This window comes from Cucurbita pepo, chromosome 11 (genome assembly GCF_057944985.1).
Source record: "Cucurbita pepo subsp. pepo isolate OVF chromosome 11, ASM5794498v1, whole genome shotgun sequence".
Classification (NCBI taxonomy): Eukaryota; Viridiplantae; Streptophyta; class Magnoliopsida; order Cucurbitales; family Cucurbitaceae; genus Cucurbita; species Cucurbita pepo.
In genome coordinates, this window is record NC_141808.1 from 10,944,745 (window position 1) to 11,016,833 (window position 72,089).

The window sequence follows — 72,089 nt, forward strand, 5'->3', positions numbered from 1 at the left end:
TCGGGCTCCCTCCGGCGACGCTCCAGCGGCTGTTCGGCTTGGCTCACCTGTTTTCAGCCCAATTTCCACTGTTTCGACCCTCCCGGATCTGTTTTCGGCCCCGATTGAGGTATCCGAGGCCATTTTAGAGCCGTATTTCACATTTGATTAATTATAGGGAAATTAATTGTGAAATACTAACAGAAAGTGGTGAACGGTGTGATAGGAAACAAACCCCGGCGACGTAGGAAGTAGCTCTTATAGAACGGGAGCTTACGCTTAGCTATTTAGGGAGTACTTCGGCCAAGTCCAACCAAGTAAGTGGCCTTACTATAGGATAGGCTAAAAAATTGTATGAGTTATGATGATGTGTGGATTACGATGCTTGATGATATGTGCAGTATATACATATTTTGATGAATGATGTACTTGATATGTTTGACGCACTTTGTGGCAATATGATGAGTATGATGATTGCATGATGTTTACCTTAATATGATGATGGTGTCCATATTGAGCATGCTAGATGATGATGAGTGTCATATTGCATCATGTCGTTAGATCGACATAGGACACAACCCTAAGAGCGTGAAAATGATATTAATATAAATATCCACGAGCATGTGTTACCTAGATTATCATGATTGCATGTGTTTGCATTAGCATGACCCCTATAGTGGGGTCACTTACTGAGTATTTCTTCGAAATACTCAGGCCGTGTGCCATATTGTTTATCAGGTAAAGGCAAGACTCTCATGTACGGTTAACGGTGGCATCGTGATCAGAGACTGTGGTGCGTGCATAGGATAGTTGCATATTTAAAATTCCTAGTCTTGGTTAGAATAGGGCGTTTGCATTTCATTCATTTATATTATTTTATTTGTAATCGTTTTTTTTTTTTTTTTGTTATCTTTTTGAACTCCAGCATGATGTTTGAAACACGTAAGTCCGGCAGTGTTTTCCAATTTTTTGAAGTTTTAAATTTTTCCGCTAATAAAGATAGCATTCTTAGATTTTTGTTCTGCATTAGAGATGAGCATGAGACGTTAGTGGCGACTCTAGATATGTGGAAATTTAAGGTCGTTACAGTTGGTATCAGAGCTCTAGGTTTTAGATTCTGTAGACTAGCCTACGATGTAGGCTTGGCACGCTCCACGGTCCTAACGTCGATGTCTCATCACCGTCAGGTACGCCTTGCATAAGATAAGAAAAGAGAAACGTTTTAAAACTCACATGCATTTTTTTTTATGTGGACATTACTGAAATGGTTGTGATATTTCACGTATTTATTATTTAAGAGTATGATGTCATGTGTTGCATGCTGAGTAATTTTGTTGGTGGTATGATATGATGTTTAGCATGATGAATGTTTACTTCCGTGGCGTTACGATGTATTGTATAGTGTGTGTATTGTTATTTATATATATACATAGTATTAAGGCCTTAGACTTAAGCAACCTTATATTGGTTTATAGAACCATGCAAGCGGACGAGGACGAGGAAGAGAAAGGGGAAGAGGAAGAGGAAGACGCGGATGGGGGCGACCCTGTCAAAGAGAAGTAGGACGAGGTGTGGCAGTAGAGGGCCCACCTAAAGAAAGATCAGAGACTGGGTCAGTAACAGTTACACCGCCCCTAGTCTTACCACCAGTTGAGCTACCTCCTCTAGCTCCACTGCAAGTTGAGCCTCCACCACCAGTAGAGCCTCCACCACAAGTAGAACCCCCACCCCAGCCTACCCTACCACTCCAAGTCGCACCTGAAGCTGCACCCCCAGCGGGTGGAGTAGATGCTAATACTAGGTTAATGTGTGACTCCATCCAAGCCCTAATTCAAACCTTGGTAACCACTCAGCAAACTAATCTACAACAGGCCTAGGAACAAGCCCAAGCACAGGCGTTGGCACTGGCACAGGTACAGGCACAGGCACAGGCACAAGCCAATGCTCAGGCCAATGCCCCAGTAAACCCTCTACAACTTGTTAGATGTTCAAACTGGATAAGGGATTTCAAGAGATACGACCCTCGACCATTCACTGGTTTCTTAGTAGACCCCATAGAAGCCCAAATGTGGATTGTAGCAGTGGAAACCACCTTTGAGACTATGGAGTGCCCAGAGAACCAAAAGGTCGCCTGTGCAACCTTCGTCCTACAAAAAGACGCAGAGATATGGTGGAGAGATAACAAAACCCTTCTTAACCCAAAAGGGGGACCGATGAACTAGGAACGATTTAAGGAGGCCTTCCTTAAGGAATATTATCCTAAGTCAGAGCGACTTAAAAGACAGTAGGAGTTCGCCCACCTGGTACAGGGCGGACTCACAGTGGAGAAGTACAATTGAGAGTTTAAGAGACTCAAGAGATTTGCACCGTCCATGGTGGACACTGAGGAAAAGATGACAGAGAAGTTTATATTGGGTTTGGAACAAAGAATCCGCCGCGTTGGAGGCGTTCAACCCAAAGACCTATGAGGAAGCCTTGAGAACTGCCAAGACTTTAGAGAAACCAAAAGATGAGAAACGACGTGAAGAGCCTGTCATAATTGGGTAGAAGCATCCTCATGAATCAGGAGGCTCTGACCGTCCACCACCAGCACGTAGGCACCGTTCCAATAACAGACCCGCTCCTAGATGAGATGAGCGACGCCCTCCCCGACGTACTGACAGGAACCCCAGGAATCAAGATGGGGCCAGAGGAAGGAGAGAGGAAGGGTGCACTATCTGTGGAAGACTACACGGTGGGAGGTGCATGGCTGGCAGCCGAGCGTGTTATAGATGTGGTCAAGAGGGGCACATCGCTGTGAACTGCACGACCGGAAACGCTGCAGCACAAGCAAACCCGCCCAGAGTAGTAGAGCAAACGGATCAACCAACACCACCGCGAGCTCAAGCTAGGGCCTACGCGTCAACCAGCAAGGACACTGGGAGGTCCGACGCCGTGGTGACAGGTACACTATCCATTTTAGATCATTTCACTTTTACCTTATTTGATTCTGGTTCCACGCATTCCTTTATTTCCATGCCTTTTGTTGTACACGCAGGGTTCGAATTAGAACCCTTATTGCATGAAATGTCTGTAAGCACCCCTGCGGGGGTAGACTTAGTATCTAGGGATAGAGTAAAGGATGACCAAGTAATCATAGGGAACCAAACTTTAAGCGTTGATCTTATGGTGGTAAACATGACAGATTTTGACGTCATACTAGGCATGGATTGGCTAGCTGAAAACCGAGCTAGTATAGACTGTCGCAAAAAGGAAGTAAAATTTTCACCACCGACAGGACCTACATTTAAATTTAAAGGCACAAGTACCGGGATTACCCCCAAGGTAGTATCGATGATGAAAGCAAAGAGGTTAGTCCAACAAGGTGGATGGGCTATATTAGCATGTGCTGTAGACGTAAAAGGAAAAGAAAGGACCCTAGTAAACGTGCCAATAGTAAACGAGTTCCCGGATGTATTTCCGGACGACTTACCTAGAATACCCCCTTCCCGAGCTGTCAACTTCGTCATCGAACTCGAGACGGGATGATAAGATAAGGAATCAACTACAAGGGGAATAAGATTCAGATTACCTTGTTGATCGAATATCTCAAGACAAGAACATTGTTTGAGATTCGAATCACTCCACAAGCAAGATCGATCATGTCTAGCTTGAATGATTCTTGTTGATCAAATATCTCAAGGCAAGAATACTTGACTGAGATTCGAATCACTCCACAAGCAAGATTGATCATATCGAGCTTGAATGATTCTACATGCAACCTAAACTACATAGAATTGCAAAGAAACTTAGCCATTGGCTAAAGAAAAGCACAAATGCTTCTTTCTTTATTTTCCAAGTCTACTTACAAATACAACATACATGGCTTTATATAGCCTCAAAATGAAACTACTAAAGACATTCCAAGAGTTGTAACATTCATACTTAATGGCCATAATTAACCATTATGTAATTGTAACCTAAAGTAAATTAAAAGTCTTAAAATACAATAATGAAATACAATAACTCTAAATTGTAACCCACCCAAGATTTATAACAATCAAACTTCATTCCTCTTCAATGTGGCATGAATTGCTTGATAATTTTGACAACATTTTCTTCACATCTTCATTGAAGTATATTGTACGATTGATGTCTCTTGGTTCATATCACGGGAACTAGGCCTATTTCTAAAGCACCCTATCGCATGGCGCCAGCAGAGTTGAAGGAACTCAAGGCGCAATTGCAAGACTTACTAGATAAAGGATTCATTCGACCTAGCGTGTCCCCCTGGGGTGCGCCTGTTTTGTTTGTTAAGAAGAAAGATGCATCGATGCGTCTGTGCATCGATTACAGAGAGCTAAACAAGAGAACCATAAAAAAAAAATATCCTCTGCCTAGAATAGAAGACTTGTTTGATCAACTCAGAGAGGCAACTGTATTCTCTAAGATAGATCTTCGGTCCGGTTACCACCAAATTAGGATTAATGAAAAAGACGTCCCAAAAACAGCGTTTAGGATAAGGTACGGTCACTACGAGTTCGTAGTGATGTCATTTGGCCTCACCAATTCCCGAGCTGTGTTTATGGAGTTAATGAATCGGGTATTCAAGGAATGCCTAGACATGTTCGTGATTGTGTTCATTGACGACATCCTCATATACTTGAAAACAGACCTAGAGCACGATGAACACCTCCGAAAAGTCCTAACAACCCTAAGAGAGCATAAGTTGTACGCTAAGTTCTCCAAATGCGAATTTTGGTTGCGACAAGTCTCTTTCCTAGGACACGTGGTGTCAAAGGACGGAATATCTATAGATCCCACAAAGGTCGAAGCGATCACAAAGTGAGAACGCTTAATTACGGTAACGAAAGTAAGGAGTTTCCTAGGATTGGCGGGATACTACCGAAGGTTCGTGCAGGACTTCGCTAAAATATCCTTGCCTTTAACAAAGTTAACAAAAAAAGGGGTACCATTTAGATGGGATGATAATTGTGAGGCAAGCTTCCAGAACCTAAAAGAGAGATTGGTAACCGCCCCGGTACTCATAGTACCCGAGAGCTCAGAAGGATATGTGATCTATAGTGATGCCCCCATGAAAAGACTGGAATGTGTTGGGTTTTATGTCCTAAAACTCATAGTTTGTAAACAAAAACATATTCTATTTTTAATAAAGATACTATTGTTGTTTATTCAGTAAAGATTGTTATTGAATAAAGTGAATTTTACGATCATTAATCTAAATCCAATAAACTAAGAACACTCTAGCTATAGTATGATTACTTGAATTATATGTAGAGACATAAGAGTGGATCAAGTTCAAGTATATATAGTCAAAATGATCTATAGTATAAGGATAAGGCTGAGTACCTTATTCTGGGGACACTATGGATGCGGCTCACTTTTGTATATGATATAAACAATGTGATCACTAAACTGTACATGTGGAGACATGTGAGTGGGGGCGTCCTATGCAATGAGTATTGCATAAGATCGGACCATGAAGAAAATCACTCTCACTTTATAATGTCGTTTACTGTTGAGACTGATTTTCTTTTCATTCGATAACCTAGGTAACTTGGTTTTAATCCTGAGCTAACCATGAACTCCTGTTTGTTCGGAATTATTCGTAGATTTACATGGGTGAGAGTGGCTCTAGTTCACCGACTTAATAGGCCTCCCATTTCAAGGGTAAGACTGGGTGAATGGCTGGGGACGTGGGGTGCAAGATGGAATTCACTCCTACCCACTTTTAGGGATAGAAGAAAGGTAGTTCCCTTAAGCACTGTTCCAGGACTTGAACAAGGGGCCCCACCCTCTCATTGGCCTGAGGGATTCGGTTCACTGGTTGGACCACAAACCAATTGTTCATTAGAGGATCAGTGAGACATAAGGAACAAGAAGTAACTTTAGGGGTAAAACAGTAAATTGACCCAGCTCTAGTTACGAACAACCTGTGAAGGATCGACTTACTAATCATGGTTATATCAAATGGACAGAAATATATCTATAGTGAGGGGAGTGCAACTACTAGGCTATAGTGGAGTGTCCTAGTAGTTAACGAATGTTGGTTAACAAGGTTAATGAGTTTAGCCGGTTAATCTTGGATCGTTGGAGCCCATGATCTATAGGTTCATTAGGTCCCTCTACTAGCTCATATCGGATTAAACCATAGAACAGTGTGACGAGTGAGTTCGAAGTGTTCGAATTCAAATTAGGGAATATGCGGTACATATATACGATATATTTAACCGTATTTTTGTTTTATTTACGAATTAAACAAAAGAAGAGAATCTGAGATATTTAAATAAGATTTAAATATCTTAATCAATTATGTGTCGGAATTGATTGGGATTGGCATTTGAATTAATATTAAATATTAATTAAATAGTTTATTTAATCATTTAATGTTACTTTAATTCGAAATTCATTATTCAAATTAATTGTTGAATTAAAATGAAGAAAGTCAAAATGTTGACTTCATTTAATGGAAAAATCCATGTTAGTGGAATTTTGAGGTGTCAAAATTTGGTTAACTCAAACATGCATGCTTGCCACATAATCCCAAACATTTGAGTGGAATTTTAAGTGTCAAAATTTGGTGATCTCAAATTTGCATGAACATGCAAACATGACTCTTTAAATAGAGTGATCATGGTACATGGAAGGTCTTCTTCTTCTTGGTGAAAAACCTTGAGAAAAACCTCTAAAAAACACTCTCTTCATATATACAAAATCCCTCCAAGTTTAGTCACTCACCGGATTCCACAATCCCGTTCTAAGGCCGGAGGATAGTGGAGAAGACACTAGTGGTGGTTCGAAACCGGTTCGTGAGGAAAAAGAAGTTTGAACTTCAAAAGGTTAGTATTCAAACTCATTAAGTTTTAATACTTATGAACATGCTAGTTATTTACTATAATTGATGTTCTAAAAGTGCCTAAGATCCAAATTGCTTCCGCATGTGTTATATTAACACCATCAGGGTGTGTGTTAATGCAACACGACAAGGTTGTCGCATACGCATCTCGTCAACTTAAGGAATATGAAAAGAACTACCCTACCCACGACCTAGAGTTGGCCGCTGTAGTGTTCGTGCTGAAAATCTGGCGACATTACCTGTATGGAGAGAAAACCCAAATTTTTACCGACCACAAAAGTTTGAAATACTTCTTCACCCAGAAAGAGTTAAATATGAGGCAGAGAGGGTGGTTAGAATTGGTGAAGGATTATGACGTAGATATCCAGTACCACCTTGGAAAAGAAAATGTGGTCGCAGATGCCTTGAGTAGGAAGACGGTCCACTCGTCGGCCCTTATTACGAGGGAAGTAAGGGTACAAAGAGAGTTCGAGCGAGCCAACATAGTTGTAGCGACCGAGGGAGTCATAGCACAGCTAGCCTGACTCATGGTACAACCTACGCTTAGGCAGAGAATTATTACCTCCCAACGAGAGGATCCTAACTTGCAAAAAGTCCTAGGACAGCTAGACGAAAGTCCGGTAGATGGATTCTCGAAGTCATCAGATGAAGGACTATTGTATCAGGGACGCTTATGTGTTCCAGCAATAGATGATTTAAGGAAGGAGATACTGATGGAAGCTCACAACTCGCCATTTGCCATGCATCCAGGAGGTACTAAGATGTACCAAGATTTAAAACAACACTTTTGGTGGAAGAGCATGAAGAGGGATGTGGTTGGGTTTGTGAGCAAGTGCTTAGTTTGTCAACAAGTGAAAGCTCGAAGACAAAAGGCGGCGGGGTTGTTGCAGCCCCTAAGCATACCAGAGTGGAAGTGGGAAAACATAGCGATGAACTTCATAGTAGGTTTACCCAAAACGCCCAAAGGCTATACAGTGATCTGGGTAGTTGTCGATAGGTTGACCAAGTCGGCACACTTTCTACCTGAGAAGGTTACATATACAGTTGACAATTGGGCACAACTGTATGTGAAAGAAATAGTAAGACTACATGGAGTCCCAGTGTCTATAGTGTTGGATCGGAATCCACGCTTTACGTCAGTGTTTTGGTGCGGACTTCAAAAAGCACTAGGTACCTACCTCGACTTTAGTACCGCCTTTCACCCCCAAACAGATGGACAAACGGAGCGTTTAAACAAAATTCTAGAGGACATGCTACGCGCTTGCGTACTAGATTTTAAGGAAAGTTGGGATTCCAAACTCCACCTGATGGAATTCTCGTATAACAACAGTTTCCAAGCAACTATTGGAATGGCACCGTTTGAGGCCCTGTACGGGAAACGGTGTAGATCCCCACTATGTTGGGACGAGGTAGGAGAGAGAGAATTAGTAGGACCCGAGTTGGTTCGACTCACCAATGAGGCTGTCTAGAAAATTCGAGTGAGGATGCGTACCGCTCAAAGTAGACAGAAAAGCTACGCCGATGTAAGGCGTAAAAGCCTGTTGTTCGAGGTAGGGGACCCAGTATTCCTCAAGGTGGCACCTCTGAAAGGGGTGTTAAGATTCGGACATAAGGGCAAATTAAGTCCTAAATTAATTGGACCATTCGAGATCCTAGAGCGAGTTGGTCCGGTAGCGCATAAGTTAGCCCTACCTCCAGCCCTCTCAAGAGTACATGATGTATTTCACGTGTCGATGCTGAGGAAGTACATTACGGACCCTATCTACGTAATAGACTATGAACCACTCCAACTCAATGAAGATCTGAGTTACGAGAAAAAACCAGTAAGAATCTTAGCTAGAGAAGTAAAAACCTTACGCAACAGGAACATTGCGTTCGTTAAGATACTGTGGTGAAATCACCACAGTGAGGAAGCCACGTGGGAGCGTGAAGATGAAATAAGAGAGAAATACCCCGAGTTGGTACAAGAGTTTGAGACTTTCGAGGATGAAAGTTCTTTTTAGGGGTAGAAAATGTAACGACCCGGGAAAGAAAGAAAAAAAAATGAGGAAACAAAAAAAAAAACTCAGTCGTCGAAAAACTCGCGAGTTTTCCGACGACGGCCGAGTTTCGCGGAACCCACGCGAAATGATGGCCACAACATGCCTAGCCTTCAGCCCACGACTCCCAGCACCATCAGGATACCTCCAAAGGGAGAAAAGACAGAAAACTACGAGAGAGAGAGAGAGATTTCAGAAAAAAAAAAGTCAGCGAGTGTCCAGTTTATCCGATGAACCCTCAAACCACCCTCAAACCGACACCAAACGACCTGTTGCCGCCACGGGAAGGATCCCTAACGAAAGCACGATAACTCAAGGTGCGTTTTGTTTTTTTAGTAAACGCCGTCATCGGTAACTGAGGTCGGAAAATTGGGTATTTCCTAATCGTTCTTAGATCTGTTGTTTTAGGAACCTTTAGGCCGCAAAACTCCCAAAAAAGAAAGAAGAACGACAAATAAAGAGGAAGAGGAAGTGATAAGATAAGGAATCAACTACAAGGGGAATAAGATTCGGATTACCTTGTTGATCGAATATCTCAAGGCAAGAACACTTGATTGAGATTCGAATCACTCCACAAGCAAGATCGATCATGTCTAGCTTGAATGACTCTTGTTGATCAAATATCTCAAACACTTGTTTGAGATTCGAATCACTCCACAAGCAAGATTGATCATGTCGAGCTTGAATGATTCTACATGCAATCTAAACTACATAGAATTGCAAAGAAACTTAGCCATTGGCTAAAGAAAAGCACAAATGCTTGTTTTAATATATTTTCCAAGTCTTCTTACAAATACAACATACGTGGCTTTATATAGCCTCAAAATGAAACTACTAAAGGCATTCCAAGAGTTGTAACATTCATACTTAATGGCCATAATGATCCATTATGTAAATGTAACCTAAAAAATCTTAAAATACAATAACTTTAAATTACTCTAAATTGTAACCCACCCAAAATTTACAACAATCAAACTTCATTCTTCTTCAATGTAGCATGAGTTGAAACTTCTTTTTGATAATTTTGACAACCTTTTCTTCACATCTTCATTGAAGTATATTGTATGATTGATGTCTCTTGGTTCATATCAGGAAGAAAGAGGACCGAAATCGGCAACAGAAATGCCGCGGGAAGGAGAGAGAAAACTCGCCGGAAAATCGGCCAGAGTTGGGTAAGGAAGACGAGGTCCACGGATCTGAGTCAACCCGAACCCAAAACCCAAGAGAGTCAGCCCATTCTTTCCCTCGGCCTCTGCCTTCGGCCCAGCCCAACTACAGCGACCCAAACCTCAGACCAGCCTAGAAGCTACGGTTCAGTTGAACCAACCCGAGACCAGCCCGACGGTCCAATCAAGCTGGTCTGCACCCCAAAAAAAAAACTTTCGGCCTACCCTAATAAGCCGAGGCCCAACGATAGTCTTGGCCCAGTAGCCTCCGCAGCCCACGACCTGGACCACGACCCGAACCTGACTGCGACCCGCGCTTCAACTCGACGCTACCGCACGACGTGGCTCGCTCTACTGCTCCCACATGTCACATAGCGGCGCAGGCAGTCCCTCGGCTCGGCGTGGCGCAAATGGCTCGGGCTCCCTCTAGTGATGCTCTAGCGGCTGTTCGGCTCGGCTCACCTGTTTTCAGCCCGGTTTCCACTGTTTTAACCCTCTCAGATCTATTTTTGGCCCCGATTAAGGTATTCGAGGCCATTTTAAAGTCGTATTTCACATTTATTGAATTATAGGGAAATTAATTGTGAAATACTAATAGAAAGTGGTGAACGGTGTGATAGGAAACAAACTCCAGCGACGTAGGAAGTAGGTCTCACGGAACGGGAGCTTACGTTTAGCTATTTAGGGAGTACTTCGGTCAAGGCCAACCAAGTAAGTGGCCTTACTATAGGATAGGCTAAAAAATTGTATTAGTTATGATGATGTGTGGATTACGATGCTTGATGATATGTGCAGTATATACATATTTTGATGAATGATGTACTTGGTATGTTTGACGCACTTTGTGGCAATATGATGAGTATTATGATTGCATGATGTTTACCTTAATATGATGATGGTTTTCATATTGAGCATGCTAGATGATGATGAGTGCCATATTGCATCATGTCGTTAGATCGACATAGGACACAACCCTAAGAGCATGAAAATAATATTAATATAAATATCCACGAGCATGTGTTACCTAGAGTAACAAAGAGATGAGACTAGAGGGTTGTGTCAGAAGAAACATTACGATGGATTTAGAGGGGCATAGGGCTACTTCCCCTAGAGATGATGAGTGCGGACGCGCACCTTATGATGAGCGCGAATGCGCACAGGTGCGAATGCACGTAGATGAGGGTGTTCATGAGGCGCATGACACTATGGGGTTCCGCTGACCTCCGGACGTCGCTATAGATTAGCTTGACCAGAGGGACCAGGGGGTCTGCGAGCGCCCTGGGGATTCACACTCTCACATGTGAGTCGTGTGTAGGGAAGTACTACACATCCCATTTGTCCGAGACTGGAGGCCACCCCTAAGATGATTAGAGATAGGTCCCTAATTCATGATTGCATGTTTTCATTAGCATCGCCCCTATAGTGGGGTCACTTACTGAGTATTTCTTTGAAATACTCAGGCCGTGTGCCATATTGTTTTTCAGGTAAACGCAAGGTTCCCATGTACGGTTAACGGTGACATCGTGATCAGAGACTGTGGCGCGTGCATAGGATAGTTGCATATTTAAAATTCATAGTGTTGGTTAGGATAGTGCGTTTGCATTTCATTCATTTATATTATTTAATTTGCAATTGTTTTTTTTTTTTCATCTTTTTGAACTTCAGCATGATGTTTGAAACACGTATGTCCGGCAGTGTTTTCCAATGTTTTGAAGTTTTAAATTTTTCCGCTAATAAAGATGAGCATTCTTAGATTTTTATTCTGCACTAGAGATGAGCATGAGACGTTAGTGGCGACTCTAGATATGTAGAAATTTAGGGTCGTTACATCATGTCTCCATCTGTTTTATAGTCAAATTTAACTTCTTTAATGCCCAAAATGCTTTATGTACCAATTCCAGGGGTAGATGACATGTCTTCCCAAAAACTAGCTTGTTAGGAGACATTCCTAAAGGGGTTTTGAAGGCTGTCCTGTATGCCCATAATGCATCATCAAGTTTCACCGACCAATCTTTCCTATTGGGTTGTACCACCTTTTCCAAAATACTTTTAATTTCTCTGTTGGAGACCTCTACTTGCCCATTGGTTTGTGGGTGATAAGGTGTCGCCACTCTATGTTTTACATTATATCTCTATAAAAGACTATTCATCAATCTGTTCACAAAGTGCGTTCCCTCATCGCTGATTAATGCTCTTGGTACACCAAACCTAGTGAATATGTTTCTTTTTAAAAACTTGAGTACCGTCTTCCCATCGTTGGATGGACAAGCTATTGCTTCCACCTACTTGGACACATAGTCGACAGCCACTAGAATATATAAGTTCCCATAAGATGGCGGAAATGGTCCCATAAAGTCAATGCCCCATACATCAAAAAGTTTCACTTCTAGAATTGAATTCAGGGGTAGCTCATTTTTTTTACTGATATTTCCCGTCCTTTGACATTGATCACAACCCTTGCAAAATTCTTTTGCATCTTTGAAAATTGTTGGCCAATAGAAACTCGATTGAAATACCTTGGCTGCTGTCCTTTGCCCTCCAAAATGATCTCCATATGGAGATGCATGACATTGTTCAAGAATTGTTGGTATTTCACTGTCTGGAATGCATCTTTTCATTATGTCGTCTCCACATTGTTTAAAAAGAAAAGGTTCATCCCAAATGTAACTTTTGGATTCATGGAAAACCTCTTCCTTTGTTGATAATTTTTCTCTTTGGGTATGATGGCACAAGCCAAAAAATTTGCTATGTCTGCATACCATGGAGTTGCTGTCATTCTGCTACTGCTGTAGCTGCTGCTTTTGCTTTTTATCCCAAGCAGCTGTTCATCCGGAAATGCATCATCAATTTCTTTGCTATTGACATTTTCTTCCATGTTCTCCATTCTAGATAAGTGATCCGCTACATGGTTATTAGCTCCTTTCCGGTCCACGATTTCTATCTCGAACTCTTGTAACAGTAGAATCCATCTAATTAATCTTGGCTTGGCATTCGGTTTCATCATTAGGTGCTTGATTGCTGCGTGGTCAGTGTACACTTTCACCTTCGCTTCAAATAAATAAGCTCTGAACTTTTCAACAGCGAATACTACGGCCACAATTCTTTTTCAGTGGTTGTATAATTCACTTGAGCCTAATTCAACATTTTGCTGGCATAATAGATAGGATGAAGTACCTTCCCCTTTTTCTGTCCTAACATTGCCCCCACAGCATGGCCACTAGCATCACACATCAACTCAAATGGTGAATTCCAATCGGGTGTTGACATTATAGGAGCTGTGGTCAGGCGGTCTTTAATGCTTGGAAGGCAGTCATGCATTGTTTGTCAAAAACGAATTTTCTATTTGACTCCAACAAACTACACAATGGTTTTGCAATCTTGGAGAAATCTTTAATAAACCTCCTATAAAACCCTGCATGGCCTAAAAAGCTTCTTATACCTTTAACTGACGTAGGTGGATTCAATCTTTCAATAGCTTCTATCTTGGCTCTATCAACTTCTATTCCTCTTCTTGAGATCTTGTGGCCTAACACTATTCCCTCATTGACCATAAAATGACATTTTTCCCAATTTAGTACAAGATTCTTCTCTTCACATCTTTGTAGAACCTTCCCTAAATTGCACAAACAAGTCTCAAAAGATTCTCCATAAACAAAAAAAATCATCCATGAATATCTCCATAAATGTTTCTACCATATCTGTAAAAATGGCCATCATGCAACGTTGAAATTTCGCTGGAGCATTACATAGTCCAAAGGGCATTCGTCTAAAGGCAAAAATTCCATATGGGCACAGAATGTAGTTTTCTCTTGATCTTTTGGATTGATTGTAATTTGATTGTATCCCGAATAACCATCCAAGAAGCAATAATGTGACTTTCCAGCAAGCCAATCAAACATTTGATCAATGAATGGTAAGGGAAAATGATCCTTACGTGTCGCTTTGTTTAGCCTTCTATAATTCATGCAAATTCTCCATCCATTCACTATTCTAGTGGGGATCAACTCATTGTTCTCATTTGCCATTACTATTATCCCTTCTTTCTTCGGAACATATTGAATAGGACTGACCCAGCTGCTGTTTGCATTTGAGAATCTCCTTTCTAACAACCTCCTTCATCATGGGATTTAATCCTCTTTGTTGCTCAATGGACTTAACTTTTCCTTCCTCCAATTGTATTTTGTGCATGCATAGTGAAGGGCTAATTCCTTTTATATCCGCCAATGTGAACCTATCGCCCCCTTGTGCTTCTTCAATGTTTCTAGAAGCATATCCTCTTGAGTCGAGGATAGTGTCGCTGAGATGATGATGGGTAGTGTCTTGTTGTCACCTAAATAAGCATACTTAAGGTTAGGTGGTAGTGGTTTCAAGTCCAGTTGCGGCGCTTCCTCAATAGATGGTCTCATCGGTGAACTCTTTCTTCCCTCACATTCTAGTGACTCAAAAGTCCTGCTGAATTGACCTAAAACTGCTAACTGTTCTATTCTGTCATTCCAGCTGCTGTCTTCTTCCTGCCCGCTTTCCCCATCATCCCATTCCTCGGTCACTGGTTGTTCTGTCAATACCTAACTTTTTGTAAATAGACAGCGGCATTAGATTAATGCTTGATCCCAAATCACATAATGCTCGACCTAGCTTCTTCCCTCCTATTGATATTGGAATTGTGAATGAACCGGGGTCTTTCTCCTTTAGCGGGATCTTGTTTTTCAATATTGCACTACACTCTTCATTCAATGGTACCACCTTGAATTCTTCAAACTTTCTTCTATTGGTGAGCACATCCTTCAAGAATTTCACATAATTTGGCATTTGCTTCAAAGCTTCAATTAATGGTATATTTATGTGAATTTCCTTAAATATGTCCATGAACTTCTCAAAGTGGGCTTCTTCCTTCTTTCTTTTTATTCTTTGTGGAAAATAAGGTGTTGGTGTGTATATTCTGCTTTCTTGTCCACTGCTGACTGATGTTTGTGTTTTAGGAGGCTTCACAATTTCTGCATAATTTCTGCTGTGTTCTTTCTGTACAGCAGCTTCTACATCATTTTTGTTGTGCTCTTCTTGCACAACGACTTTCTCCTTTCTCTGCTGTGTATCAGCAGTTTCTTGAGAGCGACTATCACCGTGTTCTTTAATTTTTTTCTCCTCTGCTGGGTATTTATTTCCCACTTCTCAACTCTATTGCTTGACATTGTTCCATTCCCTCTCTTTTTTGCATTTCGGTGTCTGCTGGCAGCTTACCAAGAGGTCTATTTCGTAACTCATTTGCTAATTGACCTACTTGAACTTCCAAATTTCGCAATGATGCTTGTTGACTTTGTATCACAGCATCATTTTTTGCCATATATTCCTTTATTAGGCTCTAAAGCGATGTTCCTGGTATGTGTTGAGCTTGGCTAGTTCCCCCCTTGGGTGGTGGTGGCTTGTTGAGAACCATATGTCAATTGATTTTGTAATCCAAAACCCGGAGGGTAATTTTCTTTAAGGGGAATTTGTTTGTTGTACGAGCCTTGTCCCTTCCATGAGAAATTTGGATGATTTCTCCACCCCGGATTATAAGTATTTGAGAAGGGGTTATTTTTTGGGTTGCCTTGACTAACTTGATTCCTGACATAGAAAATTGAGACCAGATTGCTTGGACATTGATCAAAGGTGTGTTCCTCTCCACAACATACACAAGATTAAGCTGCTGTCTGGTTAATTACAGCAGCTATATGGACTGGTGCTTTGATCATGAAGTCTTGCCCCAATGCTAGATTTTGTAAAATATTAGTCACCGAAGCTAGTTGAGCATTGATAGAGGACAAAGCATCAACTTCAAGTACTCCTCGAGTCTTCCTTCTTAGGTTGCTTCTCACATCGGCCCATTGACAATTGTTAGATGGTATTCTCTCTAAAATCTCATATGCTTCATTGTATGTCTTTGACAAAATAGCTCCATTGGCGGAAGCATCAACTACTTGTTTAGTAGCAATATTTAATCTATTGTAGAAAGTCTCCATTTGTATACAATGAGGTAGTCCATGGTGAGGACACTTTCTAAGCATCTCCTTAAATCTCTCCTAAGCTTCACCTAGTGTCTCATCTTCAAACGGTTGAAAAGCAACAATCTCATTTCTGAACCGTGCATTTCTCGTGGGTGGGAAATACTTGATCAAAAATTTCTCTGCTAGACTATTCCACGAATCAATTGTTCTCGGTGCTAAGGTATTCAACCATGATTTAGCACCATCCCTCAATGAATATGGGAATAAGCTCAGTCTAATAACATCTTTATCCACTCCTTGAAATCGAAATGAGTCACTAACTCCCAAAAATGACTTTAGGTGTAGGTGAGGATCTTCCGACGGTAGTCCATAAAATTGCCCAATGGTTTGCAGCATTTGAATTATCACAGGTTTTAGCTCAAACGTGGTTGCTTGTATTTCAGGTATAATGATGCACGGATTTAGCTCTTCCACAGCTGGGTGTGCATATGCTCGTATCGCTCTTTCTCTGTCATCTGCTAAATGAATGGCATTAGCAGTAATTCTCTCTTGATTAGCCATCATCACTGGATTTTCAAACTCTCGATTTAGTTGGGCCATTTGCTGTATATTCTATTTTGTCATTTTCTTTTTTTCCCTCAACCTTCGTCTAAATGTTCTCTCTATTTCAGGATCCAAAGTAAATTCCAAACCCGTAGGTGGGTATATACACAGAATTCTGCAACAGTAAACTCAATTCTTTAGAAGTAAATACAGCAGTAGGAAAACTCAGCTTACTATGACTTCTTGTTGGCTCCAGCTCACAAAAATCTACAACAAGTAAAATAACCAAATTAGGTTCTCCGGCAACGGCACCAAAAAATTGATCGCTTGTGGATGTATATAATAAAATAATGTAAAATTCACAAGAATAAGTGCAAGTATACACTATCACAAGTAGCAAGTAATAAGTAAATTATCGATTCCACAGGGAACCTATCTTTTTGGTTAATTTTATCGCTGGAAATTAAGTGAGTTTTTGGGTAACATTCAAATGGGTGTTGGAGATTTTAACTATTTAAACAAAACTAAAACAGAGTGTCACTGCTGTCGAAAAACAGAAAATGATGAGAAAATCAACTATAATGAGGAAGGTTCGGCTAAGAGAGATTAAATAGATAAGTTGTTGAGTTTTGTGGTAGATTTTAGTTCCTTTTAAAAGATTCTCAAGCCTACTTCCGAGGGTCATGAATGGTGATTATTTTCATAATCGTTGTAATTTCTATTAACAAGGCTCTAGGAGAAGAATTATTCCTAACCCTTCTATTACCCTTCAAGTCTCCTTGCTACGGACCTAGAGTATTAAAGAGGATTTCATTGCTCCCTCTCTTCTCCCGAATAAGAGAACAACTATGTATGTAAAGTAGCTAATTAAACATACATGTAAATCATTAACAACAACTCTTTAATAAACTAAAATCATACCTTTAACATACTTAAACTATATAAAACTCTCTCGCCTCCCCTATTAAGTTTAGCTTTCCATACAAACTGAATTAACAAAGGAATCTGCATCTTCATCATGTAAAATTGATGGAATAAGGAAATAGAGAGTTATCCCGGTTTGTTGCCGTTCATCAATGGAAGTTCCCTTCTCTTGAGCTCTCACGTCCACCTCTTTGCCCTAATCAATCCTTGTTGGTCTCCTTTTCCTTCTGCTGTCAACAGCTGCTGGATTAGGGTTTTCTTCTTCTTCTCTGGTTTCACAGCAGTTCACTGCAGCAGAAGCTGCTGCTGTGTAATTCGATTTTCTCCCCAAAATGTGGCTCTTCTCCTCTTGGTCTTCTTTTTCCTTTTATATTGAGCATGGGTTCCCCTTTAGGGCTGAAAAAAAATAAGTAGTACTGATAAGATAAGGAATCAATACAAGGGGAATAAGATTCGGATTACCTTGTTGATCGAATATCTCAAGCCAAGAACACTTTGTTTGAGATTCGAATCACTCCAGAAGCAAGATCGATCATGTCTAGCTTCAATGATTCTTGTTGATCAAATATCTCAAGACAAGAACACTTGATTGAGATTCGAATCACTCCACAAGCAAGATTGATCATGTCGAGCTTGAATGATTCTACATGCAACCTAAACTACATAGAGTTGCAAAGAAACTTAGCCGTGGCTAAAGAAAGCACAAATGCTTCTTTTAATATATTTTCCAAGTCTGCTTACAAATACAATATACGTGGCTTTATATAGCCTCAAAACGAAACTACTAAAGGCATTCCTAAGAGTTGTAACATTCATACTTAATGGCCATAATGAGCCATTATGTAAATGTAACCTAAAAAATCTTAAAATACAATAACTTTAAATTACTCTAAATTGTAACCCACCCAAAATTTACAACAATCAAACTTCATTCTTCTTCAATGTAGCATGAGTTGAAACATCTTTTTGATAATTTTGACAACCTTTTCTTCACATCTTCATTGAAGTATATTGTATGATTGATGTCTTTTGGTTTATATCAAGTACACATAGGATGTTCCTCATTGGGTAGTCAATGACCCACTTGGACTGCTGACGTGGATTTATCATTTTCATGTCATCCCCCATTTGTTTCCAAATTCGCTACTCCCACATGGTTTAGCATAAATGTCTGAAATTTTACCACATAACTCAATTAAATATACAATTAAGATCGATTTATGCCAAATCATATTTTTTTCACGTTGGACCGCAATAAACGATTTCATGCTCACTAAGTAGAATAAATGTGGTTATAAATGAGAAAATGGTGAATAAGAGTGCAATATTAACTCCAAAAAGACTTGATATGACTCTACCTTTAGATAGTTATCACTTTGTCCTCATTCACATGTATCCTAGGAAAATTTCTAAAAGGTCTCCCAACATATAATTGCTCCGAGTAAAGCATGCTTAACCATGTGGTCCTATCTTAGTCATAAAGGAAGGTGCTCCTTGGTTGTATAGGTAGTGACTTTCATGTCTTTTAAACATATCTTAGTCATCTTATCCTCACGGTCGCTCTTATAAAGATGTGATCTTAGGTGATTCATGTACCCATAATTTACTCAGAAGTCACACTTATTCACATAGTATTATTTTTTCATAAATTACTTTTTCAACCAAATTTAATAAATTAAAAGTAAAAAAGAAAAAAAAAATTAAAATAATATGGAATTTGAGATAAATTGACAAGAATATTACTTTAAATATTTTTTAATTATTTATGGATAAATATATTTTTGTTCTACTAATTGTAATATTATATATATTACATAAATTTAGTAGTTACTCAATTGATCTTTTGTTTGAGTTTTTTTTTTTTTTTTTTTTTAATCAAACTAATGTGTTTTTGTTGACAAACAAAATGTTAGTTAATATGTAAGGAACGTTGGAAAGAGAATAATAAAATTTAACAAATGTGAAATAGAAGTTTTAGTCGTAAAAAGTATACCTAGTTGAAGAACAATCATTCTATTTTGAGTACAAATCTACTAATTTTGCTACAACATAGCAATATAGCATAACGTGAGACATCCGATCCCTTAAAAAAAAAAATTTCAGAACATGCCCACTAGTAGATTCATTGACAAAGAGCGGCTCTGTGGTGGACCTCTTGACAACTGCAATGGAGATTCATCGTCTCCAACTTTTAAGGTAGGTGGAGTTTCTATCGTTCTAATTATGATCATCTTATATTGCATGAGACATCCATTCGAAATGGAGCAAAATAAGGAAAGAAAATCTATGGATTTCGATGTCTATTTCCCACCTAAGGAAAGAATTTCTTCCAAAGATCTAATTGAGGCCACTAATTTTGATTTTAATAGTTTTGAAGATCTGTTTTATTTGGTCTTCTATTTCTTTTATTTGAAAATTCCAAGTTAAAATCCAAGAAATTTGAAAGTATACGCAAAAGCGCAGGGTTAATGGAAATGGGGTTTTGAATATATTTTGAATAAAGTAGTGGAAGGATTTCTGTATTGGAATGGGGAATATATCTTTGGCTGATCCAAAGATTTTCCACCATTTGATGAACCAAAATGGATAATGAATTTTATGAGCATTCTGGCAAAATTGGATAAACCATGAGTGCTCATAATAGTATTATTTTGACTTCTCTTGGAGATTCTTTCAATTCGATTGTAGAGAGGCTCTTCTACCTCATCTAAAATCTCGTCTTCGAATGCTTGAATTTCGTTGTCATTGTTAACGACATTGACAGATGAATCCTGATGTGTTATCCCAGGATCTAGGATTCTATCCAACTTTTCTTCTATTTTGGCCATCGCGGCCTCTTCTTTTGAAAACCTCTTTGTAAATACGTCGAGGTTTGCCGGTCTGAGTATTGGGAGTGACTCATCGACTTTCGGTACAGAGCTGCCTGCTTGTTCTTGCAGAGTACCAGAATCTTTTGAGATTTTCCCCTTGATACTCTCAAGCTGGGTGGAGATCGTGGATAAAATCTTCTGGTAGTCTTCCAGCTTCTTTGAGTCGAAATGCATATTTGCAAAATATTTTATTCAAACCATTCGAAGAATGATATGTTTTCTTTTATGGTTTCCATATGAGAATACCATTGAGCTCTTAATTCACTTTGCTCAGCTTCGCTCAGCTTCTTTGTAGGTTTGGAAGGAAGCTTTTCTCTTTGAAGAGTTGGCAGCTGACATAAAATATGCCTTCAATAATTCTTTGTCTATCTGGAAATCAGCCGTAATGACATTTAGCTGACTTTCATAGACGGATTGAGTATCCATATCTGTATGGGTTGGAGATCTTGAGCCATCTTCATAGTGGATTGATGCCCGTTTTTTATCATAAGTGACCTCTTTTACCTTTAAGGGGTCATACATTGATCTTGAAACTCCCGACGTACTTGGTCTAGAACTCAAGAATTCTTTTACTTTTGATTCTGACGAGGGTTCTTCGCTGAATTTTATTTCAACGCTTCCATCGTCATGTTCGATGATTTGTAATGGGTTTTGAGATACCTTTTTCCTCGAAAGATTAGCATCTTCTATTTTCCAGAGAGTATTTCTGGTTATTTGATCAAAACTAATTCAATGAATCGGTTTAAACATCAAACCTAAAGCAAGATTTGAAAAAGAATAACACCAAAAGAGTATCAAGAAAACACAAAGGTTTTTTCTGTATTCAACAAAAATCCCTCAAACATGAGTATTACATGCCTTTAAATAGGCCCAAAAGATAACCCTAACAAAATAAAGTTCACCCACCAACCACTAATAAATGCTATTAAATACAAATTGAAGAATATAAAGCAATTCATACAAACTTTTAATAAATGCTATTAAATATAAATTGAAGAATATAAGGCAATTCATAAATTGTCTTAATTGGTAGTTCAACTACCAAAGGAAAGTCTTCTAATCACTTTCCAATGTCAGCCACTCCATTATTTTCTTGATTTGATACTTGAATCTTCTTTGTATTGCTTCTTATAATTGCTCGTTCGGGTACATGCACGTGATCAGTTGTTGGATTCATATCATCCCCCTAAGGATTTGTCCTCAAATCAAATTCTTCGTTCTTTCTGGACAAGAACTGTCCTCCACCCCAGCCTACTCTACCACTCCAAGTTGCACCTGAAGCTGCACCCCCAGCGGGTGGAGTAGATGCTAATACTAGGTTAATGTGTGACTCCATCCAAGCCCTAATTCAAACCTTGGTAACCACTCAGGAAGCTAATCTACAACAGGCCCAGGAACAAGCCCAAGCATAGGCCCAAGCACAGGCGTTGGCACTGGCACAGGTACAGGCATAGGCACAGGCACAAGCCAATGCCCTAGTAAACCCTCCACAACCTGTTAGATGTTCAAAGTGGATAAGTGATTTCAAGAGATACGACCCTCGACCATTCACTGGTTTCTTAGTAGACCCCATAGAAGCCCAAATGTGGATTGCAGCAGTGGAAACCACCTTTGAGACTATGGAGTGCCCAGAGAACCAAAAGGTCGCCTATGCAACCTTCGTCCTACAAAAGGACGCAGAGATATGGTGGAGAGATAACAAAATATTTCTTAACCCAGAAGGGGGACAGATGAACTGGGAACGATTTTAGGAGGCCTTCCTTAAGGAATATTATCCTAAGTCAGAGCGACTTAAAAGACAGTAGGAGTTCGCCCACTTGGTACAGGGCGGACTCATAGTGGAGAAGTACAACCGAGAGTTTAAGAGACTCGAGAGATTTGCACCGTCCATGGTGGACACTGAGGAAAAGATGACAGAGAAGTTTGTATTGGGTTTGGAACCAAGAATCCGCTGCATGTTGGAGGCGTTCGACCCAAAGACCTATGAGGAAGCCTTGAGAACTGCCAAGGCTTTAGAGAAACCAAAGGATGAGAAACGACGTGAATAGCCAGTCATAATTGGGCAGAAGCGTCCTCATGAATCAGACCCACTCTTAGATGGGATGAGTGACGCCCTTCCCGACGTACTGACAGGAACCCCAGGAATCAAGATGGGGCCAAAGGGAGGAGAGAGGAAGGGTGCACTATCTGTGGAAGACTACACGGTGGGAGGTGCATGGCCGGCAGCCGAGCTTGTTATAGATGTGGTCAAGAGGGGCACATCGCCGTGAACTGCACGGCCGGAAACGCTGCAGCACAAGCAAACCCACCCAGAGTAGTAGAGCAAACGGATCAACCAGCACCACCGTGAGCTCAAGCTAGGGCCTACGCGTCAACCAGCAAGGACATTGGGAGGTCTGATGCCGGGGTGACAGGTACACTATCCATTTTAGGTCATTTCACTTTTACCTTATTTGATTCTGGTTCCACGCATTCCTTTATTTCCATGCCTTTTGTTGTACAAGCAGGGTTCGTTTTAGAACCCTTATTGCATGAAATTGCTATAAGCACCCTGCGGGGGTAGACTTAGTATCTAAGGATAGAGTAAAGAATGGCCAAGTAATCATAGGGAACCAAACTTTAAGCGTTGACCTTATGGTGGTAAACATGACAGATTTTGACGTCATACTAGGCATGGATTGGCTAGCTGAAAACCGAGCTAGTATAGACTGTCGCAAAAAGGAAGTAAAATTTTCACCACCGACAGGACCTACCTTTAAATTTAAAGGCACAAGTACCGGGATTACCCCCAAGGTAGTATCGATGATGAAAGCAAAGAGGTTAGTCCAACAAGGTGGATGGGCTATATTGGCATGTGCCGTAGACGTAAGAGGAAAGGAAAGGACCCTAGTAAACGTGCCAATAGTAAACGAGTTCCCGGATGTATTTCCAGACGACTTACCTGGAATACCCCCTTCCCGAGCGGTCAACTTCGTCATCGAACTCGAGCCGGGAACTGGGCCTATTTCCAAAGCACCCTATCGCATGGCGTCAGCAGAGTTGAAGGAACTCAAGGCGCAATTGCAAGACTTACTAGATAAAGGATTCATTCGACCTAGCGTGTCCCCCTGGGGTGCGCCAGTGTTGTTTGTTAAGAAGAAAGATGGATCGATGCGTCTGTGCATCGATTACAGAAAGCTAAACAAGAGAACCATAAAAAACAAATATCCTCTACCTAGAATAGAAGACTTGTTTGATCAACTCAGAGAGGTAACTGTATTCTCTAAGATAGATCTTCGGTCCGGTTACAACCAAATTAGGATTATGAAAAAAACGTACCAAAAATAGCGTTTAGGACAAGGTACGGTCACTACGAGTTCATAGTGATGTCATTTGGCCTCACCAATGCCCGAGCTGTGTTTATGGAGTTAATGAATCGGGTATTCAAGGAATGCCTAGACATGTTCGTGATTGTGTTCATTGACAACATCCTCATATACTCGAAAACAGACCTAGAGCACGAGGAACACCTCTGAAAAGTCCTAACCACCCTAAGAGATGTTCGTGGTGTGTATATTCTGCTTTCTTGTCCACTGCTGACTGATGTTTGTGTTTTAGGAGGCTTCACAATTTCTGCATAATTTCTGCTGTGTTCTTTCTGTACAGCAGCTTCTACATCATTTTTGTTGTGCTCTTCTTGCACAACGGCTTTCTCCTTTCTCTGCTGTGTATCAGCAGTTTCTTGAGAGCGACTATCACCGTGTTCTTTAATTTTTTTCTCCTCTGCTGGGTATTTATTTCCCACTTCTCAACTCTATTGCTTGACATTGTTCCATTCCCTCTCTTTTTGGCATTTCGGTGTCTGCTGGCAGCTTACCAAGAGGTCTATTTCGTAACTCATTTGCTAATTGACCTACTTGAACTTCCAAATTTCGCAATGATGCTTGTTGACTTTGTATCACAGCATCATTTTTTGCCATATATTCCTTTATTAGGCTCTAAAGCGATGTTCCTGGTATGTGTTGAGCTTGGCTAGTTCCCCCCTTGGGTGGTGGTGGCTTGTTGAGAACCATATGTCAATTGATTTTGTAATCCAAAACCCGGAGGGTAATTTGCTTTAAGGGGCATTTGTTTGTTGTACGAGCCTTGTCCCTTCCATGAGAAATTTGGATGATTTCTCCACCCCGGATTATAAGTATTTGAGAAGGGGTTATTTTTCGGGTTGCCTTGACTAACTTGATTCTCGACATAGAAAATTGAGGCCGGATTGCTTGGACATTGATCAAAGGTGTGTTCCTCTCCACAATATACACAAGATTCAGCTGTTGTCTGGTTAATTACAGCAGTTGTATGGACTGGTGCTTTGATATATGGAGTCTTGCTCCAACGCTAGATTTTGTAAAATATTAGTCACCGAAGCTAGTTGAGCATTGATAGAGGACAAAGCATCAACTTCAAGTACTCCTCGAGTCTTCCTTCCTGGGTTGCTTCTCACATCGGCCCATTGACAATTGTTAGATGCTATTCTCTCTAAAATCTCAGATGCTTCATTGTATGTCTTTGACGAAATAGCTCCATTGGCGGAAGCATCAACTACTTGTTTAGTAACAATATTTAATCCATTGTAGAAAGTCTCCATTTGTATACAATGAGGTAGTCCATGGTGAGGACACTTTCTAAGCATCTCCTTAAATCTCTCCCAAGCTTCACTCAGTGTCTCATCTTCAAACTGTTGAAAAGCAACAATCTCATTTCTAAACCGTGCATTTCTCGTTGGTGGGAAATACTTGATCAAAAATTTCTCTGCTAGACTATTCCACGAATCAATTGTTCCCGGTGCTAAGGTATTCAACCATGATTTAGCACCATCCCTCAATGAATATGGGAATAAGCTCAGTCTAATCACATCTTTATCCACTCCTTGAAATCGAAATGAGTCACTAACTCCCAAAAATGACTTTAGGTGTAGGTGAGAATCTTCCGACGGTAGTCCATGAAATTGCCCAATGGTTTGCAGCATATGAAACATCACAGGTTTTAGCTCAAACGTGGTTGCTTGTATTTTGGGTCTAATGATGCACGGATTTAGCTCTTCCACAGCTGGGTGTGCATATGCTCGGATCACTCTTTCTCTGTCATCTGCTAAATGAATGGCATTGTCAGTAATTCTCTCTTGATTAGCCATCATCACTGGATTTTCAAACTCCTGATTTAGTTGGACCATTTGTTGTATATTCTGTTCTGTCATTTTCTTTTTCTCCCTCAACCTTCGTCTAAATGTTCTCTATTTCAGGATCCAAAATAAATTCCAAACCCGTAGGTGGGTTCATACACAGAATTCTGCAGCAGTAAACTCAATTCTTCAGCAGTAAATACAGCAGTAGGAAAACTCAGCTTACTATGACATCTTGTTGGCTCCAGCTCACAAAAATCTACAACAAGTAAAATAACCAAATTAGGTTCCCCAACAACGGCGCCAAAAACTTGATCGCTTGTAGATGTATATAATAAAATGATGTAAAATTCATAAGAATAAGTGCAAGTATACACTATCACAAGTAGCAAGTAATAAGTAAATTGTCGATTCCACATGGAACCTATCTTTTTGGTTAATTTTATCACTGGAAATTAAGTGAGTTTTTTGGTAACATTCAAATGGGTGTTGGAGATTTTAACTATTTAAACAAAACTAAAACAGAGTGCCACTGCTGTCGAAAAACAGAAAATGATGAGAAAATCAACTATAATGAGGAAGGTTCGGCTAAGAGAGATTAAATATAGATAAGTTGTTGAGTTTTGTGGTAGATTTTAGTTCCTTTTAATAGATTCGCAAGCCCACTTCCGAGGGTCATGAATGAAGATTATTTCCATAATCGTTGTATTTTCTATTAACAAGGCTCTAGGAGAAGAATTATTCCTAACCCTTCTATTACCCTTCAAGTCTCCTTGATATGGAACTAGAGTATTAAAGAGGATTTCATTGCTCCCTCTCTTCTCCCGAATAAGAGAACAACTATGTATGTAAAGTAGCTAATTAAACATACATGTAAATCATTAACAACAACTCTTTAATAAACTAAAATCATACCGTCAACATACTTAAACTATATAAAACTCTCTTGCCTCCCCTATAAAGTTTAGTTTTCCATACAAACTGAATTAAACAAAGGAATCCGCATCTTCATCATGTAAAATTGATGGAATAAGGAAAGAGAATAAGGAAATAAAGAGTTATCCCGGTTTGTTGCCGTTCGTCAATGGAAGTTCCCTTCTCTTGAGATCTCACGTCCACCTCTTTGCCCTAATCAATCCTTGTTGGTCTCCGTTTTCTTCTGCTGTCAGCAGCTGCTGGATTAGGGTTTTCTTCTTCTTCTCTGGTTTCACAGCAGTTCATTGCAGCAGAAGCTGCTGCTGTGTAATTCAATTTTCTCCCCAAAATGTAGCTCTTCTCCTCTTCGTCTTCCTTTTCCTTTTATATTGAGCATGGGTTCCCCTTTAGGACTGAAAAGAAATAAGTAGTACACATAGGATGTTCCTCATTGGGTGTCAATGACCCACTTGGACTGCTGACGTGGATTTATCATTTCCATGTCATCCCCCATTTATTTCCAAATTCGCTACTCCCACGTGGTTTAGCATAAATGTCTGAAATTTTACCACTTAACTCAATTAGATATACAATTAAGATCGATTTATGCCAAATCATATTTTTTTCACATTGGACAGCAATAAACGATTTCATTCTCACTAAGTAAAATAAATTGGGCTATAAATGAGAAAATGGTGAATAAGAGTGCAATATTAACTCCAAAAAGACTTGATATGACTCTACTTTTAGATATTTATCACTTTGTCCTCATTCACATGCATCCTAGGAAAATTTCAAAAAGGTCTCCCAACATATAATTGCTCCGAGTAAAGCATGCTTAACCATGTGGTCCTATGATTGAGCTACCATAAAGGAAGGTGCTCCTTGGTTGTATAGGTAGTGACTTTCAAGTCTTTTAAACATTTCTTAGTCATCTTATCCTCACGGTCGCTCTTATAAGGATGTGATCTTAGGTGATTCATGTATTGGTTTTTCATAAATTACTTTTTCAACCAAATTTAATAAATTCAAAGTAAAAAAGAAAAAAAAAAGTAAAATAAAATGAAATTTGAGATAAATTGACAAGAATATTACTTTAAAATCTTTTTTAATTATTATATGGATAAATATATTTTTGTTCTACTAATTGTAATATTATATATTACATAAATTTAGTAGTTACTCAATTGATTTTTTGTCTGAGCTTTTTTTATTATTATTTTAATCAAACTAATATGTTTTTCTTGACAAAAAAATGTTAGTTAATATACAAGGAATGTTGGAAAGAGAAAAATAAAATTTAACAAATGTGAAATAGAAGTTTTAGTCCTAAAAACTATACCTAGTTGAAGAACAATCATTCTATTTTGCGTACAAATCTACTAATTTTGCTACGGCATAGCAATATAGCATAACGTGTGACATCCGATCCCTTCAAAAACTTTTTTTCAGAACATGCCCACTAGTAGATTCATTGACAAAGAGGGGCTCTGTGGTGGACCTCTTGACAACTGCAATGGAGATTCATGGTCTCCATCTTTTAAGGTAGGTGGAGTTTCTATTGTTCTAATTATGATCATCTTATATTGCATGAGACATCCATTCGAAATGGAGCAAAACAAGGAAAGAAAAACTATGGATTCGGATGTCTATTTCCCACCTAAGGAAAGAAATTCTTCCCAAGATCTAATTAAGGCCACTATTACTTTTCACGAGATATGTGCTTATGGCGAGACTGTATACAAGGCAGTGGTGCATTATGGACTAGCCATTACTGTCAGGAAGTTAACATGAAACAGCGAAGGGAGTAACATCGATAATAGGAAAGAGCCTGTAAAGTATTTTCAGAGTTTGTAGTATATGAGGTAATGGTTCAATAAAGCATTAAACATCCTCTGTATAGTTTTTGAAAGTTGCTATATTGTTCTTCATTCTCAATCTTGTAAGTTTCTAAGGTTCATAATTTCTTGAGGCAAAAGTTATAACATGCATTCGTAAATATATGAATACATCGTAATAACAAACATGAGTTGTTCTAGAAGGTCATACATTCATAATGAATTCCTTAGAGGATTCTATAAGGGTCTTGACTTTTGTGTCTTGAGGTGTTTTCTTTAGGTGTTTCTTTGGTTCTAACTTGCTTTAGGATCCAAGCTTGCTCTAATCAACTTGAACCATTGAACATAACTCCTTATCCTTACGAATAGGCCTTAAAAGAAGTAGCAAGTCATTTGGAGCACATATAGACCTTGAATTTAAATAAGTAGTCCTAGGGGCATGTTTGGTTATTTTATCTGTAATTCTTGGTTTTGGTAATCAACGTGTTCCAATAACTTTCAAACGTCTTCACATCTTCAGACATCACATAATAAGGTCTTCCACATAATTTAATAGCATTGGGAGGTCTTTTATGTCATGAACCATAGTTAGATATCCGTAGGGGTAATATAGTTTTGCACCATTTCTTTGTTTACCTACTTATCCTTCCTTATCCAATGTAACACACCAAAAAATGAAGAAAAGTCATCCATGTAAGACCCAATGAATGCAAGAAAAGAAATTGAGAGGATTGATCAAGGACATCAATCTTAATAATGACCAAGAAGGGATGAAGAATTGTTACGAAAATTATGGATTTTTTTTTTTAGAAAAATAGTAATAATATATTCTGAACGTGACAAACTACCTAATGACCCCTGAAGATATGGATAATTACGAAACTGCCATTATGAAAAGAATCAGATGATCAACAGTGACCATCTGCACAAAATCCATCGAATCTCGACTCTCAGCCTATTGGAGCAAAGATATTAAACAAGGTAAGGGTTTTGACCCATATCGAATCTCGACTCTCAACAGTGACCATCTCGACTCTCATTACTTGTGGATTCATAGACTAGTCGGAGCAAAGAATCCAAGCCCTATATTCTCCACCTTCAAATATCTTAAACATGGTATGGGTTTGACCCATTTGTAGAATGACATCTCTTTCATCATCATGAGGACCTCCAATAAGATGGACTACATACTTTATGATGAAGTTTTAAAATCATGTAAGATTAAAAGTGTATTGGACATTCAAAGTTATCTATATTATACGTTTAGTCCACGACAAACTTTCAACTTTATATCTATTTGGTCCGTAAACCTAAGACTATGTCCAATAGGTCTTTAAATTTTCATTTTTTTAAGTTCAACATTTTAGGAGTAAGAAATTGAACTACCGAACTTTGTGATCTTAATTCATACCGTATCTACTAAATTATGCTTAGGGTAGTTCATACCTTATTTGCAAACGGTCAAAATGTATGGGTCAAACTACTATAATACGACAGTTTCTCATTAGTGGAAGCGTTTGCGGGTCAAACTAAACTGAGTTTATTATGCGAGTGTCGCCCATCGGACCACTTGAGAGTCGTAATAAACAAATTCCATTATGCGATTGATGTAAGACCGTGACACTAATCATGTCAATTTGAACAAACTTATAAAATGAATTGTTTTGATTGGGTGGCTGTAAATTCAATTGATAATTCCATAGTTAATAGATTAGCAAATAAAAATAATGATATTCTTCGAGACTGCGCCCACATTGAAATCGGACCAATTTTCGTCGAAATAATGTAGACAAGTAACGTAACATTAAAAGCTAATGAAATGTTTAAATTTTATAACTAATAAAAAAAGAAAGAAAGTTAATTTGGTTTTGTATTCTTGTCATATTTGAGTTTGATTTATGTTTGAAAAAATGATGGGAGATTTCGATAAATGAGGGCAAATAATTCAGATCAAAGTGGAAAAAATTAATAAATAAGTATTTTATGCATTGAAATACTTTAACAAATCCTAATAATATAATTCATTAAAACTAATACACCGTATCAAATTTATATCGATTTATTATAATATCATAATCAAAACCCTCCAATTCATTGATATATCGATTTTTTGTATTCATTTAGCCGGCCATGTGTAGCAAATATCATACAATTTGGTTTAATAGTTGAACATACAACTACCATGTTCAACCACTAACCACAAACATAGAGTATCGTTGCATTGGGTTCTATCTCTATCATCCTTGTATATATCAAAGTAATGAGACCAGCCAGACCACTGGAAGCTGCAGTAAAACTGTGTTGAGCCCCAAAAGTTTGGTCGAAAACTAAAAGTGTAACCGCTCAAAGGTGGGAGATGATGGACTCCCAAGTCATCATCACCAGATTTGCAGTGAATAGTGAGCTGATCATGACTTCTTAGAACATTTGTTATGTTTACTGTAATCGGTGGGTTTCAGAAGATTTTTCCATCGATGTTAGTAAATAGGGTAGCAAAGAACAATGACAATAGGAGAGACCGTGAAAGTGTTGAAAATGAATTCATTTTGTAAATATGAGAATATTTGTGAAGGATTTGTTCCACTTTTATATGAGTAAAATTAGGTTCCATTGTCAATTACACCCACTAAAACTAAAGAAACATATTATTGTTATATAAACATATTATTGTTATATTGGAAATGGGTAACCACCACCCTGTTAAGCTTGTATATTTTTTTTATTTATTATTAGTAATATTTTAGTTATTTTCAAAACCAATGGGAGCTATTGTTAACCATCTTTTGTTAGCAGTAACATCTGTTCTAAAGTGTAATGCAATGGTCCTTTAAATTTAAAGTTGATGAACAAGGATGACGTTTCAATATTTTATATTCTTGTTGTGAATGAAGGCAATTATGGACATGTTTGGTAACGAGTTCTCCTTCATTGTTTACAATAAAAATAGAACCATGTTGGTAACGGGTTTTTTAATTGAAAAATATACATTTGAAACTCGTTAGGGGTCTTATGGAAACTCCACGAGAGACTAGCATGAATGAGTTAAACAATACTGAGTAAGTAATCATTTCATGGGTGTTTAAAAAACTGAATTAATTAATTATTCTATAATCTCTTAAAATAATTTTTTGAAGTAATTAGAGGGTGTTTTTCAAAATATATATTGAGATTGAATTAAAAAAATGTAATTCAATGTTTTAAAATAAATAAATAGATTTTTTTAATATATTAACATTTTATTTTTATTGACAATAAAATTTAAACAAATGACGGGGGGCCTTACCTATCCTAACACAAATATCCATTGGTGTGGGTTGATTCCATTATTTAATAAGGGTTGCTTAGGTTAAAAAATTTAAGGTCAATTAATGGAACTGGATCTAAAAAATGTCTGAACAAAACCTAATGCAACCGATGAACACTCCATAGTGTGCAATTACGATATCATACTATGAGAGTTACACTCATCACAATAATGTCAAAAAATATTAACCCCGATTTAGTTTTTTTCACCGTGTCATTCTTATTAAGATTTGAACTTTAAGCAGAGAATGACGATAATTCGATACATTTAGCAGAAGACATTGGGGATGCTCTAATCCTCAGCGTGGATAGTCCGATTGAATCTTTGATTTTGGATTCAGGTGCGTCTTTTCATTCGTCTAAAAATAAAGAGTTGTTTCAAAATTTCAAGTCTGGAAGTTTTGAGATGTGTATCTTGCCAACAACAAAGATTTGAAGATCGAAGTAAAAGGGGATGTCTGCATAAAAACTCTAGCAGGAAATTAATGGACATTAAAGGATGTTAGATATATTCCTAGTCTCAAGAAGAACCTGATCTCTATTGGTCAGTTGGATAGCACAGGTTATGCAACAAAGTTTGGTAAGAGTTCTTGGAAGATTGTGAAGGGTGCTATGGTGGTAGCACGTGGCACAAAATCTAGAACTTTACACCACTGCAGGGTATATGAACAGAGCTGCTGTTGCTGAAGTGTTTCAAATTGAAGTATATGGCACAATAGACTTTAACATATGAGCGTTAAAGGAATGAAGATGCCGGAAGGAGTTTTTGGAAGGTCTGAAATCTATTGATATGAGTCCTTGTGAGAACTGCGTTATGAGGAAACAGAAACGAGTTAGCTTCACAAAGACTGCCAGAGAATTGAAGAAAAGTACCGGGACAACGAAGCCAGTGGGAGTTGAGGTTGAGTTGCAGAACAATTCACAGAGTGATGTTGTAGCAGATACTCGAGAAACTCTTGAGACTATTGCTGAAAAACTAGAGGTGAAGCAAGTGGGAGTTGAGGTTGAGTTGCTGAAAGATTCACATAGTGATGTTGTAGCGGATACTCAAGAAACTTCTGAGATACTTGCTTAGGAACTAGTGGTGAAGCAAGTTGGAGTTGAGGGTTTAGTGACTTAAGCCCTTACAATTTACCTGAGCTCTGTCATCCTAGTTCAATTTACATATTCAAAATAAAATTCTTAATGTGCATACAAATAATTAGATGAAAGTGGAAATCCATATTCATCAATAATGTGATGAAAATTGAAAAAGTGAAAATAATAAAAGTGGGAAAAGTGAAAATAATAAAACAAAAGATAGAAGACAAACAAACATGATGAGATATGTGAGGAAATATGTTTCATCCTGTCATATTTCACCTACGATTTATTTATTTATTTTTTATAAATAGTTTAACGACTATTCAGTCATTGATGATGATATTTACAGAGGTGGTTGAGAATCCAAGAATGGATCATTGAGATTATAAATCGTGTCTTACTCTTCTTCTTCTACAATAGAAGGAGAAGATGTCGAACCGACCGATGCGGCCAATTGAAGAAGCTTTTGAAAATCAGATTTCGAAGTTGTCTGGGCTAATGCAGCAGGTAGCTTCGACTTTGAATTAAGGAATTTGGAGGTCCTCTTCTTGGATAAATCCTAAAGGTGGCCATTCTCTGATAACCAGACCTTTACCGCTTTGATATCTGCGTAGGTATAAGTATATTTATCCCACCATTTGATTTTAATAGTTTGGAAGACCTGTTTTATTTGGTCTTTCACTACTTTTATTTGAAAATTGTAAGTTAAAATATAAGAAAATTGAAAGTATACGCAAAAGGGCATGGTTAATGGAAATGGGGTTTTAAATATATTTTGAATAAAGTAGTGGAAGGATTCCTGTATTGTAACGGGAATATATTTTTGGCTGATCCAAAGATTTTCCACCATTTGTTGAACCAAAATGGATAATGAATTTTATGAGCATTCTGGCAAAATTGGATAAACCATGAGTGCTCATAATTTTGATACCAAATGAAATTGAACCATGCCATCTGATAGTCTCTGTATGAGTAGGAGTGAGGACTAAACAGTTTTGAAAAAGTCTTTTCCGTGTATGGATCTTGATTCCAGTAAGTCGGATTCATGACTATGAATTTTTTTAACTTTGAGTACGCAATTTTTGAAGGATCATCGCGACTCGGAATATGAGTAATTTCGATAGATTTTGTGTCGACTAAAATGAATTCATAAAACCGTCTGGTCTTATGATGATCTTCCGGGATATAGAAGAATCCCGATGGATAGGCTTTCTTGACGACCTCGCTGATTTTTTGGTCGTCGTATTCTAGTTCTACTAGGGCTTCTGGTATAGACACAGATTTTTGAAAATAGGTCCTGATTTCAGGAACCGGAGAAAATCAAACGGTTACAACCGCGTCCGAGTAGGTTGAGGGGACATAAGGTCGCTTTGAAGTGGAAGAGACAGTAGGTCTCGATGAAGTAGCGGCAGATGGTCGTGTTGAAGAGGCAGAAGGCCTCGTCGGAGTGATAACCTCCGCCTGTTTTTTAGAAAGCTTTGCTTTAGACCTGGTCACCAATGTGAAACCAGCATCCATTGCGTAGCTATCGGACGTCATTGGAGTAGGTGTGTTTGAACAAGCAATGGGCTTCTTCCCTTTTTCTGTTGCTTTCTTACCGGTCATAACTGGAGAATGAGGTTGGCTAGGGAGAGTTTTTCTTCAAGAGTAAGACCTCTCTTGAGAAGTAATCTACCAAGGGGTTTTCGACCCCTTTTATAGGCAAAATTTGGAGGTCGAAGGAAGATTAAATGGCTTGCCATCTAGCAAAACTTTGTTTAGACACAAGATTCTTGACATCTTTTTCTAAAACAAATTTAGATGCCCTTGATTCTGTATTGATAACAAAGCTTTTGTTAATTAAATCGCTTTGAAATTTTTGTACACAAAGTACTATTGAAATTATTTATTTCTTCACTGTTGAGTAATTTTTTTTAGTAAAATTCCATATTCCCGAATGGAAACGGACAATGGATTCTTTCTTGTCAAGAGACTGTTTCAAGATTCCTCCATATCCAATATCGGATGCGTCGGTCTCCACTATTAAACTAGCCCTTAGGTTTATCAGCGATAAACACAGAATTGACTTGACAAGGGATTTGATTTTTTGGACTGTTTTGGTGTGTTCTTCAGTCCAGGGCTTTGGATTCTTTTTTAGCCTTTCAAAAAGTGGCTTGTAAATGGGTCTTATATTTTGAACGAAATCAGACACATAATTGAGACATCCCAAAAATCTTTGTAGTTGGGTTTTATCCGTAATTTGGTCCGAAAAGTTAGTGGCAAACTCAATGGATATTTGAATGGGTTTAATGAGACCCAAATGAATTTCAAATCCAATAAAACAGATCTTTGTTTGAAAAAGTTTAATTTTGGGTTTAGACACAACTAAACCGCTTCTTTTGACTGTCGTAAAAAATGTTTGAAGATGCGTGAAGTGTTGATCGATGTTTTGAGAAAAAATGAGAACATCGTCAACATAAACAATTGAAAAGTCTTGAAAAGGATTGAAAATATCATTCATAATCTTTTGAAATTTGGATTGAGCGTTTTTTAGCCCAAATGGCATAACGTTTCATTCGTATTGTCCGAAAGGGACATTGAAAGCCGTTTTGTACTTGTCTTTTTCTCAAATCTGGATTTGCCAAAATCCTTATTTCATATCAAATTTTGAAAATACTTTTGCATTTGAAACTCTTTGCATTAAATCTGATTTATTTGGAATTGGATATCTAATCCAAACCAAAACCTTATTTAAGGGTTTGTAGTTTATTACCTGTTGTGGGACTCCACGTTCCTTCTCTGCCTGGTTGTTGACGTAAAAAGCCGCACATGACCAGGGGCTCTTTGACGGCCTAATAAGACCCTTCTGCAAAAGATCATTGGTTTCTGCTCGGCAGAATGTTAGTAATTCCTTATTCATTTGAATAGGTCGGGCCTTCGTAGGAATATTTTTCTCCTCGAAGTTTTTGACATAAGGAAGATGAACTATGTGTTGCTTCCTATTCTAAAAGGCATCAGGGATAGTTGAACAAATCTCCCTTTCTATTTGAGTTTATAAAGTTTTGATTTTAGACTGGACGGTCTTACTTTGAATCGGTTCTTCTATTCTTTTGAATGAAATTTCTTCCTTCAAAAACGAAATTTGTTTTTCTTTATAATTTAATACATTTATTGATTGAATAATTGTATTCTTTTGAAGGTTATCTATTTCACTCATCCTTATAGGAGGAAGGAAATTAAATTTTATCTCCTTTCCTAAGGCTTTTGACTCTAACCGCTTTTCAAGTATTTTAGAAGGGTATAATTGAGTAATGAAAGGAGTACCTAGGATTAGTTCTTGTCCTAAGTCCTTTATTTAAAGGAAGGAATTTACGAAGTAAATTCTGTCATTATAAACATGGACTTTAGATAATTTGTAATTAATTTTGAGTCTATTGTTATTTGCACCTCTAAGGCCCTCGGTAGTTTTTTCAAAATACTTTGTAGGTATTAGGCCTTCCTCAATGCAATTTTGATCGGCTCCAGTATCTATGAGAGCCTTTAGTGTGATTTTGAAATCATAAATTTTTAAGGTAACGAGAGCATACCATTTTTGATATTGAGAAGTGGTGATGGCTCCAACGAAGGAACTTTGAAAGTCATCCTCGTCCAGGTTTGGTTGCACCGTTTCCTTTCGTTCGGGCAGCCGTTCCTGAAGATTGAGAACTTCTTGGCAAAGCATATAGGATTCTGACCAGGTTTCAGATCTTAATGCCTGTACTTCTTGTTTGAGATTAGTAATCTCTCTTTGTAGGTCTTGAGTAGTGAGTTCTCTCGGTTTTTCAAACCTTTGGAGAATGATTGAAGTCTATAGGGATTTCTTTCTTCCCTTTCAGGTGGCTTTGAGATTGTCATGGCATCTCTTAGTCGTTGAACGATTTTCTATTGAATTTCTATTTCTTGAACTTTTTCTACTATATCGAGTAGAATTTCTTGATCCAGACATTTATGCATCCTTCGCACGTCCTCTTTCCTTCTTGTCCTGATTCATATTCTGTGCTAGAATATGAATCAGATTCTTCTTGGAGTTCGAGAATTTCTCCCTCGCTTGATTGTTCTGTTTCTGTTGAATTTCTATTTCTTGAACTTTTTCTACTATATCGAGTAGAATTTCTTGATCCAGACAATTATGCATCCTTCTCACGTCCTCTTTCCTTCTTGTCCTGATTCATATTCTGTGCTAGAATATGAATCGGATTCTTCTTGGAGTTCGAGGATTTCTCCCTCGCTTGATTGTTTTGAGTCGATTAGAGCCAGTCGTAGTAGCTGATTTTTCAGCTCTTGATCTATATCCAACTCATTGATCTTTCCTCTTATCGGACACTTGTTAGTAGAGTGTCCTTCTTCTCGATATTTGAAGCAAGTTTGCTTTTTCTTTCCTCTATGGGTTTTTGTAGGAGTATACTTTCTTGTTGAATATGCTGGCTTTTGAGATTGTACTAGTTTGTTCCGATACTTTTCTCTGGGCCTGTACGAATTATAAGGCTTTGGATGCATCTTAACCTTCTTCCTTCTCGAGGTTGATGGGGCCTATCCCCTTGCATCCATATTGATCTTAAAATCTTCCAAGCTGATTTCTATTTGATATCGAAGAATTGAGCTTGTTTTGAATCTTTGACTCATTGCAAAGTCTGAGTCCTTCTTCTATGATGAAGGATGCTATTGACCCGTATGACAAAGTCTACCATGGAATTGTTCCATTATACTTTGTCTTAAGACCGTCTTTGATCCTTCTCGAGAAGTGTTTTGGTAGTCCATTGACAAAATTCTCTTTCCAGAATTCCAACGAACTGTCTATTCTAATAAGAACTTTGCTCAAATACATGTCTTTGTACCACCTGAAATCTCCTAAGGTGGGGCACTTCAGGTTCATGAGTATTTCGGCGGATCTTTCCTGGTATTTCAAGGGGTCGCCAACGAAGAATTCTATAAGAGTATAAATGAGGGTGTTGACAGCATCCTCTACCCTTTCATGTTGTATTTCGGTCCTAGTTGATGGACCTTCCTCTTTGATGATTTGAGTAGTTGGCCTAATGACATAGTGGCTTAATATCTGTTGGCGAGTTGCTTCATCGAGATATTTGTCCCACCAGTCCTTGAGTTGCCCGGTAAATCCGGTCACTAAAACTTGAGCTATTTGATGGTCGGATTTATGGCCCTGTAATTTATACGCGCCTGCGGCCATCATCATTTCATTGACAACATTCATTATCAGATAGTCGGACAATCCATCGATATTCCATTCATAGATTGCTAGACCATCGTAGCGAGCTTGAGTTTGTAGAGTCTTTTCTTCGAATTGAATATCCGGAAAAGACGGTTAAGGATACAAGTTTTTCTGATTACTGGTATTATTTTGACTTCTCTTGGAGATTCTTTCAATTCGATTGTAGAGAGGGTTTTCTACCTCATCTAAAATCTCGTCTTCAAATTCTTGAATTTCGTCGTCATTGTTAACGACATTGACAGATGAATCCTGATGTGTTATCCCAGGATTTAGGATTTTATCCAACGTTTCTTCTATTTTGGCCATCGCGGCCTCTTCTTTTGAAATCCTCTTTGTAAATACGTCGAGATTTGCCAGTCTGAGTATTGGGATTGACTCATCGACTTTCGGTACAGAGCTGCCTGCTTGTTCTTGCAGAGTACCAGAATTTTTTGAGATTTTTCCCTCGATACTCTCAAGCTGGGTGGAGATCGTGGATAAAATCTTGTTTGAATAATTATTTTGATGCTGGATATTCTTGATGTCCTTTAGGGTCGGATTACCCTTTTCTCGTCCTTCGGGATAGTTTTGAAAGGACTAGCTTTGACCTTTTCTCTGTAATAATTGTCAAATTCGACTTCTTCCAACGGAGGATGTTTTGAATATACTTCGTCTCTTCTGGTAGTCTTCCAGCTTCTTTGAGTTGAAGTGCATATTTGCAAAATATTTTCTTCAAACCATTCGAAGAATGATATGTTTTCTTCTATGGTTTCCATATGAGAATACCATTGAGCTCTTAATTCACTTCGCTCAGCTTCTTTGTAGGTTTGGAAGAAAGCTTTTCTCTTTGAAGAGTTGGCAGCTGACATAAAATCTGCCTTCAATAATTCTCTGTCTATCTGGAAATCAGCCGTAATGACATTTAGCTGACTTTCATAGACGGATTGAGTATCCATATTCGTATGGGTTGGAGATCTTGAGCCATCTTCATAGTGGATTGATGCCCTTTTTTTTTTTTTTTTTTATCATAACTGACCTCTTTTACCTTTAAGGGTCATACATTGATCTTGAAACTCCCGACGTACTTGGTCTAGAACTCAAGAATTCTTTTACTTTTGATTCTGACGAGGGTTCTTCGCTGAATTTTATTTCAACGCTTCCATCGTCATGTTCGATTATTTGTAATGGGTTTTAAGGTTTCTTTTTCCTCGAAAGATTAGCATCTTCTATTTTCCAGAGAGTATTTCTTGTTATTTGATCCCAAGAAAGAGTTTTTGGAACAGCCGCCGAGGACTTTCCAATATTTGCCTCTATGAGCATGGTTGATCTTTTTGGCGAGGATCTTAATGCTCTTGGAGAAATATTTGTATTCATGAGTTTATAATAAACCCTGAATATGACGACTGAAGAATGAGTTTCAGCCTTGATGTTCAAATTTTTTTATTGTAAGTCCAGCATTAGGGCTGATAATATGTGCGAGTCCTAGAGCGCCAAAGTAATATTTGGATAACAATTGAAATAGACTGATCCATTCTCTAGATTGGATTGAACCATTCCCAATAAAGAATTTGAGAAATCTTCATGTCTCTTATCTCGTAAGGAGATAAGGACTGGGATATCTAACCCAAGTCTGAACAATGGTTTTACAGCTACTTGGACAAGACAGACGTGTAGATAGTTAAACTCTTCACAGTGTTGGAGTGTAAGAGATTTTGAAAAAAGATTAAGAGATTCCCTATTGCTATGAATTGGAATGTTTTTCTCTGAGAATTTGATGCATGATCTTTGAGTAAAATTGAAGGTTGAGATTTGGTAGATAACTTTAGGATCTACCTTTGGAATAGTCCAATTTTGGAGAAGATCTTCGATCCTGGCAATCTGATATTCTTGATTGATAGTATTTGAGATTGTGTGATTTTTACCCTTCTATGTTCATTTGAACTTTCTTCTTCATTGGAAGAACATTTGAAATAGTTTGATTTTCTGAGCTTTCTCAGAAATTCGTTCATAAGAAGATAGATAAGATAAGAGATAGAGTAGAATAATTTTTTTCTGAATTCTTCAATTGATATTCAAGAGAGAGCTATCGGTCGATTGATGCTCTCTTTACATTTGTGAAGTCGTTTTATAGACTTCGAATTTGAACGTAAATTTGAAAAATGCCAACTAAGAGATAAGATTAAATCTAATAGGACAGGACCCCTGCAATATCTGCTTTCCTAACAGTAAGAAAAGACTTAGCAAACTAATAATTTAAAAGACTAATAATTTACAAACACTGATAATTCACATGTGAGCCTTCACTATGTGGCTGACAAGTTGTCAATCTTTGTTTTGTCTCTGATAAAGGTGTCAGGTTGTAGATAAGATTTTCTTCAGAATTTTTCATATGATTAAGCACCCAAGCTTGCCAACGGACTTACTGCGCTTCCCGCGTCTTACCACCTGGAACACAAGGGCTATTCGCTCGGCTATCACATACTTCAAATTCTTCTGAATCTCTCTTATCATGCTCCTGGCTTACACTGTCGTTCTTAAAGATCGAGTAACTCCTCTTCCCTCACAAAAATTGAGATGCTGGCTCTAATACCATTCCTACGCTTAATGACTTGAGCCCTTACAATTTGATTTTCTCCCCAAAATGTCGCTATTCTCCTCTTGGTCTTCCTTTTTTTTTTTTTTTTTTACCAATAGTTTAACGACTATTCAGTCATTGATGATGATATTTACAGAGGTGGTTGAGAATCCAAGAATAGATCATTGAGATCATAAATGGTGTCTTCCTCTTCTTCTTCTACAATAGAAGGAGAAGATGTCGAACCGACTAATGCGGCCTCTTGAAGAAGCTTTTGAAAATCAGCTTCCGAAGTTGTCTGGGCTAATGCAGCGAGTAGCTTCAACTTTGAATTAAGGAATTCGGAGGTCCTCTTCTTGGATAAATCCTGAAGGTGGTAATTCTATGATAGCCAGACCTTTACCGCTTTGATATCTGCGTGGGTATAAGTATATTTACCCCACCATTTGATTTTAATAGTTTTGAAATCCTTTTTTATTTGGTCTTCGGTTTCTTTTATTTGAAAATTCCAAGTTAAAATCCAAGGAATTTAAGTATACGCAAAAGCGCATGGTTAATGGAAATGGGGTTTTGAATATATTTTGAATAAAGTAGTGGAAGGATTCCTGTATTGGAACGGAGAATATATCTTTGGCTGATCCAAAGATTTTCCACCATTTGATGAACCAAAATGGATAATGAATTTTATGAGCATTCTGGCAAAATTGGATAAACCATGAGTGCTCATAATTTTGATACCAAATGACATTGAACCATGCCATCTGATAGTCTCTGTATGAGTAGGAGTAAGGAACAAACGGTTTTGAAAAAGTTTTTTCCGTGTACGGATCATGATTCGAGTACGTCGGATTCATGACTTTGAAAATTTTTAACTTTGAGTACGCGATTTTTGAAGGATCATCGCGACTCGGAAGATGAGTAATTTCGACGGATTTTGTGTCGACTAAAATGAATTCATAAAACCGTCTGGTCTTATGAAGATCTTCCGGGCTATAGAACAATCTCGATGGATAGGCTTTCTTGACGACCTCGCTGATGTTTGGGTCGTCGTATTTTGGTTCTACCAGGGCTTCTGGTATAGACACAGATTTTTGAAAATAGGTCATGATTTCAAGAACTGGAGAAAATCGAACGGGAACAACCGCGTCCGAGTGGGCAGAAGGTCCCTTTGAAGTGGAAGAGACAGTAGGTCTCGATGGAGTAGCGGGAGATGGCCGTGTTGAAGAGGCAGAATGCCTCGTCGGAGTGATAACCTCCGCTTGTTTTTTAGAAAGCTTTGCTCTAGACCTGGTCACCAATGTGAAACCAGCATCCATTGCGTAGCTATCGGACGTCATTGGAGTAGGTGTGTTTGAAGAAGCAATGGGCTTCTTCCCTTTTTCTGTTGCTTTCTTACCGGTCATCATTGGGAGAAGGAGGTTAGCTAGGGAGAGTTGTTCTTCTAGAGTAAGAACTCTCTTGAGAGGTAATATGCCAAGGGGTTTTCGACCCTTTTTATAGGCAAAATTTGGAAGTCGAAGCAAGATAAAATGGCTTGCATCTAGCAAAACTTTGTTTAGACACAAGATTCTTGACATCTTTTTCTAAAACAAATTTAAATGCCCTTGAATCTGTTTTGATAACAAAGCTTTTGTTAATTAAATCGCTTTGAAATTTTTGTACACAAAGTACTATTGAAAGTATTTTTTTCTTCACTATTGAGTAATTTTTTTTTAGTAGAATTCCATATTCCCGAATGGAAACGGACAATGGATTCTTTCTTGTCAAGAGAATGTTTCAGGATTCCTCCATATCCAATATCGGATGCGTCGGTCTCCACTATTAAACTAGCCCTTAGGTTTATCAGCGATAAACATGGAATTGACTTGACAAGGGATTTGATTTTTTGGACTGTTTTGGTGTGTTCTTGAGTCCAGGGATATGGATTCTTTTTGAGCCTTTCAAAAAGTGGCTTGCAAATAGGTCTGATATTTTAAAGGAAATCAGACACATAATTGAGACATCCCAAAAATCAGACACATAATTTTTTGTTAGACATAACTAAACCGCTTCTTTTGACTGTCGTAAAAAATGTTTGAAGATGCTTGTAGTGTTGATCAATGTTTTGAGAAAAAATCAGAACATCGTCAACATAAACAATCGAAAAGTCTTAAAAATGATTGAAAATATCATTCATAATCTTTTGAAATTTGGATGGAGCGTTTTTTAGCTCAAATGGCATCACGTTCCATTCATATTGTCCGAAAGGGACATTGAAAGCCGTTTTGTACTTGTCTTTTTCTGAAATCTTGATTTGCCAAAATCCTTATTTCATATCAAATTTTGAAAATACTTTTGCATTTGAAATTCATTGCATTAAATCTGATTTATTTGGAATTGGATATCTAATCCGTTCCAAAACCTTATTTAAGGGTTTATAGTTTATTACCAGTCGTGGGACTCCACGTTCCTTCTCTGCCTGGTTGTTTATAATGACGGCCTAATAAGACCCTTCTGCAAAAGATCATTGATTTCTGCTCTGCAGAATGTTAGTAATTCCTTATTCATTTGAATAGGTCGGGCCTTCGTAGGAATATTTTTCTCCTCGAAGTTTTTGACAGAAGGAAGATTAAGTATATGTTGCTTCCTATTCCAAAAGGCATTAGAGATAGTTGAACGAATCTCCCTTTCTATTTGAGTTTGTAAAGTTTTGATTTTAGACTGGACGGTCTTACTTTGAATTTGTTCTTCTATTCTTTTGAATAAAATTTCTTCCTTCAAAATAGAATTTTTTATTTATTTATAATTTAATATATTTATTGATTGAATAATTGTATTCTTTTAAAGATTATTTATTTCACTAATCATTATAGGAGAAACGAAATTAAAGTTCTTCTTTTTTCCTAGGGCTTTTGACTCTAACCCCTTTTCAGTTATTTTAAAAGGGTATAATTGAGTAATGAAAGGAGTACCTAGGATTAGTTCTTGTCAGTCCTTTACTAAAAGGAAAGAATTTACGAAGCAAATTCCGCCATTATAAACATGGACTTTAGATAATTTGTAATTAATTTTGAGTCTATTGTTATTTGCACCTCTAAGGCCCTCGGTAGTTTTTTCAAAATACTTTGTAGGTATTAGGCCTTCCTCAATGCAATTTTGATCGGCTCCAGTATCTATGAGTGCCTTTAGTGTGATTTTGAAATCATAAATTTTTAAGGCAACGAGAGCATACCATTTTTGATATTGAGAAGTGGTGATGGCTCCAACGAAGGAACTTTGAAAGTCATCCACGTCCAGGTTTGGTTGCGCCGTTTCCTTTCATTCGGGCAGCCATTCCTGAAGATTGAGAACTTCTTGGCGAAGCATATAGGATTCTGACCTGGTTGCAGATCTTAATGCCTGTACTTCTTATTTGAGATTATTAATCTCTCTTTGTAGGTCGTGAGTAGTGAGTTCTCTCGGTTTTTCAAACCTTTGGAGAACTGATTGAAGTCTGTAGGGATTTCGTTCTTCCCTTTTTCTACTACTTCGAAATGTCTATTCTAATAAGAACTTTGCTGAAATACATGTCTTTTTACCACCTGAAATCTCCTAAGGTGGGGCACTTCAGGTTCATGAGTATTTCGGCGGATCTTTCCTGGTATTTCAAGGGGTCGCCAATGAAGAATTCTATAAGGGTATAAATGAGGGTGTTGATAGTATCCTCTACCCTTTCATGTTGTACTTCGGTCCTAGTTGATGGACCTTCCTCTTTGATGATTTGAGTAGTTGGCCTAATGACATGGTGGCTTAATATCTGTTGGCGAGTTGCTTCATCGAGATATTTGTCCCACCAGTCCTTGAGTTGTCCGGTAAATCCGGTCATTAAAACTTGAGCTATTTGATGGTCGGATTTATGGCCCTGTAATTTATACGCGCCTGCGGCCATCATCATTTCATTGACAACATTCATTATCAGGTAGTCGGACAATCCATTGATATTCCATTCATAGATTGCTAGACCATCGTAATGAGCTTGAGTTTGTAGAGACTTTTCTTCGAATTGAATATCCGGAAAAGACGGTTGAGGATACCAGTTTTTCTGATTAGATTGCTAGACCATCTTACCACCTAGAACATAAGGGCTATTCGCTCAGCTATCACATACTCAAAATTCTTCTGAATCTCTCTTATCATCCTCCTGGTTTACACTGTCGTTCTTAAAGATCGAGTAACTCCTTTTCTCTCACAAAAATTGAGAGGCTGGCTCTGATACCATTCCTACGCTTGATGACTTGAGCCCTTACAATTTGATTTTCTCCAAAAAATGTGGCTCTTCTCCTCTTGGTCTTCCTTTTCCTTTTATATTGAGCATGGGTTCCCCTTTAGGGCTGAAAAGAAATAAGTAGTACACATAGGATGTTCCTCATTGGGTAGTCAATGACTCACTTGGACTGCTGACGTGGATTTATCATTTCCATGTCATCCCCCATTTGTTTCCAAATTCGCTACTCCCACATGGTTTAGCATAAATGTCTGAAATTTTACCACATAACTCAATTAAATATACAATTAAGATCGATTTATGCAAAATCATATTTTTTTTCACGTTGGACCGCAATAAACAAACGATTTCATGCTCACTAAGTAGAATAAATGGGATTATAAATGAGAAAATGGTGAATAAGAGTGCAATATTAACTCCAAAAACACTTGATATGACTCTACTTTTAGATAGTTATCACACCCCCAAACGTAAAAAATTGCTCATCCTTGAGCAATCATTCTCTCCACTCTCCCCTTTTTTTCTCATTAACAAAATGTTTGTAGAGTATTCATCAAAGGCATGATTTAGATCACTTTCTTTATATTCCTTCCTCAAATTAGTTTTTTCCCCCACATTTCACCCTACACTTATCACCAAATCTTACAAGAAAAACATAACACATTCCTGACTACTACCATATTCCCCAAAACACTTCTAAAATGATTACTATGCCTTTACCTTTGCTTTTGTGACTTGACTTCATAATTTATTTGATTAACTTTCTATATTTTTTTTCTCTTCCAAGAATCCTTCAAGTCATCCCCCTATTCTCTGGGTGCCTCCACTTGTGGTGCAAATCACCCAAGTCTTCAAGGGATGACTATATAGGCTAACACTCATTCTCCCTTAGCTCGACTCTTTTGCTAGCATCCTGTAGTTTTCAGTGTGGCCACATTTGTGATGCAACTCACCTGAACAATAAGGATAACCTTTTTTTTTTCTTTTTTTTTTTTTTTTTTTTTGAAAAACACACCGCTCACCTTTACTGTTTTATTTATCCATAACGCATTTGACAATACATCCCTAGTTCTTGCACAAAACATCATGACTACATATGAAACAAAATATGCATGATCTATTACCCTTTCTAGAACTTCATGCTTCTAGGTTGCATGCATGAGCATGATTCAAAATTATATGCAGTCAACACAACAAAACAAACACAACAAAAACAAACACAAGGATGCATGCTTCTAAATCAGGCAGCAAGGTAAATCAAACAGCAAGGTTATAAAAGGTGTGGTAAGAGAATTCCCTTGATTTTAGGCATCATTAGAGGAAGTATTCTCTTCCTCCTCTACCGCATGCGATGATTCTTTGCGGCTCCACTCTTTAAAAATTTCGTCTGGAAAACTTGGGAATGCTGAATTTTTGGACTTGGTTCTTAAGGCTTTATGTATTTCCTCATCCCTCTTTTTGACATAAGACCAATACGCCTTACAACTCCCTTCACTGTTATCACACTAGCTAAGTAAAGCCTCTTGTTGTTTCAGCAGTTGATCCATATTGTCTGTTGCTCCGCTGTTCCTCCTTTTGCCACTGTTGGCGCCATCCCTATGGGTTTCTATGTAGTCCATCACATTCCTTGTCTCAAGTCTTTCTTCTTCCTCATCAAAAGGGACTGCAGCCTCCAGGCACAGCATGGTTATTCAGCTGTGGAAAAAACAGCCTCCCCACTTTCTTACTTGCACATTTGACAATCTCATCCACTACAATCTTGCCCACATAGATGCTCAAATTCATTATGATTGCATACACAAGTAAAACTCTATAGCCTAACAATGTAGTATCATGTGTAGTGCGTAGTAAGTTGGTTTTTACGAAGGCAGCCCAAACTTTCGCTTCGGGGTTGAGGTCTGCTGCTATTATCGTCCTTGCTCCTCCTCTCGAGAGTTGCCACCGTGTTCCTTCTATGGCTACCATCTTCAAGGCCATCTCAAGTTGATCATCTGCTGTAGCTAGCACCATTTCGTTGAAGGTGGCATACTCAAAAGATTGTAGGTGAAACAGTTGGTTGATGGCTTTAGGGCTCCAATCAACTATTTTTCCTCTTACTAATGTTGTGTACCCTTCCACTTGATCAATATGTGCGTAAAACTCCTTCACTATCGGCACTATAGCTTGTTCCCTTTTGTGACAGAACATCTCCCACCCTAGATCGTTGATGGCATTAAGAAAGGACTCCGGGAATGTAGGGTAAAATGCTGGGAACCTTCTTTCCACCAACACTACTCTTGACTTGAAGAGTTCATACCTGTTGTACGCCTCCTCGTTTGCGAATATTCCTTTTTGTGTTGGGAGGTTCTCCCTTTTGTTCTTGCCCTTTTCTTTTCGTTTCGAACCGGTGCCCGTTAGGAAGAGATCATGATTTCTTTCTTGCACTTCATCTTGCTGCACTTCTTCCTTCCCGCGTACCATTTTTTCCCTCTTATTCTCGGTGCCATGATTGTCGGTTGCAAGCTAATTTTTTTTTTCCTTGATTGCTTGTAAGTGTGAAGGTGAATTGTTATCTCTTGTGGAAGTAGTTTGTATATAACACAAAGGATGACTTGTTGGGGAAGTAATTTATTTATTTATTTATTTTATTTTATTTTATTTTTTGCAAAAATTTTAAATTTTAAATTATTATTATTATTTTATTATTTTTTTTTTTTTCCAAAAGAAAATAGGCTATTGTATGCTGCTACAGCAGTCTGCTGTCAAGAACAGACAACAGTTTGTATTCTTTTTTTTTTCATTTTTTTTTTCTAACACGAGTCTGCTGTCAATGACAGCAGGCAGTACTTTGGGTAGAACAGCAGTTTGCTGTCAAGTTGACAGCAAGTTGCTGTAATTTTTTTTTTATTTTTTTTTATTAACATAGTCTGCTGTATTCAATGAATACCTGCTGCCAAATTTTTTTTTTAATGCAGCAGATTGCTGTAAATATATAGATATTTTTTTCCAAAGTTTTCCTTTTTCTTGTTTGATATCAATTGATGTCATCTTTTTGTGTTGGTGTTTTAACTTGAGGTTTCGTGAGAAAGCGCACACAAATTAGATCAAATTCATGCAAATGAGAAAGAACGCAGTACTTCATGGCAGCATATACCAAAAAAGATTAACTTTGACACTAATCACAACTTAGTATGTACCAAATGTAATTAACCTCCTACTTTGAAATTAGCCTTAACCACCTCAGAATCCACCTAATTCATCTACACAAAAAAAATTAGCTACTTTCTTGGGGCATGCGAGTCATTCATGATAAAAATGTAAAATAATATCTAAAAAACTATCATTCTAAGATAAGTGAAGATAACTATTTAAAAACAATTAAAAGTGCATAAATAAAAGGAGAAGAAAAACTAACTTGGCTTCCCGGGAGTTTGTTACCTGTTACCGTTTCTTGTAAGCTCCCGTTTGCTCCAAAATGTTTTATTTTTCAGCTTTTTAAGCTTAAAGAGGCAATGCCTCTTTTTAATTCTCCACCCAAATATGGCTTCAGTCTCTGTCCATTCATTGTGAAAGGTCTCCTTTCGTCTCCATGTTTTATCGTTATTGCCCCATAGGGAGTGACTTCTTCAACTATAAACGAACCAGACCATCTTGATTTTAATTTTCCAGGGAATAACTTCAGCCTTGAGTTGAATAGCAACACTCTTTGTCCTTTGTAGAATTCTTTGGGCCTAATTTTGTTGCCATGCCACATTTTTGTTTTTTCTTTGTACATCTTAGCATTTTCGTAGGCTAGGTACCTGAATTCTTCCAATTCATTTAGTTGCATTCGCCTCAAGTCTCAATTTGTTGTATAGTCAAAATTTAACTTCTTTAATGCCCAAAATGCTTTATGTTCCAATTCCAAGGGTAGATGACATGCCTTCCCAAAAACTAGCTTGTAAGGAGACTTTCCTAAAGGGGTTTTGAAGGCTGTCCTGTATGCCCATAATGCATCATCAAGTTTCACCGACCAATCTTTCCTGTTGGGTTGTACCACCTTTTCCAAAATACTTTTAATTTCTATGTTGGAGAACTCTGCTTGCCCATTGGTTTGTGGGTGATAAGGTGTCGTCACTCTATGTTTTACATTGTATCTCTCTAAAAGACTATTCATCAATCTGTTCACAAAGTGCGTTCCCTCATCGTTGATTAATGCTCTTGGTACACCAAACCTAGTGAATATGTTTCTTTTTAAAAACTTGAGTATCGTCTTCCCATCGTTGGATGGACAAACTATTGGTTCCACCCACTTGGACACATAGTCGACAGCCACTAGAATATATAAGTTCACATAAGATGGCGGAAAAGGTCCCATAAAGTCAATGCCCCATACATCAAAAAGTTCTACTTCTAGAATTGAATTCAGGGGTAGCTCATTTTTTTTACTGATATTTCCCGTCCTTTGACATTGATCACAACGCTTGCAAAATTCTTTTGCATCTTTGAAAATTTTTGGCCAATAGAAACTCAATTGAAATACCTTGGCTGCTGTTCTTTGCCCTCCAAAATGACCTCCATATGAAGATGCATGACATTGTTCAAGAATTGTTGGTATTTCAATGTCTGAAATGCATCTTTTCATTATGCCGTCTCCACATTGTTTAAAAAGAAAAGGTTCATCCCAAATGTAACTTTTGGATTCATGGAAAACCTTTTCCTTTGTTGATAATTTTCTCTTCGGGTATGATGGCACAAGCCAAAAAATTTGCTATGTCTGCATACCATGGAGTTGCTGTCATTATGCTACTACTGTTTATCCCAAGCAGCTGTTCATCCGGAAATGCATCATCAATTTCTTTGCTATTGACCTTTTCTTCCATGTTCTCCATTCTAGATAAGTGATCCACTACATGGTTATTAGCTTCTTTCGTGTCTACGATTTCTATCTCGAACTCTTGTAACAGTAGAATCCATCTAATTAATCTTGGCTTGGCATTCGGTTTCATCATTAGGTGCTTGATTGCTGCGTGGTCAATGTACACTTTCACCTTCGCTCCAAATTAATAAGCTCTGAACTTTTCAACAGCGAATACTACGGCCAACAATTCTTTTTCAGTGGTTGTATAATTCACTTGAACCTAATTCAACGTTTTGCTGACATAATAGATAGGATGAAGTACCTTCCCCTTTTTCTGTCCTAACATTGCCCCCACAGCATTGCCACTAGCATCACACATCAACTCAAATGGTGAATTCCAATCGGGTGTTGACATTATAGGAGCTGTGGTCAGCGCTGTCTTTAATGCTTGGAAGGCAGTCTTGCATTGTTTGTCAAAAACGAATTTTTCTATTTGACTCCAACAAACTACACAATGGTTTTGCAATCTTGGAGAAATCTTTAATAAACCTCCTATAAAACCCTGCATGGCCCAAAAAGCTTCTTATACCTTTAACTGACGTAGGTGGATTCAATCTTTCAATAGCTTCTATCTTGGCTCTATTAACTTCTATTCCTCTTCTTAAGATCTTGTGGCCTAACACTATTCCCTCATTGACCATAAAATGACATTTTTCCCAATTCAGTACAAGATTCTTCTCTTCACATCTTTGTAGAACCTTCCCTAAATTGCACAAACAAGTCTCAAAAGATTCTCCATAAACTGAAAAAGCATCCATGAATATCTCCATAAATGTTTCTACCATATCTGTACAAATGGCCATCATGCAACGTTGAAATGTCGCTGGAGCATTACATAGTCCAAAGGGCATTCGTCTAAAGGCAAAAATTCCATATGGGCATGTGAATGTAGTTTTCTCTTGATCTTCTGGACTGATTGTAATTTGATTGTATCCCGAATAACCATCCAAGAAGCAATAATGTGACTTTCCAGCAAGCCTATCAAGCATTTGATCAATGAATGGTAAGGGAAAATGATCCTTACGTGTCGCTTTGTTTAGCCTTCTATAATCCATGCAAATTCTCCATCCATTCACTATTCTAGTGGGAATCAACTCATTGTTCTCATTTGCCATTACTATTATCCCTTCTTTCTTCGGAACACATTGAATAGAACTGACCCAGCTGCTGTTTGCATTTGAGAATCTCCTTTCTAACAACCTCCTTCATCATGGGATTTAATCCTCTTTGTTGCTCAATGGACTTAACTTTTCCTTCCTCCAATTGTATTTTGTGCATGCATAGTGAAGGGCTAATTCCTTTTATATCCACCAATGTCCAACCTATCGCCCCCTTGTGCTTCTTCAATGTTTCTAGGAGCATGTTCTCTTGAGTCGAGGATAGTGTCGCTGAGATGATGATGGGTAGTGTCTTCTTGTCACCTAAATAAGCATACTTAAGGTTAGGTGGTAGTGGTTTAAAGTCCAGTTGCGGCGCTTTCTCAATAGATGGTCTCATCGGTGAACTCTTTCTTCCCTCGCATTCTAGTGACTTAAAAGTTCTGCTGAATTGACCGAAAAATGCTAACTGTTCTATTCTGTCATTCCAGCTGATGTCTTCTTCCTGCCCGCTTTCCCCATCATCCCATTTCTCGGTCGCTGGTTGTCTGTCAATACATACACTGCTGAGCATTCTTCTGTCACTGCTGGATATTTCATGCTGTCATTGATGTTAAATTCAACTTTTTGGTCACCCATTCTTAATGTGATGGTTCCTTTGTAGACATCGACTAATGTTCTTCCGGTCTTTAAAAATGGCCTCCCCAAAATAATTGGAACATCATGATTGGCTTCATAATCTAAAATGATAAAATCTGCAGGAAATATGAATTTGTCAACTTGAATTAAGATGTCCTCAATCTTTCCTTCGGGATAAGTGAAAGATCGATCTGCTAGTTGATGAGTGACTATAGTTGGTCTAGCTTCACCAATACCTAAATTTTTGTAAATAGACAGCGGCATTAGATTAATGCTTGATCCCAAATCACATAATGCTCGACCTAGCTTCTTCCCTCCTATTGATATTGGAATTGTGAATGAACCGGGGTCTTTCTCCTTTAGCGGGATCTTGTTTTTTAATATTGCACTACACTCTTCATTCAATGGTACCACCTTGAATTCTTCAAACTTTCTTCTATTGGTGAGCACATCCTTCAAGAATTTTACATAATTTGGCATTTGCTTCAAAGCTTCAATTAATGGTATATTTATGTGAATTTCCTTAAATATGTCCATGAACTTCTCAAAGTGGGCTTCTTCGTTCTTTCTTTTTATTCTTTGTTGAAAAGGAGGTGTTGGTGTGTCTATTCTGCTTTCTTGTCCACTGCTGACTGATGTTTGTGTTTTAGGAGGCTTCACAATTTCTGCATAATTTCTGCTGTGTTCTTTCTGTACAGCAGCTTCTGCATCATTTTTGTTGTGCTCTTCTTGCACAACGACTTTCTCCTTTCTCTGCTGTGTATCAGCAATTTCTTGAGAGCGACTGTCACCGTATTTTTTAATTTTTTCTCCTCTACTGGGTATTTCTTTCCCGCTTCTCAACTCTATTGCTTGACATTGTTCCATTCCCTCTCTTTTTGGCATTTCGGTGTCTGCTGGCAGCTTACCCAGATGTCTATTTCGTAACTCATTTGCTAATTGACCTACTTGAACTTCCAAATTTTGCAATGATGCTTGTTGACTTTGTATCACAGCATCATTTTTAGCCATATATTCCTTTATTAGGCTCTCAACCGATGTTTCCGGTATGTGTTGAGCTTGGCTAGTTCCTTCCCCTTGGGTGGTGGCTTGTTGAGAACCATATGTCAATTGATTTTGTAATCCAAAACCCGGAGGGTAATTTGCTTTAGGGGGCATTTGTTGGTTGTACGAGCCTTGTCCCTTCCATGAGAAATTTGGATGATTTCTCCACCCCGAAATATAAGTATTTGAGAAGGGGTTATTTTTCGGGTTGCCTTGACTAACTTGATTCACGACATAGAAAATTGAGGCTGGATTGCTTGGACATTGATCAAAGGTGTGTTCCTCTCCACAATATACACAAGATTCGGATGCTGTCTGGTTAATTACAGCAGCTGTATGGACTGGTGCTTTGATCATGGAGTCTTGCCCCAACGCTAGATTTTGTAAAATATTAGTTACCAAAGCTAGTTGAGCATTGATAGAGGACAAAGCATCAACTTCAAGTACTTCTCGAGTCTTCCTTCCTGGGTTGCTTCTCACATCAGCCCATTGACAATTGTTAGATGCTATTCTCTCTAAAATCTCACATGCTTCATTGTATGTCTTTGACAAAATAGCTCCATTTGCAGAAGCATCAACTACTTGTTTAGTAGAAATATTTAATCCATTGTAGAAAGTCTCCATTTGTATACAATGAGGTAGTCCATGGTGAGGACACTTTCTAAGCATCTCCTTAAATCTCTCCCAAGCTTCACTTAGTGTCTCATCTTCAAACTGTTGAAAAGCAACAATCTCATTTCTGAACCGTGCATTTCTCGTGGGTGGGAATTACTTGATCAAAAATTTCTCTGCTAGACTATTCCACGAATCAATTGTTCCCGGTGCTAAGGTATTCAGCCATGATTTAGCATCATCCCTCAATGAATATGGGAATAAGCTCAGTCTAATCACATCTTTATCCACTCCTTGAAATCGGAATGAGTCACTAACTCCCAAAAATGACTTTAGGTGTAGCTGAGGATCTTCCGACGGTAGTCCATGAAATTGCCCAATGGTTTGCAGCATTTGAAACATCACAGGTTTTAGCTCAAACGTGATTGCTTGTATTTGGGGTCTAATGATGCACGGATTTAGCTCTTCCACAGCTGGGTGTGCATATGCTCGGATAGCTCTTTCTTTGTCATCTGCTAAATGAATGGCATTGGCAGTAATTCTCTCTTGATTAGCCATCATCACTGGATTTTCAAACTCCCGATTTAGTTGGGCCATTTGCTGTATATTTTGTTCTGTCATTTTCTTTTTCTCCCTCAACCTTCGTCTAAATGTTCACTCTATTTCAGGATCCAAAATAAATTCCAAACCCGTAGGTGGGTTCATACACAGAATTCTGCAGTAGTAAACTCAATTCTTCAGCAGTGAATATAGCAGTAGGAAAACTCAGCTTACTATGACTTCTTGTTGGCTCCAGCTCACAAAAATCTACAACAAGTAAAATAATCAAATTAGGTTCCCCGGCAACGGCGCCAAAAACTTGATCGCTTGTGGATGTATATAATAAAATGATGTAAAATTCACAAGAATACGTGCAAGTATACACTATCACAAGTAGCAAGTACTAAGTAAATTATCGATTCCACAGGGAACCTATCTTTTTGGTTAATTTTATCGCTGGAAATTAAGTGAGTTTTTTGGTAACATTCAAATGGGTGTTGGAGATTTTAACTATTTAAACAAAACTAAAACAGAGTGCCACTACTGTCGAAAAACAGAAAATGATGAGAAAATCAACTATAATGAGAAAGGTTCGGCTAAGAGAGATTAAATATAGATAAGTTGTTGAGTTTTGTGGTAGATTTTAGTTCCTTTTAATAGATTCTCAAGCCCACTTCCGAGGGTCATGAATGGTGATTATTTCCATAATCGTTGTAATTTCTATTAACAAGGCTCTAGGAGAAGAATTATTCCTAACCCTTCTATTATCCTTCAAGTCTCCTTGCTATGGAACTAGAGTATTAAAGAGGATTTCATTGCTCCCTCTCTTCTCCCGAATAACAACTATGTATGTAAAGTAGCTAATTAAACATACATGTAAATCATTAACAACAACTCTTTAATAAACTAAAATCATACCGTTAACATACTTAAACTATATAAAACTCTCTCGCCTCCCCTATTAAGTTTAGCTTTCCATACAAACTGAATTAAACAAAGGAATCCGCATCTTCATCATGTAAAATTGATGGAATAAGGAAAGAGAATAAGGAAATAGAGAGTTATCCCGGTTTGTTGTCGTTCGTCAATGGAAGTTCCCTTCTCTTGAGCTCTCACGTCCACCTCTTTGCTCTAATCAACCCTTGTTGGTCTCCATTTCCTTCTGCTGTCAACAGCTGCTGGATTAGGGTTTTCTTCTTCTTCTCTGGATTCACAACAGTTCACTGCAGCAGAAGCTACTGCTGTGTAATTCGATTTTCTCCGCAAAATGTGGCTCTTCTTCTCGTGGTCTTCCTTTTTCTTTTATATTGAGCATGGGTTCCCCATTAGGGCTGAAAAGAAATAAGTAGTACACATAGGATGTTCCTCATTGGGTAGTCAATGACCCACTTGGACTGCTGACGTGGATTTATCATTTCCATGTCATCCCCCATTTGTTTCCAAATTTGCTACTCCCACATGGTTTCGCATAAATGTCTGAAATTTTACCACATAACTCAATTAAATATACAATTAAGATCGATTTATGCCAAATCATATTTATTTCACATTGGACGGCAATATTAACTTCAACAAAACTTGATATGACTCTACTTTTAGATAGTTATCACTTTGTCCTCATTCACATGCATTCTAGGAAATTTTCTAAAAGGTCTCCCAACATATAATTGCTCCGAGTAAAGCATGCTTAACCATGTGGTCCTATGATTGAGCTACCATAAAGGAAGGTGCTCCTTGGTTGTATAGGTAGTGACTTTCAAGTCTTTTAAACATTTCTTAGCCATCTTATCCTCACGGTCGCTCTTATAAGGATGTGATCTTAGGTGATTCATATACCCATAATTTACTCAAAAGTCACACTTATTCACTTAGTATTGTTTTTTCATAAATTACTTTTTCAACCAAATTTAATAAATTCAAAGTAAAAAAGAAAAAAAAAAGTAAAATAAAATGGAATTTGAGATAAATTGACAAGAATATTACTTTTAACATCTTTTTTAATTATTATATGGATAAATATATTTTTGTTCTAATAATTGTAATATTATATATATTACCTAAATTTAGTAGTTAGTCAATTGATTTTTTTGTTCTGAGCTTTTCTTTTTTATTATTATTTTAATCAAACTAATATTTTTTTCTTGACAAACAAAATGTTAGTTAATATGTAAGGAACGTTGGAAAGAGAAAAATAAAATTTAACAAATGTGAAATAGAAGTTTTAGTCGTAAAAATATACCTAGTTGAAGAACAATCATTCTATTTTGAGTACAAGATCTACTAATTTTGCTACGACATAGCAATATAGCATAACGTGGGACATTCGATCCCTTCAAAAACTTTTTTTCAGAACATGCCCACTACTAGATTCATTGAAAAAGATGGGCTCTGTGGTGGACCTCTTGACAACTGCAATGGAGATTCATCGTCTCCATCTTTTAAGGTAGGTGGAGTTTCTATCGTTCTATTTATGATCATCTTATATTGCATGAGACATCCATTCGAAATGGAGCAAAACAAAGAAAGAAAATCTATGGATTCGGATGTCTATTTCCCACCTAAGGAAAGAATTTCTTCCCAAGATCTAATTGAGGCCACTATTACTTTTCACGAGATATGTGCTTATGGCGAGATTGTGTACAAGGCAATGATGCATTCTAGACAGGCCATTACTGTCAAGAAGTTAACATGAAACAAGGAAGGGAGTAACATCGATAATAGGAAAGAGCCTATAAAGTATTTTCAGAGTTTGTAGTATATGAGGTAATGGTTATGTTACCCAACTATTGCTTAGATTTTGCATTTATTCTAGGATTCAAAAAGCATCCTCTGTGTAGTTTTTGAAAGGAGCTATATTGTTCTTGATTCTCAATCTTGTAAGTTTCTAAGGTTCATAATTTCTTGAGGCAAAAGTTATAACATGCATTCGTAAATATATGAATACATCGTAATAACAAACATGGGTTGTTCTAGAAGGTCATACATTCATAATGAATTCCTTAGAGGATTCTAGAAGGGTCTTGACTTTTGTGTGTTGAGGTGTTTCCTTTAGGTGTTTCTTTGGTCCTAACTTGCTTTAGGTTCCAAGCTTGCTCTAATCAACTTGAACCATTGAACATAACTCCTTGTCCTTACGAATAGGCCTTAAAAGAAGTAGCAAGTCATTTGGAGCACATATAGACCTTGAATTTAAATAAGTAGTCCTAGGGGCATTTTGGTCATTTTATCTCTAATTCTTGGTTTTGCTAATCAACGTGTTCCAATAAATTTCAAACATCTTCACATCTTCAGACATCACATAATAAGGTCTACCACATAATTTAATAGCATTTGGAGGTCTTTTAGGTCATGAACCATAGTTAGATATCCTTAGGGGTAATATAGTTTTGCACCATTTCTTTGTTTACCTACTTATCCTTCCTTATCCAATGTAACACACCAAAAAATGAAGAAAAGTCATCCATGTAAGACCCAATGAATGCAAGAAAAGAAATTGAGAGGATTGATCAAGGACAACCGTCTTAATAATGACCAAGAAGGGATGAAGAATTGTTAGGAAAATTATGGATTTTTTTTTTTTTATAGAAAAATAGTAATAATATATTCTGAAAGTGACAAACTACCTAATGACCCCTGAAGATATGGATAATTACGAAACTGCCATTATGACAAGAATCAGATGATCAACCGTGACCATCTGCCTAAAATCCATCGAATCTCGACTCTCAGCCTATTGGAGCAAAGATCTTAAACAAGGTAAGGGGTTTGAACCATATCGCATCTCAACTTTCAACAGTGACCATCTCTACTCTCATTACTTGTGGATTCATAGACTAGTCGGAGCAAAGAATTCAAGCCCTATATTCTCCACCTTCAAATATCTTAAACATGGTAAGGGTTTGACCCATTTGTAGAATGACAACTCTTTCATCATCATGAGGACCTCCAATAAGATGGAATACATACTTTATGATGAAGTTTTAAAATCATGTAAGATTAAAAGCGTATTGGACATTCAAAGTTATCTACATTATACGTTTAGTCCACGACAAACTTTCAACTTTATATCTATTTGGTCCGTAAACCTAAGACTATGTCCAATAGGTCTCTAAATTTTCATTTTAGGAGTAAGAAATTGATCTACGGAACTTTGTGATCTTAATTCATACCGTATCTACTAAATTATGGTTAGGGTAGTTCATACCTTATTTGCAAACGGTCAAAATGTATGGGTCAAACTACTATAATACGACAGTTTCTCATTAGTGGAAGCATTTGCGGGTCAAACTAAACTGAGTTTATTATGCGAGTGTCGCCCATCGGACAACTTCAGAGTCGTAATAAACAAATTCCATTTTTCGATTTCCATTTGAACAAGCTTATAAAATGAATTATTTTGATTGGGTGGCTATAAATTCAATTGGTAATTCCGTAGTAAATAGATTAGCAAATAAAAATAATGATATTCTTCGAGACTGCGCCCACATTGAAATCGGACCCATTTTCATCGAAATAATATAGACAAGTAACGTAACATTAAAAGCTAATGAGATGTTTAAATTTTATAACTACAAAAAATAAAAGAAAGTTAATTTGGTTTTGTATTCTTGTCATATTTGAGTTTGATTTATGTTCGAAAAAATGATGGGAGATTTCGATAAATGAGGGCAAATAATTTCGATCAAAGTGGAAGAAATTAATAAATAAGCATTTTATGCATTGAAATACCTTAACAAATCTTAATAATATAATTCATTAAAACTAATACATCGTATCAAATTTATATCGATTTATTATAATATCATAATCAAAACCCTCCAATCATGGATATATCGATTTTTTATATTCATTTAGCCGGCCATGTGTAGCAAATATCATACAATTTGGTTTTATAGTTGAACATACAAATACCATGTTCAACCACTAACCACAAACATAGAGTATCGTTGCATTTGGTTCTATCTCTATCATCCTTGTATATATCAAAGTAATGCGACCAGCCAGACCATTGGAAGGTGCAGTAAAACTGTGTTGAGCCCCAAAAGTTTGGTCGAAAACTAAAGGCGTAACCGCTCAAAGGTGGGAGATGATGGACTCCCAAGTCATCATCACCAGATCTGCAGTGAATTGTGAGCTGATCATGACTTCTTAGAACATTTGTTATGTTTACTGTAATCGGTGGGTTTCGGAAGATTTTTCCATCGATGTTAGTAAATAGGGTAGCAAAGAACAATGACAATAGGAGAGACCGTGAAAGTGTTGAAAATAAATTCATTTTGTAAATATGAGAATATTTGTGCTGGATTTGTTCCACTTTTATATCAGTAAAATTAGGTTCCATGGTCAATTACACCCACTAAAAAAGAAACATATTATTGTTATATTAGAATAGGTAACCACCACCATGTTAAGCTTGTATATTTTTTTATTTATTATTAGTAATATTTTAGTTATTTTCAAAACCACCAATGGGAGCTATTGTTAACCATTTGTTGTTAGCAGTAACATGGGTTCTGAAGTGTAAGGCAATTATGGACATGTTTGGTAAGGAGTTCTCCTTCATTATTAACAATAAAAATAGAACCATGTTTGATAACGGGTTTTTTAATTGAAAAATATACATTTGAAACTCGTTAGGGGTCTTATGGAAACTCCACCAGAGAGTAGCATGAATAAGTTAAACAATACTGAATAAGTAATCAATTCAAGGGTGTTTAAAAAACTCAATTAATTTTTTTATTAATTATTCTATAATCTCTTAAAATAATTTTTTTGAAGTATTTAGATGGTGATTTTTCAAAATATATATTGAGATTGAATAAAAAAAAAAAAAAGTAATTCAATGTTTTAAAATAAATATATAGATTTTTTTAATATATTAACATTTTATTTGTATTGACAATAAAATTTAAACAAATGACCGGGCCTTCCCAACCTAACACAAATATCCATGGGGTGTGGGTGGATTCCATTATTTAATAAGGGTTGCTTAGGTTAAAAAATTTAGGGTCAAATAATGGAACTGGATCTAAAAAATGTCTCAACAAAACCTAATGCAACCGAAGAACACTCCATAGTGTGCAATTACGATATCATACTATGAGAGTTACACTCATCACAACTTTAAGCAGAGAATGACGATGATTCGATACAATTAGCAGAAGACATTGGGGATGCTCTAATCCTCAGCGTGGATAGTCCGATTGAATCTCTGATTTTGGATTCAGGTGCGTCTTTCCATTCGTCTCAAAATAAAGAGTTGTATCGAAATTTCAAGTCTGGAAGTTTCGAGATGTGTATCTTTCGACCAACAAAGATTTAAAGATCGAAGTAAAAGGGGATGTCTGCATAAAAACTCCGACAGGAAATTAGTAGACATTAAAGGAGGTTAGATATATTCCTAGTTTCAAGAAGAAGCTTATCTCTATTGGTCAGTTGGATAGCACAGGTTATGCAACAAAGTTTGGTATGAGTTCGTGGAAGATTGTGAAGGCTATGATGGTAGCACGTGGCACAAAATCTGGAACTTTATATCCCACTGCAGGGTGTATGAACAGAGCTGTTGTTGCTGAAGTGTTTCAAATTGAAGTATATGGCACAATAGACTTGGACATAGCCGGAAGGAGTTTTTGGAAGGTCTGAAATCTGTTGATACGAGTCCTTGTGAGAACTGCGTTATGAGGAAACAAAAACAAGTTAGCTTCACAAAGTCTGCTAGAGAATTGAAGAAAAGTACCTGGACAACGAAGCCAGTGGGAGTTGAGGTTGAGTTGCAGAACAATTCACAGAGTGATGTTGTAGCAGATACTCGAGAAACTCCTGAGACTGTTGTTGAGAAATTAGAGGTGAAGGAAGTGGGAGGTGAGGTTGAGTTGCTGAAAGATTCACATAGTGATGTTGTAGCTGATACTCAAGAAAATTCTGAGACTCTTGCTGAGGAAACAGTGGTGAAGCAAGTTGGAGTTGAGGGTTTAGTGACTTGAGCCCTTACAATTTACATGAGCTCTGTCATCCTAGCTTAATTTACATATTCAAAATACAATTCTTAATGTACATCCAAATAATTAGATGAAAGTGGAAATCCATATTCATCAATAATGTGATGAAAATGAAAAAAGTGAAAATAATAAAAGTGGGAAAAGTGAAAATAATAAAACAAAAGATAGAACACAAACAAACATGATAGAGATATGTGAGGAAATATGTTTCATCCTGACATATTTCACCTACGATTTTTTTTTTTTTTTTTTTTTTTTTACAAATAGTTTAACGACTATTCAGTCATTGATGATGATATTTACGGAGGTAGCTGAGAATCAAAGAATTGATAAGATCATAAATCGTGTCTTCATCTTCTTCTTCTACAATAGAAGGAGAAGATGTTGAACCGACTGATGCGGCCTCTTGAAGAAGCTTTTGAGAATCAGCTTCCGAAGTTGTCTGGGCTAATGCAGCGAGTAGCTTCGACTTTGAATTAAGGAATTCGGAGGTCCTCTTCTTGGATAAATCCTGAAGGTGGTCATTCTATGATAGCCAGACCTTTACCGCTTTGATATCTGCGTGGGTATAAGTATATTTATCCCACCATTTGATTTTAATAGTTTTGAAGACCTGTTTTATTTGGTCTTCCGCTTCTTTTATTTGAAAATTCTAAGTTAAAATCCAAGAAATTTGAAAGTATACGCAAAAGCACATGGTTAATGGAAGTGGGGTTTTGAATATATTTTTTATAAAGTAGTGGAAGGATTCCTGTATTGGAACCGGGAATATATCTTTAGCTGATCCAAAGATTTTTCACCAATTGATGAACCAAAATGGATAATGAATTTTATGAGCATTCTGGCAAAATTGGATAAACCATGAGTGCTCATAATTTTGATACCAAATGACATTGAACCATGCCATCTGATAGTCTCTGTATGAGTAGGAGTGAGGACTAAACGGTTTTGAAAAAGTCTTTTCCGTGTATGGATCTTGATTCCAGTAAGTCGGATTCATGACTATGAAAATTTTTAACTTTGAGTACGCAATTTTTGAAGGATCATCGCGACTCGGAATATGAGTAATTTCGATAGATTTTGTGTCGACTAAAATGAATTCATAAAACCGTCTGGTCTTATGATGATCTTCCGGGATATAGAAGAATCCCGATGGATAGGCTTTCTTGACGACCTCACTGATTTTTGGGTCGTCGTATTCTGGTTCTACCAGGGCTTTTGGTATAGACACAGATTTTTTAAAATAGTTCCTGATTTCAGGAACTGGAGAAAATCGAACGAGAACAACCGCGTCCGAGTAGGTTGAGGGGACAGAAGGTCACTTTGAAGTGGAAGAGACAGTAGGTCTCGATGGAGTAGCGGCAGATGGCCGTGTTGAAGAGGCAGAAGGCCTCGTCGGAGTGATAACCTCCACTTGTTTTTTAGAAAGCTTTGCTCTAGACCTGGTCACCAATGTGAAACTAGCATCCATTGCGTAGCTATCGGACATCATTGGAGTAGGTGTGTTTGAAGAATCAATGGTCTTCTTCCCTTTTTCTGTTGCTTTCTCACCGGTCATCACTGGGAGAAGGAGGTTGGCTAGGGAGAGTTTTTCTTCGAGAGTAAGAACTCTCTTGAGAGGTAATCTGCCAAGGGGTTTTCGACCCCTTTTATAGGAAAAATTTGGAAGTCGAAGCAAGATAAAATGGCTTGCCATCTAGCAAAAATTTGTTTAGACACAAGATTCTTGACATCTTTTTCTAAAACAAATTTAGATGCCCTTGAATATGTTTTGATAACAAAGCTTTTGTTAATTAAATCGCTTTGAAATTTTTGTAGATAAAGTACTATTGAAAGTATTTCTTTCTTCACTGTTGAGTAATTATTTTAAGTAGAATTCCATATTCCCGAATGGAAACGGACAATGGATTCTTTCTTCTCAAGAGACTGTTTCAGGATTCCTCCATATCCAATATCGGATGCGTCGGTCTCCACTATTAAACTAGCCCTTAGGTTTATGAGCGATAAACACGGAATTGACTTGACAATGGATTTGATTTTTTGGACTGTTTTGGTGTGTTCTTCAGTCCACGGCTTTGGATTCTTTTTGAGCCTTTCTAAAAGTGGCTTGCAAATGGGTCTGATATTTTGAACGAAATCAGACACATAATTGAGACATCCCAAAAATCTTTGTCGTTGGGTTTTATCCATAATTTGGTCCGAAAAGTTTTAGGCAAACTCAATGGATCTTTGATTTGATTTAATGAGACCCAAATGAATTTCAAATCCAAGAAAACGGATCTTTGTTTGAAAAAGTTTAATTTTTGGTTTAGACACAACTAAACCGCTTGTTTTGACTGTCGTAAAAAAATGTTTGAAGATGCTTGAAGTGTTGATCGATGTTTTGAGAAAAAATCAGAACATCCTCAACAGAAACAATTGAAAAGTCTTGAAAATGATTGAAAATATCATTCATAATCTTTTGAAATTCGGATGCAGCGTTTTTTAGCCCAAATGGCATAACGTTCCATTCGTATTGTCCGAAAGGGACATTGAAAGCCGTTTTGTACTTGTCTTTTTCTGAAATCTGGATTTGCAAAAATCCTGATTTCATATCAAATTTTGAAAATACTTTTGCATTTTTGACATAAGGAAGATTAACTATGTGTTGCTTCTTATTCCAAAAGGCATTAGGGATAGTTGAACAAATCTCCCTTTCTATTTGAGTTTGTAAAGTTTTTATTTTAGACTGGACGATCTTACTTTGAATCTATTCTTCTATTCTTTTGAATGAAATTTCTTCCTTCAAAAAAGAAATTTATTTTTCTTTATAATTTAATACATTTATTGATGGAATAATTGTATTCTTTTGAAGGTTATTTATTTCATTAATCCTTATAGGAGGAAGAAATTAAATTTTATTTCTTTCGTAGGGCTTTTGACTCTAACCTCTTTTCAGTTATTCTAGAAGGGTATAATTGAGTAATGAAAAGAGTACCTAGGATTAATTCTTGTCTTAAGTCCTTTACTAAAAGGAAGGAATTTACGAAGCAAATTCCGTGATTACAAACATGGACTTTAGATAATTTGTAATTAATTTTGAGTCTATTGTTATTTGCACCTCTAAGGCCCTCGGTAGTTTTTTTAAAATACTTTGTAGGTATTAGGCCTTCTTGAATGCAATTTTGATTGGCTCCAGTATCTATGAGAGCCTTTAATGTGATTTTGAAATCATAAATTTTTAACGTAACGAGAGCGTACCATTTTTGGTATTGAGGAGTGGTGATGGCTCCAACGAAGGAACTTTGAAAGTCATCCTCGTCCAGGTTTGGTTGTGCCGTTTTCTTTCGTTCGAGAAGCCGTTTCTGAAGATTGAGAACTTCTTGGCGAAGCATATAGGATTCTGACCTGGTTTTAGATTTAGTGCATGTACTTCTTGTTTGAGATTATTAATCTCTCTTTGTAGGTCTTGAGTAGTGAGTTCTCTCGGTTTTTCAAAGCTTTGAAGAACTAATTGAAGTCTGTAGGGATTTCTTTCTTCCCTTTCAGGTGGCTTAGAGATTGTCATGGCATCTCTGAGTCGTTGAGCGATTTTCTGTTGAATTTCTGGATCTTGAACTTTTTCTACTACTTCGAGTAGAATTTCTTGATCCTTTGTAAGGACATTTATGCATCCTTCGCACGTCCTCTTTCCTTCCTGTCTTGATTCGTATTCTGTGCTAGAATATGAATCGGATTCATCTTGGAGTTCGAGGATTTCTCCCTCGCTTGATTGTTCTGAGTCGATTAGAGCCAGTCGTAGTAGTTGATTTTTCAGCTCTTGATCTATATCCAACTCATTGATCTTTCCTCTTATCGGACACTTGTTAGCATAGTGTCCTTCTTCTCGACATTGAAGCAAGTTTGCCTTTTCTTTCCTCTATGGGTTTTTGTAGGAGTATACTTTCTTCTTGAATATGTTGGCTTTTGAGATTGTACTGGTTTGTTCCGATACTTTTCTCTGGGCCTGTACGAATAATTAGGCTTTGGATGCGTCTTAACTTCTTCCTTCTGGAGGTTGAGGGGGCCTCTATCCCCTTGCATCCATATTGATCGCAAAATCTTCCAAGCTCTTTTCTATTTGATATCGAAGAATTGAGCTTGTTTTGAATCTTTGACTCATTGCAAAGTCTGAGTCCTTCTTCTATGATGAAGGATGCTATTGACCCATATGACAAAGTCTGCCATGGAATTGTTCCATTATACTTTGTCTTAAGACCGTCTTTGATCCTTCTCGAGAAGTGTTTTGGTAGTCCATTGACAAAATTCTCTTTCCAGAATTCCAACGAACTGTCTGTTCTAATAAGAACTTTGCTCACATACATGTCTTTGTACCACCTGAAATCTCCTAAGGTGGGGCACTTCAGGTTCATGAGTATTTCGGCGGATCTTTCCTGGTATTTCAAGGGGTCGCCAACGAAGAATTCTATAAGGGTATAAATGAGGGTGTTGACAGCATCCTCTACCCTTTCATGTTGTACTTCGGTCCTAGTTGATGGACCTTCCTCTTTGATGATTTGAGTAGTTGGCCTAATGACATAGTGGCTTAATATCTGTTGGCAAGTTGCTTCATCAAGATATTTGTCCCACCAGTCCTTGAGTTGCCCGGTAAATTCGGTCACTAAAACTTGAGTTATTTGATGGTCAGATTTATGGCCCTGTAATTTATACGCGCCTGCGACCATCATCATTTCATTGACAACATTCATTATCAGATAGTCGGACAATCCATTGATATTCCATTCATAGATTGCTAGACCATCATAACGAGTTTGAGTTTGTAGAGTCTTTTCTTCGAATTGAATATCCGGAAAAGACGGTTGAGGATACCAATTTTTCTGATTACTAGTATTATTTTGACTTCTCTTGGAGATTCTTTCAATTCGATTGTAGAGAGGCTCTTCTACCTCATCTAAAATCTCGTCTTCGAATTCTTGAATTTCGTCGTCATTGTTAACGACATTGACAGATGAATCCTGATGTGTTATCTCAGGATTTAGGATTTTATCCACTTTTTCTTCTATTTTGGCCATCGCGGCCTCTTCTTTTGAAATCCTCTTTGTAAATACGTTGAGGTTTGCCGGTCTGAGTATTGGGATTGACTATCGACTTTCGGTACAGAGCTGCCTGCTTGTTCTTGCAGAGTACCAGAATTTTTTAAGATTTTTCCCTTGATACTCTCAAGCTGGGTAGAGATCGTGGATAAAATCTTGTTTGAATAATTATTTTGATGCATGATATTTTTGATATCCTTAAGGGTCGGATTACCCTTTTCTAGTCCTTCTGGGATAGTTTTGAAAGGACTAGCTTTGACCTTTTCTCCGTAATAATTGTCAAATTCGACTTCTTCCAACGGATGATGTTTTGAATATACTTCGCCTCTTCTAGTAGTCTTCCAGCTTCTTTGAGTCGAAGTGCGTATGTTTTCTTCTATGGTTTCCATATGAGAATACCATTGAGCACTTAATTAGCTTCGCTTAGCTTCTTTGTAGGTTTGGAAGAAAGCTTTTCTCTTTGAAGAGTTGGCAGCTGACATAAAATCTGCCTTCAATAATTCTCTGTCTATCTGGAAGTCAGCCGTAATGACATTTAGCTGACTTTCGTACACGGATTGAGTATCCATATCCTTATGGGTTGAAGATCTTGAGCCATCTTCATAGTGGATTGATGCCCTTTTTTGTTCATAACTGACCTCTTTTACCTTTAAAGGGTCATACATTGATCTTCAAACTCCCGACGTACTTGGTCTAGAATTCAAGAATTCTTTTACTTTTGATTCTGACGAGGGTTCTTCGCTGAATTTTATTTCAACGCTTCCATCGTCATAATCGATGATTTCTAATGGGTTTTGAGATTTCTTTTTCCTCGGAAGATTATCATCTTCTATTTTTCAGAGCGTATTTCTGGTTATTTGAACCCAAGAAAGAGTTTTGGGAACAGTCACCGAGGACTTTCCAATATTTGCCTCTATGAGCATGGTTGATCCTTTTGGCGAGAATCTTAATGCTCTTGGAGAAATCTTTGTATTCATGAGTTTGTAATAAACCCTGAATATGACGACTGAAGAATGAGTTTCAGCCTTGATGTTCAAATTTTTTGATTGTAAGTCCAGCATGAGGGCTGATAATATGTGCGGGTCATGGAGCGACAAAGTAAAATTTGGATAACAATTGAAATAGACTGGTCCATTCTCTAGATTGGATTGAACCATTCACAATAATGAATTTGAGAAATCTTCATGTCTCTTATCTCGTAAGAAGATAAGGACTGGGATATCTAACCCAAGTCTGAACAATGGTTTTACAGCGACTTGAAGAAGACCGACGTGAAGATAGTTAAACTCTTCACGGTGTTGGAGTATAAGAGATTTTGAAAAAAGATTCAGAGATTCCCTATTGCTATGAATTGGGATGTTTTTCGAGAATTTGATGCATGATCTTTGAGTAAAATTGAAGGTTGAAATTTGGTAGATAGTTTTAGCATTACCTTTAGAATAGTCCAATTTTGGAGTTATATTCGATCCTGGCAATCTGATATTCTTGATTGATAGTATTTGAGATTGTGAGATTTTCTCCCCTTCTATGTTCATTTGAACTTTCTTCTTCGTTGGTAGAACATTTGAAATGATTTAGATTTTCTGAGCTTTCTCAGAAATTTGTTCATAAGAAGATAGATAAGATAAGAGATAGAGTAGATTAATTTTTCTCTCAATTCTTCAATTGATATTCAAGAGAGAGCTATGGGTTGATTGATGCTCTCCTTACATTGATAAAGTCGTCTTATAGACTTTGGATTTGAACGTGAATTTGAAAAACACCAACTAAGAGATAAGATCAAATCTAACAGGACAAGACCCCTGCAAGATCTGCTTTCCTAAAAGTAAGGAAAGACATAAAGCAAACTAATAATTTAAAAGACTAATAATTTACAAACACTGATAATTCACATGTGAGCCTTCACTGTGTGGCTGACAAGTTGTCAATCCTTTTTTTTTTTTTTTTTTTGTCTTTGATAAAGGTGTTAGGTTGTAGATAAGATTTTCTTCAGAATTTTTCATATGACTAAGCACCCAAGCTTGCCAACGGACTTACTGCGCTTCCCGCGTCTTACCACCTGGAACACAAGGGCTATTCGCTCAGCTACCACATACTCCAAATTCTTCTGAATCTCTCTTATCATCCTTCTGGTTTACACTGTCGTTCTTAAAGATCGAGTAACTCCTCTTTCCTCACAAAAATTGAGAGGCTGGCTCTGATACCATTCCTACGCTTAATGACTTTAGCCCTTACAATTTACATGAGCTCTGTCATCCTAGCTTAATTTACATATTCAAAGTACAATTCTTAATGTACATACAAATAATTAGATGAAAGTGGAAATCCATATTCATCAATAATGTGATGAAAATGGGTGTGAAAGTGAAAATGATAAAGCAAAAGATAGAAGACAAACAAACATGATGAGATATGTGAGGACCTGACATATTTCACCTACGATTTTTTTTTTTTTTTTTAATGTTGTAGCGGATACTCGATTCTAGGCATGAAAACTATCTCGATAGACCAATGTTGTCTTTCCAACATGCTTTGTGATGTAAAATTCACAAGAATAAGTGCAATTATACACTATCACAAGTAGCAAGTAATAAGTAAATTATCGATTCGGGAACCTATCTTTTTGGTTAATTTTATCGCTGGAAATTAATTGAGTTTTTGAGTAACATTCAAATGGGGGTTGGAGATCTAACTATTTAAACAAAACTAAAACAGAGTGCCACTGCTGTCGAAAAATAGAAAATGATGAGAAAATCAACTATAATGAGAAAGATTCGGCTAAGAGAGATTAAATAGATAAGTTGTTGAGTTTTGTGGTAGATTTTTGTTCCTTTTAATAGATTCTCGAGCCCACTTCCGAGGGTCATGAATGATGATTATTTCCATAATCGTTGTAATTTCTATTAACAAGGCTCTAGGAGAAGAATTATTTCTAACTCTTCTATTACCCTTCAAGTCTCCTTGCTATAGAACTAGAGTATTAAAGAGAATTTCATTGCTCCCTCTCTTCTCCTGAATAAGAGAACAACTATGTATCTAAAGTAGCTAATTAAACATACATGTAAATCATTAACAACAACTCTTTAATAAACTAAAATCATACCGTCAACATACTTAAATTATATAAAACTCTCTCGCCTCCTCTATTAAGTTTAGCTTTCCATTCAAACTGAATTAAACAAAGGAATTCGCATCTTCATCATGTAAAATTGATGGAATAAGGAAATAGAGAGTTATCCCGGTTTGTTGCCGTTCGTCAATGGAAGTTGAGTTATCCCGGTTTGTTGCCGTTCGTCAATGGAAGTTTCCTTCTCTTGAGCTCTCACGTCCACCTCTTTGCCCTAATCAATCTTTGTTGGTCTCCTTTTTCTTCTGCTGTCTACAGCTGCTGGATTAGGGTTTTCTTCTTCTTCTCTAGTTTCACAGCAGTTCACTGCAGCAGAAGCTGCTGCTGTGTAATTCAATTTTCTCCCCAAAATGTGGCTCTTCTCTTCTTGGTATTCCTTTTCCTTTAATATTGAGCATGGGTTCCCCTTTAGGGCTGAAAAGAAATAAGTAGTACACATAGGATGTTCCTCATTGGGTAGTCAATGACCCACTTGGACTGCTGACGTGGATTTATCATTTCCATGTCATCCCCCATTTGTTTCCAAATTCGCTACTCTCACATGGTTTAGCATAAATGTCTGAAATTTTACCACATAACTCAATTAAATATACAATTAAGATCGATTTATGCCAAATCATATTTTTTTCATGTTGGACCGCAATAAACAATTTCATGCTCACTAAGTAGAATAAATGGGGTTATAAATGAGAAAATGGTGAATAAGAGTGCAATATTAACTCCGAAAAGACTTGATATGACTCTACTTTTAGATAGTTATCACACTCCAAACTTACAATATTGCTCATCCTTGAGCAATCATTCTCTCCACTCTCCCCTTTTTTTCTCATTAACAAAATATTTGTAGAGAATACATCAAAGGCATGATTTAGATCACATTCTTTATATACCTTCCTCAAATTAGTTTTTTCCCCACATTTCACCCTACACTTATCACCAAATCTTATAAGAAAAAAAATAACACATTCATCACTTCCACCGTATTCCCCAAAACACTTCTAAAATTATTACTATGCCTTTACCTTTGCTTTTGTGACTTGGCTTCATAATTTATTTGATTAACTTTCTACATTTTTTTTTTCTCCCAAGAATCCTTCAAATCATCCCCCTATTCTCTGGGTGCCTCCACTTGTGGTGCAAATCACCTAAGTTTTCAAGGGATGACTATATAGGCTAACACTTATTCTCCCTTAGCTCAACTCTTTTGCTAGCATCCTGTAGTTTTCAGTGTGGCCACATTTGTGATGCAACTCACCTGAACAATAAGGATAACTTTTTTTTTTTTTTTTACTGTTTTATTTATCCATAAAGCATTTGACAATACATTCCTAGTTCTTGCACAAGACATCATGACTACATATGAAACAAAATATTCATGATCTATTACCCTTTCTAGAACTTCATGCTTCTAGGTTGCATGCATGAGCATGATTCAAAATTATATGCAGTCAATACAACAAAACAAACACAACATAAGGATGCATGCTTCTAAATCAGGCAGCAAGGTAAATCAGACAGCAAGGTTATAAAAGGTGTGGTAAGAGAATTCCCTTGATTTTAGGCATCATTAGAGGAAGTGTTCTCTTCCTCCTCTACCGCATGCCATGATTCTTTGCGGCTCCACTCTTTAAAAATTTCGTTTGGAAAACTTGGGAATGCTGAATTTTTGGACTTGGTTCTTAAGGCTTTATGTATTTCCTCATCCCTCTTTTAGACATAAGACCAATACGCCTTACAACTCCCTTCACTGTTTTCACACCAGCTAAGTAAAGCCTCTTGTTGTTTTAGCAGTTGATCCATATCGTCTGTTGCTCTGTTGTCCCTCCTTTTGCCACTGTTGGCGCCATCCCTATGGGTTTCTATGTAGTTCATCAAATTCCTTGCCTCAAGTCTTTCTTCTTCCTCATCAAAAGGGACTGCAGCCTCCAGGCACAGCATGGTTATCAGCTGTGGAAAAAACAGCCTCCCCATTTTCTTACTTGCACATTTGACAATCTCATCTGCTACAATCTTGCCCACATCGATGCTAAAATTCATTATGATTGCATACACAAGTAAAACTCTGTCAGCTAACAATGTAGTATCATGTGTAGTGGGTAGTAAGTTGGATTTTACGAAGGCAACCCAAACTTTCGCTTCGGGGTTGAGGTCTGCTGCTATTATCGTCCTTGCTCCTCCTCTCGAGAGTTGCCACCGTGTTCCTTCTATGGCTACCATCTTCAAGGCCATCTCAAGTTGATCATCCGATGGAGTTAGCACCATTTCGTTGAAGGTGGCATACTCAAAAGATTGTAGGTGAAACAGTTGGTTGATGGCTTTAGGGCTCCAATCAACTATTTTTCCTCTTACTAATGTTGTGTACCCTTCCACTTGATCAATATGTGCGTAAAACTTCTTCACTATCGGCACTATAGCTTGTTCCCTTTTGTGACAGAACATCTCCCACCCTAGATTGTTGATGGCGTTAAGAAAGGACTCTAGGAATGTAAGGTAAAATGCTGGGAACCTTCTTTCCACCAACACTACTCTTGACTTGAAGAGTTCATACCTGTTGTACGCCTCCTCGTTTGCGAATATTCCTTTTTGTGTTGGGAGGTTCTCCCTTTTGTTCTTGCCCTTTTCTTTTCGTTTCGAACCGGTGCCCGTTAGGAAGAGATCTTGATTTATTTCTTGCACTTCATCTTGCTGCACTTCTTCCTTTCCTCACACCATTTTGTTCCCTCTTTTTCTCGGTGCCATGATTGTCGGTAGCAAGCTAAATTTTTTTTTTTTTTATCCTTGTTGCTTGTAAGTGTGAAGGTGAATTGTTATCTCTTGTGGAGTAGTTTGTATATAACACAAAGGATGACTTCTTGGGGAAGTAATTTTTTTTTTTTTTTTTTTTTTTTTACACAAAGGAAAATAGGCTACTGTATGCAGCTACAACAGTCTCCTGTCAAGAACAGACAGCAATTTGAGTTTCCTAACAGCAGTCTACTATCATTTCGACAGCAGGCTGCTGTACTTTGGGTAGAACAGCAGTTTGCTGTCAAGTTGACAGCAAGCTGCTGTAATTTTATTTATTTATTTATTTTTATTTATTTATTTATTTATTTTTATTTTTTTATTATTTTTTTTTTATTTACATTGCAGTGTGCTGTATTCAATTTATTTTTTTTTTTCAAAGTTTTCCTTTTTCTTGTTTGATATCAGTTGATGTCATCTTTTTGTGTTGGTGCTTTGACTTGAGGTTTCGTGAGAAAGCGCACACAAATTAGATCAAATTCATGCAAATAAGGAAGAACGCAGTACTTCATGGCAATATACACCGAAAAACAATAACTTAGACAATAATCACAACTTAGTATGTACCAAATGTAATTAACCTCGTTACTACTTTGAAATTAG

The 72,089-nt window shown here is 37.5% G+C and overlaps 2 protein-coding genes, 3 non-coding genes and 1 pseudogene across 5 annotated transcripts; 3 read left to right on the forward strand and 3 right to left on the reverse strand.

The window, feature by feature from the left end:
* Positions 1–15,718: 15,718 nt before the first annotated feature.
* LOC147790259 (uncharacterized) lies at positions 15,719–16,624 on the reverse strand (annotated as a pseudogene).
* On the forward strand, positions 16,056–16,161 carry LOC111783735 (small nucleolar RNA R71). The gene has a single exon (XR_002813417.2). It is a non-coding gene; the product is annotated as a small nucleolar RNA R71 (small nucleolar RNA).
* An 8,049-nt stretch (positions 16,625–24,673) lies between the features above and the next one.
* On the reverse strand, positions 24,674–25,564 carry LOC147790260 (uncharacterized). Its single transcript, XM_087128651.1, has one exon. It carries the CDS (start codon positions 25,562–25,564, stop codon positions 24,674–24,676), a length of 891 nt encoding a protein of 296 aa, XP_086984777.1.
* LOC147790261 (small nucleolar RNA R71) lies at positions 24,996–25,101 on the forward strand. The gene has a single exon (XR_015423031.1). It is a non-coding gene; the product is annotated as a small nucleolar RNA R71 (small nucleolar RNA).
* Positions 25,565–51,144: 25,580 nt separating the features above from the next.
* Positions 51,145–51,894, reverse strand: LOC147790262 (uncharacterized). Its single transcript, XM_087128652.1, has one exon. It carries the CDS (start codon positions 51,844–51,846, stop codon positions 51,145–51,147), a length of 702 nt encoding a protein of 233 aa, XP_086984778.1. The 5' UTR covers positions 51,847–51,894.
* Positions 51,895–52,993: 1,099 nt separating this feature from the next.
* Positions 52,994–53,099, forward strand: LOC147790263 (small nucleolar RNA R71). Its single transcript, XR_015423048.1, has one exon. It is a non-coding gene; the product is annotated as a small nucleolar RNA R71 (small nucleolar RNA).
* Positions 53,100–72,089: the final 18,990 nt, after the last annotated feature.

Coding starts and splice junctions, on each gene's coding strand:
- LOC147790262 (XM_087128652.1), bottom strand. CDS start 51,846: ATGGACATATTTAAGGAAATTCACATAAATATACCATTAATTGAAGCT.
- LOC147790260 (XM_087128651.1), bottom strand. CDS start 25,564: ATGGTCCAACTAAATCAGGAGTTTGAAAATCCAGTGATGATGGCTAAT.